General features: G+C 42.8%; 1 protein-coding gene across 1 annotated transcript; it reads left to right on the top strand.

Annotated features, from left to right (window-relative positions):
* Window positions 1-35,408: 35,408 nt before the first annotated feature.
* IRS4 (insulin receptor substrate 4) lies at window positions 35,409-66,069 on the top strand. Its single transcript, XM_056809648.1, has 2 exons — window positions 35,409-39,314; window positions 62,315-66,069. Exons 1-2 carry the CDS (start codon window positions 35,468-35,470, stop codon window positions 62,317-62,319), a joined length of 3,852 nt encoding a protein of 1,283 aa, XP_056665626.1. The 5' UTR covers window positions 35,409-35,467; the 3' UTR covers window positions 62,320-66,069.
* Window positions 66,070-72,089: the final 6,020 nt, after the last annotated feature.

The raw sequence follows: 72,089 nt of genomic DNA, 5'->3' as shown, positions 1-72,089 counted from the left end.
AGAATCCAAAAAGCCATTCACTGTGACCAAGTTGGATGATAGCAGACATGTGGAAAAAAAATCTCTGCCAAAATAGAGTGCTCATTTATCCGAAAGACTAAGACTCAAACTAATAGAAGAGTCATTTTAAGATGGTGTACCAATAACCCAAAGTGGGCATCCTTTGTAATGGAGAAACACTAGAAGCTTTCCCAATAGCTACAGAGGTTGAGGAAGGATGCCCCCTCTCGCCAGTACTATTTCACAGCTTCCTAGAAACGTTAAAGACAGCAGTACACCCAAAAGAAATGAAAGCCATAAGTATTGGCAAAGAAGCAAAATTCTCTCCATTTGCGGCTGACCCGGTGGTTAATAACCCCCAGAGAATCAGGAAAGAAATGGAGCTTTAGCAAAGTAGCATGATACAAAAATCAATCCCCAAATCATTTTGTTATCCATAAAATTATAAATTCCTGGGTAGTAATAACAAAAGCCGGAGGAAATGACAGAAAGAGAAACTGCCATCTAGATGACAAAAGAAACAGACTATCTAGAAGGCGATCTACCAAGACACGTTCAACACAAGCAAATCCAACTACAAAAAACCTGTACGGAAATAAAGGTAGACAAATAATTGGAGTGATATCCGTTGCTTATGGTTGGGCCACGAAGACATAACAACATGACGATATTGTTTAAATTAGTTTATAAGCAGACTACCAAGGAGAGTGCTCTCGAGCTAGGAAAAACAACAACTCTTTTGGAAGAAGAAAACTTCAAGAATCTTAAGGAAAATCATCAAAAAGGCAGGAGCGAAGGAGCTTCACACTTCAAACCATAAATTATCCTCGGAAGCAACAGTCACCAAAATGCTTTGGGACTCTTTACGAATACGGACTGGCCCAGGATTTCATCAATATAGACAGGTACCTAGAGCACTGAGGCTTGGGGACTTGTCTCGGGGCCCAAAGTCAGCACGTATCAGAAGTGGGACTGGAATTAAGGTCTTTCTGTCTCTGAGGCCAGTTTGCTATCCGCCAGACAACACTGCCTTTCCTTGGTAGTCATTTAAAAAATTAGAAAGAGATCAGTGGAATAGATTAGATAAGCAAGTAATGGAAGCAGCCAAACTCATTAGTGCAGCATTCAATAAACTCCAAAGGATACGGCATGCTAAAGGCCTCTCTATTTGAAAAAACAAAAGAAACTACTAGGAAAATTGAAAAGCAGTTTGATTAAAATTGGTTAGACCAGTATCTTGCAACATATACCATGATAAATTCAAAAGGCCAAATCATTTAGAAAAATTAGAGGAAAAGAAATGGAGGCATCTTTTATAATGCTACTTTGGGGGAGAATTCTTAACCAATAAAAAGGAATAGAGGTGACTGTTAAAGATAAAATAGGTAGGAATTGAAACAAAGTGAAATGAGCGCAACCAGGAGAACAATTTCTATAATAACAGCAATATCATAAAGATAATCAACTTTGAAAGACATAGTAACTCTAATCAACATAATGACTACCCATAATTTCAAAGGACTCATCACAAAACATGCTATCCACCTCCACATAGAGCGCTAATTGACTCGGAGTGTAGATTGAAGCATTATTTTCTTATCCTTCTTTTTTCTTTTTTTAATGGAACACAACCAATTTGAAAGTTTATTTTGCATGACTCTACATATTTGTAATAGATTGTATTTTCCTGCCTTCTCAATGGATGGAGGAGATACAAGGGAAGGGAGAGAATTTAGAGCTGAAAATAAAATGACATTGCATTTAAAAAATAAATCTTAATGTGCTATAAGAAAAAATGATTAAAAGTGCTTAAAGAATTTTAAACTCTTACCTTCTGCCTTAGAATTGATACTAAATACCAAGTAAGTTGGATTGATATTAAGTTCCAAGGCAGAAGAGCAATAAGAAGGCAACTGAGGTTAAATGACTTGTCCAGAGTCACACAGCTAGGAAGTGTCTAAGGCCAGACTTCAACCCAGGACCTCCCATCTCTAGACCTGGCTCTCTACCCACTTAGCCACTCAGCTGCCCCCAAAATAAGCCCTTTTAATTACATAAAAATTTTTAAAAACTCTTCCACGGGAATGAAATCAATGCAAGTAGATAAGGGAAACTGACAATTGAGATAAAATATTTTTTTTTTATCAAATAGCTTCACTAGAAGCCTCACATCCAAAATATATTGGGTATTGTGGTAGAATTGTTTATGAACTCTGGGAGGGGAGGGAAACAACTTGAATCGTGAAACTTTGGAAAACTCATGTGTAAATTTGTTACTGGAATAAAAATAACGATAAGAATATTTGGGGTATTAGTATAAGCACATTAAGATCAAGACCAAGTGACTAATTACAAATTAATTACTAGTTACAGTTCACTAACTTTGAACAAGTATCTGAGATGTTGTCCCCAAATTCTAACACTAAGAGAAATGCAAATTAAAACTGAAGTTTATCTCACCTCAATCAAATTGGCAAAAATGAGAAAAGATGGAGTCATTGTTGGAGGGGTTGTGGAAAGGCAGGTGCAATTGTTCACTCCTTCTGGTGCTGGGAATTGACCCAGTCATCCTGGAAAACAATATGAAAACAGTTGAGAAAAGTCACTACATGAAAATTCACATATCCAAAACAGAATGATAATGATTGCTCCCAAGCTTTCAGGTCTTCCCAGCTCCCTCGATTACTCCCATCCTCCAGTCATTCAGGGTCACTAGCTCAGGGTTACCCATGACTCTTCTTTGCCCTCACCCCAAACATCTGATCTGTGGCCAAGTCTCGTCACCTTTGCTTTCACATCTCTCATAAACATCTCTCTCTGCAGAAACATTGCCACCACCCTAGCGCAGGCCCTCATCTCACCACTAACCTTCATGTTGGTCTCCCTGACTGAGGCCCTCCCCATACTGTTCCTCCATTCAGCTGCCAAGGTGATCTTCCTACGAGGACGGGTCTGAACAAGTCATCCCTTCCACTCAATAAACTCCCCGGCTCCTTATTACCTCCAGGAACAAACAGAAAATCCTGTTTAGACTGTAAGGCCTTCCCAACCTGGCCCCCTCCTCCCTTTCCAGCACGCACATCCTACTTTATGATCTAGCAACACTGGCCTCCTTGCTGTTCCTCACATGACACGTTCTCTCTCTTGACTCCACCTTTTCCATGTCTATCCCCCATGCCTGGAAGTCTTTCCCTCTTCATTTCTGCCCTCTGCTTTCCCTGGTTTCCTTCAAAACTCAACTCACATCTGTCCTTCTGGTCTTCCCTGTATTCCAAAACTGCTAGTGCCTTCCCTCAGATATCGCCTCCCATTTATACTGTAGACACCTCTTAAAAAAACTTTTACTTTCTGTCTTAGAATCAATACTGTGTATCAGTTCCAAGGCAGAAGAGCACTAAGGGCTAGGCGATGGGGGTCAAGTGACTTGCCCAGGGTCACACAGCTGGGAAGTGCCTGAGGCCAGATTAGAACCCAGGACTTCCTGTCTCTAGGCCTGGCTCTCAATCCACTGAGCCACCCAGCTGTCCCTATATACTGATTACATACATACATACCTATCACATACATAATCGATAGCATGTTGTCTGTCCTATTAGAATAGGAACCTCTTGAGGGCCAAGAAGGTATGTTTTTCCCTTTCATCGTATGCCTCAGTGCTTAGCACATAGTAAAGGCTTCAATAAATGCTTGTTGACAGAGCGACTGAACTGTTCTGAACCTTTGACCCAGAGATACCAGTGATAGGCATCTACAGAGATAATCAAAGACAGGAATCAAAGACGGGCCAAAAGCCCGCAACAGCCATAATAGCATTTCTGTGGTAGCAAAGAACTGGAAATAAACAGGTGCCACCATTCGAGTCCTGGCTGAATAAATTGGGGTTTATGAATGAGTGGGATATTCTCATTCCACGAGAAACAATGACTATAAGGAACCGGGCGCCATCTGGGAAGAGATTCCAGGAAACAGGACCAGGAAAACAATGGCTCCAATATCTCCAGAAACAGAAACAAAAAGAATAGTGAACGCTGACTAAGTACTTCTGTCTTTTGGTTGAGAACGAGCAGGGGTGGGGGCATGCTAGCTAGGTACATTGTTGAATGAGGCTGTCGCATTACACGGTTTCTACATCAGATAAGAAGGTTCACTGTAGCAGAAGAGAGGAGAAGGAGCTGGTGGGGGGTGCTATATGAGGAAGTGGCTGTGATGTAAACAAATGTTTTTAAGAATAGGGGAGAGGCATTGCATCTTTCCTAAGCAGCTCCAAACTCTCTACCAATGCAGGTTGGCACTCTTTTCTGCAACCTCTAAGCCTATTGTTTGGCAGAGAGAACCAGGAGGTGGCCCAAAGTCACAAAGCCAACATTTCTCAACTGCAAGATGTCCTTGGTTCTGAATCCATTTCTCTCTATCTGTTCTGGCCCACTAGCTCTCAAACCGAAAAGAAGATGGGACAGAACTACAGAACTATTGACATTCTTGTTATAAATCAAAGGAACCCCTGCCATGGGGTGTGCGACGTTCTACTTGGATGGCGAGGAGGGGAAGATATCTTCATTTTCAGCAGCCTCTAGCTGAAATTTCGCATTTCCTTCAGTTCTCTAAAAAGATTATTGTGAGGAGTCCACGGGCTTCCCCAGGCTGCCAAGAAGAAGGGCCCACGCCAGCAAAAAGGTTCTGAACCCCTGTCGTAAATGAAACCAGGAAGCTGTAGCCAAATGGACATAAGACGCATCAGATCTCCTTAGAGTAGATCAAGAAAGAAAGGAGTTAAAGATGGCTTCGAAGCAACGAGAAATCATTTTATAAGAAAACTGAAAAATTCTCTTTCTGTGCTTAGGACGAGCAGAAGCAGGAGATTCATGAAAATAACTAGAATGCAATTCTATGAAGAATCCAATCACAACAATCTTCCACCCAAAAGAATATAAATATCTACATTGATATTTGGGGGCTTAAACGTGAAAACGGACAGAGAAAGATAAGGAAACAATATTGGAAAAGATGGCTTAGGATTAAAAAACGAAAAGGAACAAAGGCTTGCAGACTACTCAGAAACCCAAGACCTGTAAATTATGAATACTTTCTTTTTAAAAACTCTGATCATCTGTCTAAGTATCCGTTTTAATTAGAAGATCCATACGGGCTGGGCAGAGTTGAGTGACTCATCCAGAGTCCAAGGCCAAATCTGAACCCAGCTCCTCCCTACTCCAGACTGGGCTCTCTATCCACTGTGCTCCCCAGCTGCCCCTGACTACTTACAGTTGGAACTAGCTAAGCTGAGCATTGGACATCACTCCAAAAATAAAACTGAATATATCTTAACAAATGGGAAAATACTAGCTGCTGATATTGGCCTCATTTAGAATCCTTTGTGCAATCAAATCAAATAGTTTGAATAAAAGTTAAAATACCGCAGAATAAGAAAGAAAACTGCAAGATACTGTCTGCATTTACAGCAGCTCCAATCTACATGAGCTGTTGATGCTGAACATTTGGAAAGAAATTTTTTTAAAAGCGATTGATTTTGTCACCACCACTTCCTGCAGAAGGATAACTGACATAAAGCCATCCTCCGAATAAGAAGGTCAAGAGCATTCCAAAGTTGCTTAAATCAGCAGATCCTCCATCTTCTCGCCAAGCTTGGGGACATGGTAGCCAAAGACCACACTGGTTTAGAAGGTAAACTTCTAAAAATTTACAAAGGAAGATGCTGGGAAATGACAGGCACTGGGGTTTCACAAAATAGCAAAAAAGGAGCCAAGGAAAATCAAGGCTCCAGAAAGCATGGCAAGGTCTCACGGAGGCAGATCAGTGCAGTGATACTTAGAGCTTTCCAACAGATGAAACAAGAGGGAGGCGGAGTCAAGATGACGGCCTAGAAGGAGCAGAAGTTCAGACCTCTGAACACCCTTCCTAACCGATCACAAACTGAATGCTCCCAGGGGACTGAAAATCAAACTTAACAACAAGACAGAGACAAGGAAACCTCCTGCTGGACTTAATTCAAAAGTTATGCCCCCCTGAAAAGCCAGAATCTGAGAACACTTGAGTTTAAGGGGAAGAGAGTAGGAAGGTCTCAGGACCCATCCCCCCTCCCACCCAGAACGCTGAGACACCAGCAGCAGTGGGAACTTCTGGGCTGGCAAAGGTACTGGTCTGGAGAGTGTACCTTGTGGGCAGGGCTGTGTCAAGTTCAGAGCATCCAACACAGATGGCAGGGAAGGAGCTAGAGAGGGAGCATAGACCTGGCATCCTGGCCAGAGCTGTGGAGACCCTCCATATTTGATCCAGCCTTCCAGGAGGTTTTGGACTCAGAGTACAGGACAGGAAAGCTCAAACCCCCAACAACCCTCCCCGAGAGACTACACCGAGAAATCTTCTGTTAAAGCTCCAAGAGGGGAGACTGACAGAAGCCCACAAAACCAAAAAAAAAAATGAGAGGAGCAAGAGCACGGACAAATATGGGGAGTAGTAGTAGTCTCTCGGTAACTTAGGATGACCATTGTCTTTGTGTGTTTTTGTGCACAAAGACACTTGTGCATGAAGATTTAAGTGGAAAAGTCGATGCACAGAGACAGTCCCACTCTCTTGGCATTAGAAGCCTGGGTCCATTGGCATGAAAAGTCGTTACACCTGGAGACTTCCTCAGCTGCATTGGATGGCTGTGTTGTCCTTTGTGCTCCAACACACCCTAAGCACTCCACAGTGCCTTGTTGTATCGCCATCTCAGCCGTTGAACCTTCTTGTTGGTTTCTTCCACCAGTTCCGCCGAAACAGTCTTCACATGCTGGGTGAGCAAAGCCCTAGTTCACCAGGGGTCGACGATGACCCGATGGCTACCCTCACAAGGTTTAGCCGGCCTGTCAAAGCCGTTGCCCGGGGTGTGGCCGTTGCCACATGCTAGCAGCTACTAGGAGCCACAAGTGAGAGCTGGGGGTCAGGTGAGGGTCAGAGGCTGGAGAGCTGCCTTAGGAGGGCACGACAAGCCCTCCATACCAAAGATATTACTCCTCCCTGAGCACCCCATACACAGGGTAAAGAAGGGGTAAATATGAGCAAACAACAGAAAAAGAAGAAAGAAACTACAATAGACACCTTCTATTCAGCAAACAGAACAGAGAGGGAGAGATCAGCAAACTATGAATCAGAAATCCCAGCGAATTGGATACAGGCTGTGGAAGAACTCAAAGCACAATTAAGAGAGGCTGAAGACAATTGGGAAAAGAACTTAAAAATTAAGATAAGTCATCTGGAAACACAGGTACTTGAACTAAAGCGAGAAAATAGTATCTTGAAAGCCAAAATCAACCAGTTGGAAAATGAGGCAAAGGAGATGAAAGAAGAGGCAAAGAAGATGAAAGATGAGACAAAGCATATGAAAAACGAGGTAAAGAGGATGAAAGATGACCTTCAAAGAAAATCAGACCAGAAGGAAAAGTATGACCAAAAAGCCAGGGATGAAATCCAGTCTTTAAGAACCAGAATACAACAACTGGAATTAAGTGACCTCACAAGGCAGCAGAACGCTATAAAACAAAATGAAAATATGAAGCATCTCATTCACAATGCAGACGATTTAGAAAATCATTCGAGAAGAGAAAATTTAAGAATCATTGGTCTACCAGAAGACTATGACAAAAGAAAAAGCCTGGGCATAATACTACAGGAAATTATTCAGGAAAACTGCCCCAATATCTTAGAACAAGAGGGAAAAGTGGACATTGAAAGAATCCACAGATCACCTCCTGTATTTAATCCCCAACTGACAACACCTAGGAATGTTATAGCCAAATTCAAAAACTATCAGACCAAAGAAAAGATATTACAAGCTGCCAAGAAGAAGTCATTCAGATACCACGGAACCACAGTGAGGATAACACAGGATCTGGCTGCATCCACACTGAAGGACCGAAAAGCATGGAATATGATATTCCGGAAAGCAAGGGAACTGGGTCTACAACCAAGAATCAGCTACCCAGCAAAACTGACTATATTCTTACAGGGGAAAGTATGGTCATTCAACACAATAGAAGAATTCCAAGTATTCGTAAAGAAAAGACCAGACCTGAACAGAAAATTTGATGTCCAAGCACAGAACTCAAGAGAATCATCAAAAGGTAATTTTAAAAGAGGGAAAAAAGAAAAACAAAACAACAACAAAAAACTTTTTAAGAGACTCAATAAGTTAAAATGATATGTATCCCTGTAAGAAAAGAGATCATTGGCAACTCTTAAAAACTGTTGCTATCACCTGAGCAGCTAGAAGAATTACACTTAGAGGGAACAGTGACAAACTGTATAGGATGAAAGGACAAGACACAAATAGATAATACAGGTATATGCATGCATAAATACATATACATGTGTGTGTGTATATAATTATATACACACAATTAGAGCTAAAAAAAGAGGTTAATACTAAAAGAAATGGGAAAAGAAACAAATGGGAGTAAATTTATATGTCACAAAGACGCTCATGGCGGGAGGGGGGAGAACATCAATACACTGGAAGGGTAAAGAGGTTGGAGATAGGAAATACTCAACTCTTACGTGCTTTGAAATTGACCCAAAGAGGGAAGAACAATCCAATCCATTGGGGGCAGAGAATAGATTTGTGCTTTATAGGGGAGTAGAAGGCTAACAAACTGACTGGTGGGGAAGGAAGCAGTACAAGGGAGGGAGAGGGTGAGGGGGGAAATTTTAGAAAGTCTATAGGGAAAATAAGGAGGGGGAATAAGAAGGGAGGGGGGTAGAAAGGGAAGTAAAATAAGGGTGGGAACTAGGGGGACTGATTAAAAACAAACATTCATGTAGAAGGAAGTAGTGAAAGAGAAAAATCAGGACCAGGAGTAGAAATCAAAATGCTGGGAAATATACATCTAGTAATCATAACTCTGAATGTGAATGGAATGAGCTCACCCATAAAACACAAGTGAATAGCAGAGTGGATTAGAATCCAAAACCCTACCATATGCTGTTTACAAGAAACACACATAAGGAAGGTAGATACACATAAGATGAAAGTAAGAGGATGGAGCCAAATCTATTGGGCATCAACTGATAAAAAGAAGGCAGGAGTCACAATCATGATATCAGACAAAGCCAAAGTAAAAATAAATCTAGTTAAAAGAGATAGGGAAGGTAATTACATTCTGATAAAAGGCAGTATAGACAATGAGGAAATATCTGTACTCAACATGTATGCACCAAATGGCATAGCATCCAAATTTCTAAAGGAGAAAATAGAGGAACTCAAGGATGAAATAGACAGAAAACTATACTAGTGGGAGACCTGAACCTTTCTCTATCAGAACTAGATAAATCAAACCAAAAAATAAATAAGAAAGAGGTAAGAGAAGTGACTGAAAGCTTAGAAAAATTGGAGTTAGTAGACATGTGGAGAAAAATAAATAGGAACAAAAAGCAATACACCTTCTTTTCAGCAGCACATGGTACATTCACAAAAATTGACCATGTATTAGGGCATAAAAACATTGCAAACGAGTGCAAAAGGGCAGAAATAATAAATGCAACCTTCTCAGATCATAATGCAATGAAAATAATAATTAGTAAGGGTACATGGAGAGGTAAATAAAAAAATAATTGGAAATTAAACAATACGATTTTCCAAAACCATTTAGTTAAAGAACAAATTGTAGAAACAATAACTTCATTGAAGAAAATGACAATGATGAGACATCCTTTCAAAACCTTTGGGGTACAGTCAAAGCAGTACTCAGGGGCAAATTTTTATCCCTGAGTTCATATATTAACAAATTAAGAAGGGCAGAGGTCAATGAATTGGGCATGCAAATTTAAAAATTAGAAAGCAAACAAATTAAAAATCCTCAGATGAAGACTAAATTAGAGATCCTAAAACTCAAAGAAGAAATTAATAAAATTGAAAGTCAAAGAACTATTAATTTAATAAATTAGATTTGAAGCTGGTACTTTAAAAACAAATAAAATAGACAAAGTACTAGTCAGTCTAATTAAAAAAAGGAAAGGAAAAAACCAAATTGACAGTATCCAAGATGAAAAGGGAGACCTCACCTCTAATGAAGAGGAAATTAAGGCAATCATTAAAAACTACTATGCCCAATTATATATGGCAACAAATATGGCAATCTAGGTGAAATGGATGAATGCTTACAAAAATATAAATTGCCTAGACTAAAAGAGGAAGAAATAAATTACCTAAACCACCCCATATCAGAAAAAGAAATTGAACAGGCCATCAAAGAACTCCCTAAGAAAAAATCCCCAGGTCCAGATGGATTCACAAATGAATTCTATCAAACATTTAAAGAATAACTAATCCCAATATTACACACACTATTTGACACAATAATTCAAGAAGGAGTTCTACCAAATTCATTTTATGACACAAACATGGTACTGATCCCAAAGCCAGGCAGGTCAAACAGAGAAAGAAAACTATAGACCAATCTTCCTAATGAATATAGATGCAAAATTCTTAAATAGGATAGTAGCAAAAAGACTCCAGCAAGTCATCACAAGGGTTATTCACTATGACCAGGTAGGATTCATAACAGGAATGCAAGGATGGTTCAACATTAGGAAAACTATCCACATAATTGACCATATTAACAAGCAAACTGACAAAAATCACAGGATTATCTCAATAGATGCAGAAAAAGCCTTTGATAAAATACACCACCCATTCATATTGAAAACACTAGAAAGTATAGGAATAGAAAGACCTTTCCTAAAAATAATAAACAGTATATATCTCAAACCGTCAGCAAACATCATCTGCAGTGGGGATAAACTAGAAGCCTTCCCAATAAGATCAGGAGTGAAAAAAGGATGCCCATTATCACCTCTATTATTTGACATTGTACTAGAAACACTAGCAGTAGCAATTAGAGAAGGAAAAGAAATTGAAGGTATTAAAATTGGCAATGAGGAGACCAAGCTATCACTCTTTGCAGATGATATGATGGTTTACTTAAGGAATCCTAGAGAATCAACCAAAAAGTTACTCGAAATAATCAACAACTTTAGCAAAATTGCAGGATACAAAATAAACCGGCATAAGTCATCAGCATTTCTATATATCTCCAATCCATCTCAGCAGCAAGAATTAGAAAGAGAAATTCCATTTAAAATCACCCTAGAAAATATAAAATTCTTAGGAATCTATCTGCCAAGACAAACACAGGAACTATATGAACACAATTACAAAACACTCTCCACACAATTAAAACTAGATCTAAACAATTGGAAAAACATTGATTGTTCATGGGTAGGAGGAGCTAACATAATAAAAATAAAAATCCTACCCAAACTAATTTACTCATTTAGTGCCATACCCATTGAACTACCAAAAAACTTCTTTACGGAATTAGAAAAAAGTATAACAAAGTTCATTTGGAAGAATAAAAGATCAAGGATATCCAGGGAAATCATGAAAAAAACCGCAAAGGAAGGAGGACTTGCAGTCCCAGATCTCAAACTATACTATAAAGTAGTGGTTATCAAAACAATTTGGTACTGGCTAAGAGCCAGAAAGGAGGATCAGTGGAATAGACGTGGGGTAAATGACTTCAGCCGGACAGTCTATGATAAACCCAAAGATCCCAGTTTGGGGGATCAAAACCAACTTTTTGATAAAAACTGTTGGGAAAATTGGAAGACAGTATGGGAGAGATTAGGTTTGGATCAACATTTCACACCCTACACCAAGATAAACTCAGAATGGGTGAATGACCTGAATATAAAGAAGGAAACTATAAGCAAATTAGGCAAACACAGAATAGGATACTTGTAAGATCTTTTGGAAAGGACTTTAAAACCAAGCAAGAGCTAGAAAAAAAATCACAAAACGTAAAATCAATAATTTTGATTACATCAAATTAAAAAGTTTTTGTACAAACGAAACTAATGCATCCAAAATTAGAAGGGAAGCAAGAAATTGGAAAACAATCTTCATTACAAAAACGTCTGTCAAAGGTCTAATTACTCAAATTTATAAAGAGCTAAACCAGTTGTACAAAAAATCAAGCCATTCTCCAATTGAAAAATGGTCAAGGGACATGAATAGGCAATTTTCAGTTAAAGAAATCAAAACTATTAATAAGCACATGAAAAGGTGTTCTAGATCTCTTATAATCAGAGAGATGCAAATCAAAACAACTCTGAGGTATCACCTAGCAGATTGGCTAACATCAAAGGAAAGTAATGAATGTTGGAGGGGATCTGGCAAAGTTGGGACATTAATGCATAGCTGGTGGAATTGTGAATTGATCCAACCATTCTGGGGGGCAATTTGGAACTAGGCCTAAAGGGTGCTAAAGGCTGTCTGTCCCTTGATCCATTCATAGCACTGCTGGTTTTGTACCCCAAAGAGATAATAAGGAAAAAGACTTGTACAAGAATACTCATAGCTGCGGTCTTTGTGGTGGCCAAAAATTGGAAAATGAGGGGATGCCCTTCAATTGGGGAATGGCTGAGCAAATTGTGGTATATGTTGGTGATGGAATACTATTATGCCCAAAGGAATAATAAAGTGGAGGAATTCCATGGAGACTGGAACAACCTCCAGGAATTGATGCAGAGTGAGAGGAGCAGAACCAGGAGAACATTGTACACAGAGACTGATACACTGTGGTACAATCGAATGTAATTAGCGGCATTGCAGTGACCCTGAACAACCTGGAGGAACCTATGAGAAAGACCACTATCCACATCCAGAGGAAACACTGTGGGAGTAAAAACACCAAAGAAAAACAACTGCTTGAATACATGGGTTGAAGGCATATGGCTGGGGATGGAGACTCTAAATGAACATCCTAGTGCAAACATCAACATCGAAATGGGTTCTGATCAAGGACACAAATAATACCCAATGAAATTGCATGTTGGCTGTGGGAAGGGTGGGTGGAGGGGAAGGAGGGAAATAATGTGATTATTGTAACCAAGGAATAATGTTCTAAATTGGCTATATAAACTTATTCAAATGGAAAAAAAACAAACAGATGAAAGAAGAATAATAGAGAAAAATGGAGTTGCTGTGCCAGCCTTTTGATAACAAACTCTTTTCATCAATGGTGATGCACTCTAACATGTTTGTACTCTAAACACCCAAATCCTCAAAGGGTTTTACTAATGATAATATGGGAGTAACACTGAAGTCGATGAAGACGGGAAAAGTAACTCGACCAAACCAAACAATTTTGAAAACAGTGATGGAGCCATTGTTATGATTCCCAGGGAAAGGGAAGTTATCAGACACTTGGACAAAATATAGAATGATTTTCTGCCCTTCCCACAAAGGTGATCAAGAAGACACCATCAAACGTACGTCCATAAATCAATCTTCTCATTGATATATAGACATTTATAAGCATGCCCTGCCTACGTATTAAGTAAGGGTGCCCTGGATAAGAATGAGAAGGGAGTGAACAGGCTTTCACAAACAATTTTTTTTGCAGTAGACCACATTTTCTAAGCCACACAATTGACCAAAAGGTGGAGAGACTATAACCTCCTGTTATGTTATTATTTGTTGATTTTTTTTTAAAAAAAGCATTTGATTTGGTAGAACAAAATACAGCTTTTAAAAAAGGTATTATAGATGTTCCTTTTTTAAAACAATAACTGTGACACCCCAATGATTTCCCCTTCTCAATAAAATCCTCTCTTCTAACAACTACAGCAGCAACAGCAAGAACAACAAACCCATACACTTCAGCAAAAGAAATCAACACATCGGCCATGCCCAGCAATGTATTCTACGTTCTGCACCTGTAATTTAACAACTGTCTACGCTGGAGACGTAGGTGGCATGCTTCAATGTAGAATCTCTGAAGTCATAATTGGTCACTGACATGATCAGAATTCTGAAGTCTTTCCTATTGTCTTCTTTCACATTATTGTGGTTTTCATGTAAATTGTCCTCCTGGTTCTGCTTATTTAATTCCACATCAGTTCATGTAGGTCTTTACAAGTTTCTCTAAATGCTCGATGCTTTTCTTGATTGCACATGCATAATTTATATCACATTTCTTGCCTTCTTAATGGGTAGGGGTGGGGCCTCAGGGAGAGAGAGAATTCAGAATTCAAATGTTTAAGAAATGAATCCTAAAATCAAGTAAACAATAAATTTATTTTTTTAAAAGAAAAATAACTTAGCCTGCTTTTCTGTGCAGAATATCTTTTTTTATTCTCTCCACAAAAATGTTTTACAATGATTTCTTTGGCATCACTATCACTAATTTCCCCTCCTTCCCAAATCTCTTCCCTTCAAGAGGAAGGAAGGAAGGAAAGAAACAAGCATTCATTAAGCATCTACTATGTGCCAGGCACAATGCTAAGCACTTTTAGTCTTTAGAACTTCACAATAACACTATGAGGCATTTGCTGTTATTATTCTCATTTTGTAGCTGAGGAAACTGAGGCAGACAAGTGACTTGCTCAGTCACAGAGCTAATAAGTGTCTGGGGCCAGTTTTGAACTCAAGTCTTGCTGTCTCCAGGTCCAGCATTTTATCTGCTGCACAGCCTAGCTGTTGGAAGGAAGAAAGGAAGGAAAGGAAAGAGGGAGAGTGGGAAGGGAGGGAGGGAAATAGAGGAAAAGAGACAACAAAAGAAAAGAAAGAGGGAAGGAAGGAGGGAGGGAAGGAAGGAAGGAAAGAAGGAAGGAAGGAAGGAAGGAAGGAAGGAAGGAAGGAAGGAAGGAAGGAAGGAAGGAAGGAAGGAAGGAAGGAAGGAAGGAAGGAAGGAATGCCTTGTAATAAATAAATATAGTCAAACAAATTAACACAGTGGTAATGTCCAATAATGTATGTCTCTTTGCTTTGTGCCTATTCTATTGGGGAGTGGGTAACAGGCTTCATCACAGGTCATCTGGAGACATGACTGGTCATTGTATTGATCAGAGTTCTTAAGTCTTTCAGAGTTGTTTTTCTTGATAATGTCATTTCCCTTATATTTGTTCTGCTTCTTCTCACTACACTCTGCACCAGTTCTTGCTTCTCAGGATTCTCTGAAATAATCTCTTGCATCATTTCTTAAGGGGCAATCACATGACATTATATTCCTATATCACAATTTATTCAGTCATTTTCTACTGTCAAAGAAGCAATTCAAGGCATTCCCTTAAGATTCTAGTTCTTTTCTTTTTCCCTCTCTTCTTCATCCCCCTTTTCAAGATGAGGAAGTTTGTTTTGCTCATAATATTTTACCCAGTATTATCTTGTTTTTCTATTGAGGTTTGTGTTTGGTCTATATCAAACTAAACAGATTCAATTAGTCTTTGTAAGATTCTCCCAATGCTCACTCTCCTTCCTCCATGATTGTTTACTCTTCTTTTCATTTCTACCAGTTATGAGAGAGTTCTACTCCCTTCTTCCTCCTTTCTAGATTAATGTGTTTCTCCTTTGATTCTCCCTTCTCTTTTTCTTCTTCCTCTTCAAACCTTCAAAATAGAACAAAAAGAACCCTTTTACCCCCAACTTTTTCTTACTTAACTCTCAGTATCTTTTGAAGGCATTAAGGTTCTCAAGGGCTATTTGTTTCTTCTCCCACCACCATTAGAATTGTTTGCACTGCATCATCATTCAGCTCCCTCCAATTGGTCAAAAATTTTTTCCTTTCCAGATTTTCTTGGACTCATATTTGTATTTCAAAAAGTTCTAAAGTTCTTACTCAGCTCACCAGAAATACCTGGAAGTCTTCTTGGTTGTAAGCCTATCTCTTTTGTCTTCTGGAATGTGATATTCCAAAATGTTCTTATTTATAGTATATGCTGCCAGGGCTTATGAGATCCTGAATGTGATTCCTTGGTACATGAAAGGAATCTTTCTAAATGCTTGCATAATTTTTTATCTTGGAGCTTTAGATTTTGGCTATAACATTCCTGGGACTTTATATTTGGGAGTTCCTTTCAGGAGGGGATCTGTGGATTCTATCTTTACTTTGTACTTTGGTTTGAATATATCTGGGCAGTTTCATTAATGATTTATTGAAATGTAGTATTAGACTTTTAAAATTATTAGCATTATTTCCTTTCTTTTCTTTAGTCAATTTAGAACATTATTCCTTGGTTACAAGAATCATATTCTATCCTTCCCTCCCCTAAACTCACCCTTCCTGTAGCCCACACACAATTCCACTGGGTATTGCACGTGTCCTTGATCAGAACCTATTTCTATGTTGTTGATGTTTGCACTAGGATATATTAGCATTATTTTCAGGGAGTCCAGTGATTCTTAAATTAGCTCCCCTCACCCTGTTCTCCAGGTTAATTATTTTTGATATCATATGTCATTCATTTCCGTCTATTTTTCATTCTTTTGATATTCTTCTATGACTTGCTGTCTCATGGAGTCATTGATTTCAGTTTAGTCAATTCTAGCTTGCAGGGAGTCCATTTTTAGGTAAGGTGTACCACTTTCTTTTCGAAGCTATTTATTCTTCCAGTTATGTCCTCAGGAGCTTTTATTTAATTTTAAAAAGAAATCTCTTGATTTATTTCTCCTTGGAATTCATGTAGTCATTCCTGCAACAAAGTTGCTTGCATCTTCCTTTTGTGAACTTCTAAAATTGCAATACTTTGTTTATAGAAGTAAATGTTTTCTTTTATTTTCTTATCTTTCTATTCCTGAACTGGGGCTTTGTACAAAGGCCAGGCCTTCTCTTTTTTGGGGGGGTGGGGGATGCAAGTGGGTAATGACTCTGATTGGACTCATCCTGGGTGCCCAGAATTCCTGTACTGATCTCTACCTCCTTTATTTGAGATTTTGAGAGATGGATCCTCAGGACTCTCTCTGACATCTAAGTACAAAATATTAGGGACCTCAGGACCACTGAGTCTGGGTTTGAGTGCAGTGGAACTAGACTGGTAACTGCCTACCATCTTCTGGTAGTCCTCTGGGTTTCTAAGTCCCCACCTTGGGACTTTCTCAGGGGAATTCTCAACCCTGGTTGCTTCTCAACCCAGAGACTTTCAGGTTACATGTCCTGATCTATCTCTAGTCACATTGGGATACTACCTAGCACCAGTGCTGGCTTTGCTCTAGCTCTTGCTTCTTTCCTATGGCTGACTTTTGTGAAGTTTTAGGGTGAAAGAAATTACAGTAGTTTCTCATTAGATTTCTTTTTTTTAATCCTTACCTTCCATCTTAGAATCATCCTGTGTATTGATTCTAAGGCAGAAGAGTGGTAAGGGTTAGGCAATGGGGATTAATGACTTGCCCAGGGTCACACAGCTGAGAAATGTCTGAGGCCAGATTTGAACCCACGATCTCCTGTCTCTAATCCTGGCTCTCAATCTACTGAGCCATCCAGCTGGCCCCTCTCATTAGATTTCTTGACCGTTATTTGGTCTGGTGGAAAGTTCAGAAATTTGCTGAAGTAGTTACGTAGGAGCTGGGAAATCTGTCTCCTATTCAAGCAGCCATCTTGACCAAAAGTCTTATTAGTCATTCCCCAACTGATTGGTACATACTTCCTTTCAAATTCTCTGCTACTATAAAATATTTCTATAAATAAAAATATTACTCCAAACACATCCCTCTACTTTTGGCTTCACTGGGGCAGATGCCTAGTAGTGACATCATTAGTGTATAATTTTATTTATAGTTTATTATAGTTTAGTGATTTTTTCCATATAGATTTTTTCCAGAATCATTAGATCAATTCAAAGCTCCATCAGTAACATATTAGTGGAATCGTCTTCCCATAGTTTGTCCCACATTTTATCATTTTTGTCTCTTGTCATCTTTGCCAATCTGATGTGTGTGAGGTGAAATCAAAGAGTTTTGTTTGTAAACCCATTGCTATTGTTCAGTCACTCAGTCATGTCTGACTCTCTGTGATCCCATGGACCACAGCATGCCAGGCCCTTCCATTCTCCACTTTCTCCCAAAGTCTGTCCAGATTCATGTTCATTGTTTCCATGACGCTATTGTGCTTTTCTCCGTATCAATGATTGGAAGCATTCTTTCACATGGTTGTTGGTAGGGTGCAGTCTTCTCTTTTGGAAACGGCCTGTTCATATTTCTTAATCACTTAAGTCACAGTTTCACAAAGTATGACAGGGCCAGACTTCACTGGCAGATCTACAGAGAACTAAGTCATTGCAAGCGCACGTGAATTTCAAACCATAGGTCCTCACTCCAGTATGAAAGCTGGAGAGCATCTTTCTCCTCTCTGCCATAAAAATCTCATTCCCTTTTTCTGTCTGGTCTCTATGCCTCCCTCACATACCTACTTGTTTTTCATATTTAAGTTTTCCTCTTGCTTTATTTTTGGGGGGAGAGGGTTGAGTTGTCATTCTTATATGTTTGTTTCAATTCGATACACACACACACACACACACACACACACACAAGACATCAAACTTCTATCAGACAAACATTTATCAAGAAGATTATTTTCTTGATTGATTGCTTTTCTTCTTATTTTGGCTACATTGATTTTGCATGTACATGGTTTTCAACTGAAATTGTCTAGTTTATCTTTTATGCTCATTTTTATCCCCTGCTTAGTTAAGAATTGTCCCTCTACACTAATGCATTGCTGGTGGAGTTGTGAACTGATCTAATCACTCTGGAGAGCAATTTGGAACTATGACCAAAGGGCTATAAAACAATGCATAGCCTTTGATCCTGTAATGCCACTACTGAATCTGTGTCCCAGAGAGATAATAAAAGGGAAGGGGGAAGGACCTACTTGTACAAAAATATTTATAACAGCTCTTTTTCTGGTGGCAAAGAATTGGAAACTATGGGGATGTCCCTTGGTTGGGGAATGATTGAACAAATTATGGCATATGATGGTGATGTAAGGAACGATGAACAGAATAGTTTCAGAAAGAGCTGGAAAGACATACATAAACTGATGCAGAGTGAAATGATCAGAACCAGCAAAACACTGTATACAGTAACAACAATATTGTGGGATAATCAACTGTGACAGATTTAGCAACTCTCAGCAATCCAATGATCCAGGCAATTCTGAGGGATGTATGAAAAAGAATGCTCTCCACCTCCAGAGAAAGGACTGTGGGAGTCAGAAGGCAGATGAAAACATGAGATTTTTCACTTTAGTTTATTTGGGTTTTGGTTTCATATGATAATTGTTACAAAAATGATCAATATAGAAATATGTTTTGCATGATAATACATGTATAAACCAGATCCAATTGCTTACCAGCACCAGGAGGGGAGAGGGAAGGAAGAGAGGGAGACAATTTGGAACACAAAACATTGGAAAACTTGTGTGGAAATTTGTTATCACATGTAATTGGTTAAATAAAATATCTTTATAATTAAAAAAAATCTGTCCTCCTACTGGGCAATAGCTGTGGGGTTGTGGAAAGATTGGTTCACTAATATGGTTCAAATTGTGAATGTCTGGAGAACAATTGGAACCATGCCCCAAAGGCCATAAAACTATGCACACACCTTTGACCTAGCAATACCACTACCAGGTCTGTATCCCAAAGAGATCAGCGACAGTGGGGAAAGATCTACTTCCACAGAAAATATTTCTGGCAGCTCTTTTTGTGGTGGCAAAGACCTGGAAACTGAAGAGATGCCCATCATTTGGGAAATGGCTGAACAAGCTGTGATACATGATTGCAATGGGATACTATCATGCTATAAGAAATGATGAACAGGATGGTTACAAAAAACCTGGAAATACTTACATGAAGTGATGTAAAGTGAAGGGAACAGAACCAGGAGGATGCTGTACACAGTAACAGCAATACAGTACAATGATCAGCTTTGAATGACTTCACTATTGTCAGCAATGTAAGGATCCAGGCCAACCCCAAGGGACTCATGACCAAAAAAAAGGCTATCCAGCACTGTAGAAGGAACTAATGGAGTCTGAATGTAGATTGAAGCATACCGTTGTTTACTTTATTTCCTCCATGAATTTTACTCTACTGGAAGCAATATGTGTCTTATTTCACAAAGTGATAAACACAGAACTATGTATTGGATGATGATGATAGCATGTGTACAACCTATATCATATTACCTGCTGTCTTGGGGAGGAGAGAAGGTGAGAGGCATAGAAAGAACGCGGGTTACAAAACATTAGTAAAGGATTATTACAGATTGTATCAACATGTAATCTGAAAAAAATATTTTTAAACTGTAAATGTGTCAAACCATGCCGAAGAGCAATTTAGCCATGATGCAAAGAAAGTGACTAAGATGTCCATAATCTGTGACCTGGAGTTGTTCCCAATTTCTAGGCATATCCCCCCCCCCAACCCCAAGGAGTCAAAGACAGAAAGAGAAGTCCCACCTACAATGAAATATTGGTAGCACTTTTCATTATGAGAAGAAAGGCTCTGCCCATCATCTAACCCCTTCCAATTGTTCAACACTGTTGATCTTTTTAGGTTTCTCTTATCTGTTACACTGTAGTACAAAGAATCTCTCCAGCACTGGTTTTGACAGCAGGAATCCTTAGAAGTCCTCGAATCCATTAAAGCTTATGGATCCCTTCAGGTACTGAAGCAAAAACACTGCACATTTAAGGTCACTTCATTTTCTGCATGTCAAAGAAATGTATGTAAACAGACTGAGCACCCAAAAATCTTCTGGCTATATTGAATGGTCATTTGTAAAATTCATTAACATTAAAGATATACTCTCCGGTGAGTATAGCAGCCCTCCAAACTCTGAACATCATAGGCTTATAGGCATCTATTGTGTTCTGGACCCCTTTCTTTTGGCCCTTGCACTGGTGAAACCAATGGGTCCCTTCTCAGAATCATGGTCTTAAATGTATAAAATAGAGTACCTGGGATTCCAAAGGAAACAAATTATATTGTGGGGGGGGGGGAGGTAGTTTTCCCTGTCTAACATCATGGACCCCTGAAATCTACTCTGTGGACCATAATCCTCTCTGACAGCATCCCTGATCCTGTTCAGTAAGACTATACTCCTCATGAGGGCTTATGGGGCTGCAATGACCTTCAAGATTGGGAAGCCAAGGTTAACTTATTGAATTGGACAGAGAGTCTAATGCATCAAAGGCATTGATGTTGGCTGGTTTCGCTCTCATTGTGGGAAAGACATAAGGGGAAATCCCATTATAAAATGTTTCCCTGCACCACTGATTCCATTTATCCTTCCACCAAATCATGTCCCTTGTGTATGTGGTGATCATTAGAGTTGATCTTTAAGAATAAATAGCTCAGGGAAGCCTCTGATGTGTGTGTAATTGATATCCCCTGATCCCAGGGTTACACCGAGGTTCACCTATATTTATTTGAGCACTCAGCTATTTACCATTCCAGAGTTCTTTCCCCCGGTTTTGGTTTCTCTGAGTTCAGAAGCGACTTCTTCCATAATGATATCTGAGACTGGCACATCAAATTAGATGGAAGCAAGTTAATGAGGCTTATTTGAAGACACTGCTCTGATCCACCTAAATTGCAAAAAGAAGTGCCTCTGCTATCATACTTCGAAGGGCAAGTAAGTTCAGGTCGAGGAAGTTACACGGGACAAAGATGTAAGAACTGAAAATGCTGATCTTTGTGTGCCTGCTCATTATTCTTTTACCCTATAATCTAGCACCCAGCACCAAGCCTTGTATGCAATAGGCACTGAATACCTGTTTGTTGAATCAGGATCATTGAATCCCCAAAGAATAGAATTTCAAATAGAATTTGAAAGCATATCTTCCAAAGGAGGGGAGATTTACGTTGACCCTATGGTGCCATTCTTCCGAAGATTTTCACATATTCGCCATCAGAGTTATCCTCTCATTGAGACAGGCTGGAATGGGACCGTAGTAGAGTCAATACACACTGGCTCTGGAGTCAAGTGCTTGGGCTCAAATCCAGAAACCTGTGTAGCACAGTAACCTCCCCGGGTCTCAAGTTCATCCTCTAAAATGAAAAGTTTGACCTAGTTGCCTCTGAGGTCCTTTCCAACTCTAAATTCATGATCGGCTAATCATTTCTTACCTAGTTGCCCTCCTTTGGACTTTCCCATCATGCCCTCACACTGGGTACTTTCCTTCCCTACTACCCTTGGCCACCTTCTCAATTTCCTTTTGTGTATTGGGTTTCTCCCATTTGACTGTAAGTTTTTCCAGGGCAGGGACCGTCTTTCTTTTTCCCATTTGCATCTCCAATATTTTGACCAGTGTTTGGCAGTAGTAAGGGTTTAATAATGTTTGTCAACTGACTGACTGATCATATGACACAAAGAGTCCTAGGATTTGAGTAAGGAAGGTTCAAATTCTACTTCTGCCATTGAGTTTTCTGTATGACTCTGGGCAAGTCAATGAAGTCTGTGTGCTTCAGGTGGAACAAAATTGGAGTCCTCCTTGATGAAGACATGCCATCCATAATTTAAGCCATAAGCTATATAAGGACATGTAGGAAGTAGGCGTTTCTCCCATTTTCTCTGATGAGGATAAATCTTTGAACTGGAAGGAGGAACAAATATGGTCAATAGGGAATTGGTACCCAAGATAAGTAAGGAGATAGTCGGAGAGCAGCTTGGTGCCCTTGATGAATTCTCATCACCGGGGCCAGGTGAACCACATCTTTGGGTACTGAAGGAGCTGGCCGATGGGATGGCTGTCATTAATACCACTGGCAGTGATCTCTGAAAGACATGGAGAATGGGAGAGGCGTCGCAAGATTGAAATAGGGTGCATGTCCCAATTCACACAAAGTAGAAAGAACTGAATCTGCACATTATAGGCCAATGAGCTTGACTTCAATTTCTGGAGCAATTCCAAAGAAATTAAAGAGTTGGGGCAGCTATATGGCTCAGTGTATAGGGAGCCAGGCCTGGAGATGAGAAGTCATGGGTTCAAATCTAACCTCAGCCAATTCCTAGCTGTGTGACTCTGAGTAAGTCACTAAAACCAATTGGCTACTTCATACCACTCTTCTGTCTTAGAACTAATACTTAGTACTGATTCTAAGATAGAAAGTAAAGGTTTTAAAAACAAGACAGGCAATGAATATGTAGTAAGGAAAATAGGGCTTTAAAAAAATCAACATGGATTCATTAAGAACAAGTCACGCCAGGAAAACTTTATTGTCTTTTATCACAGGTTTACTAAGTGTTTGCTAAAGTCTCTCGAGATGAAGAGATGAGGGCTAGACAATAGCAATATTATGCCGATTTCAATCTGGTTCAATAGTTGGACTCGAAGAGCACTAACGGTCGATGTCAACTTTGAAGGAGGTCTCCAGTGGGATGCCCCAGGGATCTGTCCCAGGTCAAGTGTTGTTCAATATTTTGTATCCAAAATGGCTTGGATGAAGACCCAGAAGGCACACTTACTGAATGTGTGGGTCCCACAAAGGTTGGAAGGAGAGCCAACACACCACCAGCATCCAAAAGGCCCTTGCCAGGCTTGAGCATTGGAAATGAATCCAAGATGAAATGTAATAGGGGCAGATCTGAATTTGTATAGTTTGGTTCAAAAGGCTTTCCAAGTATACGGAAGATGAGATTTTGATTGCTATGTGTGCTATAGGTCTTCTATCATGGCATGAGCAATATGGAAATATGCACTGCCTAAAAGTACTGGTATAACCTATATCAAACTATTTGCTGCAAAGGGATGGGGAGGTGGAGAGAAGAGAGGAAGCAAATCGGAATCCTAAAATGTCAGGAAACAACGGTCAAACTTGGTTTCTACGTGTAACTGAAAACAGTTTTAAGAAGAAAAGGAGTGCCCAGGAGAGGCCTAATCAGACAGCAAGAGGTCTGTAAAAAGATCTGGGGATGGGGGGGGGGGTAATTGACTGCGAGCTCAACATGAGTCACAGGGGGATGTAACAGCCAAGAAAGCAAACATGGTCTTGAGGGCCACTAGAAGAGTGAGAGCATCCTTGAATAATGAGTTTCTGCACCTATTGTACCCTGCCCTGGCCATGTTCTAATACTCATTTCAATTAGGATGATACCATTTGAGGATGACCTTGTGCTGACATCACTGGCATCTCTCTATAACATGCTCATCGTATCTTCCCTGGGCCATTGGTCTTCCTGCCTCAGTCTCCTTTCTCCAATCCGCCCCTCATACAAAGCAACATTCCTAGAACACAGACCTGTCCACATTGCTCTCCAGCTCACCAGTATCCCCGGAAAAGGGATTAGAAAGAGAAGCCTGTCTTTCAGCAAAGACAAGAAAAGTCATTCCATCAGGTGGCCAGTGTGGTCTCCTACCTTGGAGGCCTGGAGTAAGGCCATTCCATTAGCTCCAGGCACTTATCCCCTTACCTGAATTGCCTAAGGCCCTGAGAAGATGTCCCCTTTGAGATCCAAGCAATCCGAGACACGGATCCCTCCCCAACCCAGTGATTCTGAATCCCCAGCAGTCATCATTTGAACTCCATTCCTTACTCCGTGACCCTCTATTCCTATTCCTCTGCGCCCCTCTTCCTGCCCCACAAATGTCCCCCTCTAAAGCCACTCATTGTGTTCTGCAATGCCTTCCATTGTTCCATAGGCAACAGCCTTGCTTTCATCTTAGATCTTCTCCTTGATCACTACTTCAGTACTTTGGCTATCACTGAAATCTGAGCACCTCCTGATCGCACAGTCCCTGTGGCTCCCTTCGCAGTACTGGCTGTACTTTGACTCATTCCCCACTATTCACTGATCCGAGTGGGTGCTGGGCTACTTCTTCCTCCCCAGGGTCACGTCTAGGTTCTCCCTCTACCACCATCATTCACTAACCCCTCTTCCTTTGAGGATTGGAAATAGTCTATGTCTACCACCTGATCAAAATTCTGACAGCCCTTGTCTACTGAAGTGTGGCAGACTCCCCTTCTTCCCTCAGTTGATCCTTTCATCCTATAGCTCTCCCACCTTTCACAGCTACAATCCCTGAAAGGCCCTCTACCATAAGGACACTTTAGCTCCTTTCATTCTCTGGAGCATCTTAGAATTCAGCTTCTGAACTTCTCATCCCACCAGAACTGCTCTCTCCAGTTCCCTCGGATCCCTCAGTTACCACACACAATGGCCTTCTCTCAGTCTTCATTCTCCTTGACACCGTTGGCCACCCTCTCCTCCATGATATGCTCTTCTCCTACTGATCCCATTGCTCCTTTGCGGTCTGCTTTTACTGCATCATCGTGCCCTCTAACCACAGGCATCCGTTAGGCTTCTGGGCCCTCTTCTCGGGTCCCTCTGCACTTACTTCACTGGGTGAGCTTATCAGCTCCGAAATAAGCCATTTCCATACTAACGATTCTCAGAGGTACCTATCCTGTCCCAATATCTCTGCATCTCCAGCTGCCTTTCAAGCATCTTGAATGGGACGTCCAGTATGTATCTTCAACACATCCAAAATGGAACTCGTGATCTTTCCTCTAAACCTTCCTGTTGCTGTAGAAGATGCCACCATCATCCCAGTTCCTCAGGTTAGCAAACTGGGCATTATCCTTAACTCCTCATCATCTCTCATCCTCCATATTCAATCTTCTGCCAAGGCCTCTTGATTTCATCCCTGCAACATCCCTCCAGCATTCTCCCTTCTCTCCTCTGATGCTGTCGCCACTCTAGTGTGGGCCCTAATCACCCAACTCCATTTGCAATAGCCTTCTGGTTGATGTGCCTGCCACAAGCCTAGTTCCATTCTAGTTCATCCTCTATTTAACTATCAAAGAGACCTTCCTAAAGGACAGATCTGACCGTGTCATTCTCCTACTCAATAAACTCCAGTGGATCACCTCAAGGATCAAACATAAAATCCTGTGTTTGGCATTCAAAGCCTTTCATAACCTGTCTTCACAAGCCTTGAATACCTTTTTGTTTTCTTACACCTTATCCTATACCGCCCCCCTCCCAACCCTACCATATCGCACAGTGATCCAGTGGCACTGGCCTCCTTGCTGCTCTTCAAACAAGACACTTCATCTTCCAACTCTGGGCATTTTTGCTTGCTGTCCCCTCATCTCTTCCCCCCTGCCTTCCCTGAAGTTCCAGCCAAAAGCCCACCTTCTGCAAGAAACATTTCTTACTATTAGAATCTTCCTTTTGCTGATTATTTTAACAGGATCCCGTCTATAGTCGGTTGGTACACAGTTGTTTGTATGTTAGATTAGATTGTGAGCTCCTTGAGGGCAGGGACTGGGTCTATTTGTTTAGTTTGGGTTTGGGCCTTTCTTTGCATACCCACTTTTTAGCACAGTCCTGCCACATAGTTAGCTGCTAAATAAATGTTTATTGAGGGGCAGCTAGGCAACCCAATGGATAGAAATGGAAGAACCTGGGTTGAAATCTGACCTCAGAAACTTCCTAGCTGTGTGACCCTGGGCAAGTCACTTAACCCCCATTGCCTTACTCTTCTGCCTTGGAAGCAATACTTAGTATTGATTCTAAGACAGAATTAAGGATCTTTTAACAAATAAATGAAAATTTTAAAGAATGTGTACTTGATTTACTGGTTCACTAACCTCTAGGCTAACCTAAAAATTCCTCTGTTGAGTTTTTAAAGCCCTCTAAAATTGGACTCTATCCAGTCTTTCTGGCCCAATTCACTATCCTTATAATGTATATATCACCTAATTTCAAAAAGAACAGGGAATTTCACCAGATATTATTCTACCTGGACCCAGATGCCTAAAGCATGTGCCCTGGGGTTCCACTGTGCTTACAGAGGGCTGCTTCACTCATCAAATACATCTAGGAGCAGCTCTAACTGGGCTTCCCTTTTTACTTAGACTTGTGTTGTTGAACCCATGGCACATATGCCAGAGGGAGCTGCTCCCTTCCCCCTCTCCACACATACCTGGGGACATTTCTCCCATCACCCGCTCCCCCGCCCAGCAGCCCAATGGGAGCACTTCCTCCCTCTGTTTGGGGCAAGGGGGCAGCTCACATGTAGTATGAGAGTTGCAGCACTTGGTCTCTAAAAGGTTCACCATCACTGACCTAGGACATCTCAGCAGCCACCATTCTGCCAAATATGTACCTTTTTCTGACCCTCAACTTTACTTTCCAAGTCTGGCACCATAATTAAAACAACTCTGTCATTGTTCCTGGAAAGGAGTTGTCCATGTATCCCCCTTCGGACCTATTTGCCATCACTATAACTTTCCAATACCACTCCTCTTTGTGTTGTCTCCCTACAAGCTCTTGGAGGATGGGGACCATCTTTATTTTTGTATTTATATTCCCAGCAGTGCTCAGCTCGGCCCAATAGTTACCACAGAGTTCTTAAATAGATACTTTTCCCCTTATTTGCTCTGGAGGCAGTGTGAGGTCATGGGATCAAAGAGAATATTAGTACATTTTGTCTTTATAGTGCCTTCATTTCCCCAATATATTCCTTTCTTTGTCCATACCCAGAAAGACATCCTTTATTCACTTTTTTCACTCTGGAGGCAATGTGGAGACATGGATAAAAAGCTGACCTTGGAGGCAAAAAGATCTCTGGTCAAGTCCTGCCTCTGCCCAATCTTGGTTGTGTGACCCTGGATTGGTCACTTCACTCCAAGTGCGCCAGGCAACCCTCTAAGGCTAGAAGTTGCAGAGCAGGTGCTCATCTGTGTTAGCAAAGGGAGTTACTCCACTGAGAACTTTCTATGCCAGTGACATCAAAGGTCATGGGAATCCATAAATAACTATCTTCCACAAACTTTCCAATAAAAAATAAAAATTTTGAGAAAGGAATTATGGGTCAGATATAGAGTAGCTAATGTTGAGCCCACAGATAAGAAGATTTAAATGCCACCCAGGGTGAAAACCTTATAAAATTACATCGGACAACCAATACATAGATACCACATGCCAGGTGTAGCTAGTACAAGCAACATGTAGGTTGGCACTTGTGCTCCAGAGTCTGGTTGACCCTGACTGGATGCCCAGGCCCCCACAACAATAATTCCACCCAACTTCCCTGATGCTCCATAAGAGGTCGTAGAGATTAATTTTGCCCAGCCATGCAAAAGACTGGAAGAAGGGGGTAGGAACATAAATGATGCAGAGGCAGCCAGAAGGGAAAGTGCTTCCATAACCAAGGGGACAGGAAACTAGAATCTCAGCTGGGAGAAATCTTCTCCTACTGAACTTCACCCTGGGCAGGGACTCATACTGCTTCCTCAGATCCTGCAAATCAAGGAAGCTGAGGATGCCCACTCCTCAGGCAACCGGTGAAGCATTGGAAGGTTTGAAAGAATAAAGCAGAAAACCAGACACAAGGTTCTGGGAACACAATAGGAAGACAGAAAGACCAGAAGTCTAGGGGACAAATCTCGAGTACAAATCTCTCTCACAAGCGCATAAATCAACAGACTCAAAAGAACAGGAGAAACGAGTAAAAGTGTTATTAAGAGAGGTCAGAACAAAATGAACAAGTATTATAATATAAAAGGAAATCATCCAAAAAGCCCTGATGAGAAAGAGAATACTAGACGCTCAAAAGATCTTGGAATAAAAGCAAAAAACTCCTTAACAGTTCAAAGGAGGAATAGAACTTTTAAAAAGTTGATATCTTTTGTTTTTATAATGCCTTCATTTCCCAGTATATTCCTTCCTCCTTCCCCACCCAAAGAACTATCTTTTATGACAAAGAAGAAAAAAGAAATAGAAGAAAAACCAACCCAAACATGCATCAAGCAGAACAGTACATACAGTGTGATGTAGTTTTAGCAAAGAAGGGAGGGAGGTGGATTTTTCATATTCCTTCTATGGGGCCAAGCATTCTGTTTAGTTGTGTCATTGCTCCTTCTACTTAACCCTGTTATGGTCAGCGTGTGTATTGTTTTCCTGACTCTGTTTACTTCACTTGCCATTGATTCAGATGTTTTCCCATGTTTGTCCACGTTCATCATATTTAGTGTTTCTTACCAGAATGACAAAAGAAATAGAAGATATTTAAATGATAGCAGGAATAAAGGTTTTTTTAAAAAAAAACTCTTTATATAGAATTAAAGAAGATTGATAGTAGGAGAGAAAAATAGAAAACATGGATATTGTAGTCACAGAAATAGAAACTCTAGATGATATAACTATTACAAATGTGGAACAGAAAGATACAGAAGAAAATTTGGCAGAAGAGAATCAGAAGACAACAAAGAACACATGGATTCTATAAAAGCCCAAGTGACTGACCTTGGAGACGAGATTCAGAGGCTTCCCAGGACAGAAATGTGCCTCAAAACTTCCAAATACTGTACTGTGGAAAATAATATAAGAAAGCTGCCCAGACCTTTTGAATATTTCCATCAAAATACTGATTAACCAAATCCACAGATCAACTCTGAGAAAAACCTCACCCTTAAAATTCCAGGACACATGGTGGTTAAATTTCACAATCTCAAAATGAAACAATATACTTTTTAAGTAGCCAGGAGAGAGGGTATGAGCTATGAGTGAACTCCAGCCTAAGTTTACTCTGTAGGCATGAGATATAAAAAAATCAATTTGGGTATCCCCTAAAGCAAAGGAGTTCAATGACCCCCCAAGGTAACCCCAAGGGAGAAAACAAGACAAAAGCAAAAACTGAGAAAGGAAATTGGACCTTCTACAAGAGAGAGGGATTTGAATCACATTTGAAGGGGAAGGATAATCAGAATGGTCACCTTGCTTACACTCTAAACAACTTGTAAATACACAAGAAAGAGGACCTACACTCTGAGGAAATCCTTCAGAACTCATTGATATCTAGAGTCTAGATGTTTCAAATATTAAAGCTAGGACCTCATCCCCTCCTCAGTAGTATGATGCAGCCACTTTTATTTGCTTGATCCAAACATCAGCTGTTAATTAACTGAACTGCACATTTTCTGTTCTCCTGAGCAAAAACATGGTCACATTCAAGCAATAAGTCTCTCTAGTTTCATCTACAACCACAGGGACTCAGCTACTCCAATGAACTTATGTGCCCATCCATTATATCACATGAAACTGGGTTTATTATTAGCATATTTACACAGTACATGAAATTTAATTTGCTGCTAAAACTTGTATGAAAACCTATAAGAAATGATCAGATGCCCCAATTGTTAATTTTGTTAGTATTAAATATTTAAACAGGTTTGGATTTACGTCAAAGTGAAAGGGTCTTACCCCCTTTCCCCCTCCTCCCTCTCAGTTTCTTATTCTTTTTTTAAAGCCCTTACCTTCTGTCTTAGAATCAATACTAAGTGATGGTTACAAGGCAGAAGAGCAGTACAGGCTCTTAGAGAACTGTGATTAAGTGACTCGCCCAGGGTCACACAGCTAAGAAGTATCTGAGGTGAGATTTGGACCCAGGATCTCCTCTCTTGCTTTCTATCCCCCTGAGCCACCTAGTTGCCTCTCTTCAGAGCTTCTTTTTGTGCATTACCTTCCTCCTTTGGACCGTAAACTCCTCCAGGACAGGGACTGCTTTTTTCTCTCTTTGTATCCCCAACACTTAACACAGTGCCTGGCACATGGTAGGCACTTAAAAAAATCTTTATTGGCTGATTGATATATATATATAACTGAAAAAAAACTGCACATTTTTTTTGTATGTGAAATTGAGATATACAACATTATGTTGTAAACAGACAAAAATATGAGAAAAATGTCTCCCACGTTATATATTGCAACAAGGAAACAAAGAAACATGGGTGATTCCTTCAAATCAAATCTTCATTTGGAATGAACAATGGAGATAAAAATTCTAGAAATCTCTCTGAGTCATAAACTAGATTATGGGAGAGGAGGAGAGGAGAGGAGAGGAGAGGAGGAGAGGAGAGGAGAGGAGAGGAGAGGAGAGGAGAGGAGAGGAGAGGAGAGAGGAGAGGAGAGGAGAGAGAGGAGAGGAGAGGAAGAGGAGAGGAGAGGATCACAGCTAGACTCTTTGTACATGGTCTTCCAGGGATGAGATGAACTGGTGTTTCATTCTTTTAAAATACAACACCCAGAGGCAGCTAGGTAACACAGTAAATAGAGTGTCAGGTCCCGAAATTGGAAGGACCCACATTCAAATCTGACCTCAGACACTTCATAGCTGTGTGACTCTGGGAAAGTCACTTAGACCCATTTGTCTAGCCCTTACCACTCTTCTGCCTTAGAATCAATACTTAGTGTCAATTCTATGCGTTTGAGTTCTTTTTTTTAGAAGGTAAGAGAAAAAGAGAGAGAGAGAGAAATAATGAGAAAGGAAGGAAGGAAGGAAGGAAGGAAGGAAGAAAGAAAGAAAGAAAGAAAGAAAGAAAGAAAGAAAGAAAGAAAGAAAGAAAGAAAGAAGAGAAAGAAAGAAAGAAAGAAAGAAAGAAAGAAAGAAAGGAAGGAAGGAAGGAAGGAAGGAAGGAAGGAAGGAAGGAAGGAAGGAAGGAAGGAAGGAAGGAAGGAAGGAGAAGGAAGGAAGGAAGGAAGGAAGGAAGGAAGGAAGATCCCTTTTTTACAAACCTGGTCACTTTTTTGATACTGGAGTTTCAAACCAAGACATTCAATTATGCAACCTGAATAGAAGACAAAATGTATTGTACTCCTCATATTTAGGGGCTGCATTTACCCTGGCAACTGAAGGAATTTGTATGTTTCCCTCAAAAGAAAAATAAACACTGACCCTTATGTTTGTTAATTGCCAAGAATTGTACTCTTCTGATGCCTCATTGTGGTATGGAGGTAATTGATTTTCCAAAGGATTCTTCTGTGGAACATAAGCTTTCCTAGTTGGAAAGACTTTGATATGGAGGCTGTAAGGGACCTGTTTATTAAATATCATGAGATCAGAAATTTAGAGCTGACAGGAACCTCCTCAGAGGCCACCAAATCCAATCCTTTCTTTTTCCAGAAGGCTCAAAGAGGCAAAGAGACTTGTCCACGGTTACAAAGTACTCAGTCTAGAGTTTCCCTTTCAGAAGGAGGAAACCATATGGAAGGGATATTACTTGGCTTGGTCACACAATTAAGTGGCAAAGGCAGGATTTGAACTCAGAACCTCTGACTCTAATACCTGAATGTTTTCCACCACACCATACTGCCTCAATCTAGTCAAGTGCAGAAAGGAATGCCACCAAAAGTCTGGCTATCATATAAGGTTGTATGGTTTTTTGCCACAGCAACTCAAGGCCACTTGCTAAATCAGAACAGTTGTAGTTTGCATAGGAGGAAGAGGGAGGCCACACTGATGACGAAGGAAGATCTATGCATTGAGATGTCCACTTGAAGTTCCCCAAAGATCTCCATCATTTTGTCTTCCCTAATATCAACCGTTTGAAGGACTATCGTGTAGAAGAAAGGTGAAACTTGTTTTACTTGACCCCTAGAAGCTATGGATAAAGGTTTCAGGGGAGGGCAGTTTAGGTCCTTCAAACAGTTGAAGATATTAGTAAAGACAAAAAGATGGAGATCTTTGGGGAACTTCAAGCTGACATGTGAGTACAAGGATTTGTGACTTCATCAGAACAGCCGCTTCCTTCTTTGGAGCAGATGAGGACTTCTATCTGGTAGGCAACTTCTCTTTGAACTCATTCCTAGGCTGAGATTGCATGGTGTGGTCCAAGACTGGATTTTGAGGCCCTGGGCTCAAATGTTAGCAAGTGGGCCTTAGTACTGGAGCTCCTCAGTCTTTCTTACTCCCCCTCCCTCTGCCACTCAGGTGCTGAATCTTCTTTATTCTCTCCAACACATCTCTTCCCCCACTCCCCTTTTCTTCTCGCACCCTAGTTCAGGTCCTCACTCTATGCCACCTGAATGATAGCCTCCTAGTATTCACTCTCTCCCTTCTTCAGTCCAACCTCCACACAAATGCCTACATGATATTCCTAAAGGCCAAATCTGAACATGTTGCATCCCTGCTCGGGAAATTTCAGTGCTTCCCTATTGCCACTAGGACAAAATACAAACTCCTCTGGCATTCGAAATCTTCCATAATCTGGCTCCAAAGGCTACCAGCATGATTTCATATCAGCCCCCCTCTCACACACTCAAAATTCCAGTCCAAATGGCCTCCTTGCCATTTCCTACGCGGGACATTTCTTCTACCTGCACGGCTTTACACAAGATGTTTCCCCTGCTGGAATGTGCTCAGCCTCGCCTCTTTCTCACGGAGCCTTGATCTCTCCAGCGTTCTGCTCCAGAGCTACCTTCTGCAAGGGGGGGTTTCTGGTCCCACCCCCGCCCGCCCCCTCAGTACGCTCCTCTGGCCTTCATTTGGCTAAATTTTATATCACTTCTCCTACGAACATGCTGAATGTAGACTACTGGACATCAGGGACTGTTTGAATTGTTTCTTTTTTATTGTTATCTTAATCACCAACAGACAAAACATTCTAACACACACGCGGGATTATAGACAAATCAGTGATCTCCTGCCACATGTAGTTTTGCTTCTAAGTATATGTTAGCTTTAACAAAATGGGGGTTTGGGGTGCCCTGAGCTCCCTTCCTTGTTTTCTTCTGTTTGTTTGGGTATTTCTCTCCTCCCTTATTCACTCCCTCCACAAAGAGGTCTCCTCTTGTAACAAGTGAATAGATGTATTCTTGCCATTTTTACATCGTATTCTTAGCACCTGGTATGGTGCCTGGCGATTTCGCAAATACACTCTAACAATTAACAACTGGAGCTGTCCAGAAGTCTTCACTGGAGATTTTCAAGTGGAAGCTAAATGGCCACTCTGGGGCATCTTCGCAAAAGAACTCTTTCTTAGGAATAGTTCGGACTACCCGGTCTCGGAGCGCCCTTTCAAGGCCAAGCTTTAGATTTTCTTGAAATCGGGACTGGCAAATACATTCTAAGTACTCTCATTTGTTCTTGTTACCAGGCTCTTTTTAAAAAGACAAGTGCCTCAGTTTCACTCGGGGGAAGGGGGCCGCCTCATTGAGGGATTCTTTTAAAGGCCATTTCCCCGGCATCTCTCATATTCGCGCTGGCAGATGGGATCGCTTAAGCCGGCCGAAGACCAGAGCCCCATTTTACAACATGGCTGGAGAATTTGGGGACTCTCGCATTTATGCCCTCACACGGCGATCCCGAATCGATGCCCCCACAACTCAGTCCCTCCGCTAACCTGTGTCTCCCTCTATATGTAGGCATGCGTCCATACTGGGAAAGTTCCCTTTGCTTCGATGTAAACAACTTCGGGCCTGCTTCCTGCGGCAGAGCTCTAGTATCAGGCGTGTCTGGGGGGTTTGGGTGGACCTCAGGTTGGGGTACAGAGCATCAGAGATCTCGTTACCGTTCCTTCGTCGGTTGGCTCTGGGTGCAGAGAATGGTACCGCCGAACCGTAGACGCCCAACCTTACAGAGGGGCGGGGGTGGGGGGAAGAGACGCCGACAAGGTGTTTGGGGGGCCTCCGTGTGTGTGTGTGTGTGTGTGTGTGTGTGTGTGTGTGTGTGTGTTGGGGGCGGGATGAGGGTGGGGACAGGACGTGTTCATCTCTGGGTGTGCACACAGCTGTTTACGGGTCGTTCGCGCTCAGAACCTGCCAGGAAGGATCCCACCCTCTCCCGGGCCCAGCCCCTCCCTGCCCTCTGGCCACACCCTTTCTCTCCTCTAGAGACCCACTAGCCTCCTCCCCAGTACACACTACCATTGGTCCTTCGGCCGGCCTATCAGAGGCGGCAGGGGCTTCACCTGGCTTCGCCTCGCCTAACAAACCAACCAACGGAGGCTAGCAAGCGACCACTCGGGCCGCCCCCCTCCCCTCCCTTCACCTCCCCTCCACACACTGACACACACACACACACACACACACACACACACACACACACAAACACGGACACAACCACCGTTCCCTACACACACACATACACACATACACACACACACACACACACACACACTCACCGCTCCCCCATCCATGCATCCATCCACACACGCCCACCCTGCTCCGCAGCCCCTGTCTCGGCCTCCGCCTCGGCGCCCCGCCCAGCCCCGCCTACTCCAGCCAATCAGAGAGCAGGCTCCCGTACCCCCCCCCCTTTCCCTCCCCGGCCCGGGACAGCTCCCGCCCCACGGAGCCCTTTGCAGCAACCAGCTTGGGCCGGCGTGACTGGGGAGCCCCGCCCCCTTCCGCCGTTTCCCCGGCCCGGTTGGCCAGGAGAGCTAGTATTGGACGGGAGGGGAAAGCGGGGGGGGGGGGGGGGGGGGCCGGGGCCCGCCCCTCCGTCACTTGCTTTACTTTCACACACTTATACACTCCCGCTTGCACACCCACTTGCACACCCACGCACGTCCCTCCATAGATACAGACTTCCATATATCCATACAGACATACACACGTATACATACATACATACATACATACATACATACATACACACCTCCGCTGGAGGCGGCAGCGGTGGCAGCAGCAGCGCGCGAGTTCCTCTGCCTGAGTGGCTAGAGCCGCCGCTACCGCCGCGTGAGTCCGCGGTCACGTGTTGTTTTGCCTGCTGCCGAGCTCTGTGTGTAGTGGGCGGGGGAGGGGGTGAGACGTGCGGCGGGAGCGACCCTTCTCCCCTTGTCCTCCTCCCCCCGCCCCCCCGCCCCCTCCGCCCCGCCGGGCCCCTTAAAAGGAGCTCGCAGCCCCATGGCGAGTTACTCCGCCGCTGGGGAGCGAGGGGTACGGAGGTGGTGGCTGGAGTCTGAGACTGAGGCTGGGAAGGAGACACTAGCCCCAGTGCCCGGTGGCAGCGGCAGCAGCACCATCATCACCATCGCCAACAGCAGCAGCAACAACAACAGCAACAGCAACAACAGCAATAGCAGCGGCGGCGGCGGTGGCTCCGGTTCGAGCTTCGGCTCCGGCTTCGGTAGCAGCGGCGGCTCGAGCTCCGGCTCGGGCTCGAGCTCGGGCTCCGGCTCGGGCTCCTTGAGCTCCGGCTCCTCCCCAGGCATCGGCGTCGGTGACAACAGAGGCAGAGACATCGGGAGCGGCGGCAGCAGAGGCAGAGGCATCGGCGGCATGTGGAGGGGCGCAGAGGACGGCGCCCGCTGCTGCTCCCCGGATCGCGGGGACCCGGGCCTAACGCAGCTGCTGCAGGCGGCCGGAGACGATGTCCGCAAATGTGGCTACCTGCGGAAACAGAAGCACGGCCACAAGCGCTACTTCGTGCTTCGAACGGCCAGCCGCCTGGCCCCGGCGCGCCTAGAGTACTACGAGAGCGAAAAGAAGTTCCGCAACAGTCTCCGCGCCGCTGCCGCCGCCGCCGCGGCAGCTGGAGGCCCCTCCGCGGGCGCAGCGGCGAGTGTGCCCCCCGCGGTGCAGCCCAAGCGCGTTATCCCCCTGTATCAGTGCTTCACGGTGAGCCGCCGCGCAGATGCCAAGTACCGCCACCTCATCGCCCTCTACACTAAGGACGACTACTTCGCCATGGTGGCCGAGAATGAGGAGGAGCAGGAGAGCTGGTACCAAGCGCTGAGTCTCCTGATGGGTCAGAGCAAGACGCGAAGCTCCGGCGACGGGGGCGAAGATGACGATGACACCAACGGTGGCGGCGGCGGCGGCGGCGGCAGCGGCGGCGGCGGCGGCGGCGGCGGCGGTGGCGGCAGCGGCGGCGGCGGCGGCAGCGGCCGAGACGGCTTGGGCGCCCGAGAGAGGGGCGCCGCCGGCGGCAGTGGTAGCGGTGGCGGCAGCGGTGCAGGTGCCTGTGCCAGCGCCAGCGCCAGCGCCAGAGCCAGCTCCAGGGCCAGCGCCAGAGCCAGCGCCAGAGTCAGCGCCAGAGCCAGTAGCGGTGCCAGAGCCAGAATCGCTGTGGGTGAGATGGTAGAGGACGGGAGCGCCTTCAGGGAGGTGTGGCAGGTGCATGTGAAACCCAAGGGGCTGGGCCAGACCAGGAACATGAGCGGCATCTATCGCCTGTGCCTGTCCAGCAAGGAGGTGCACCTGGTGCGTCTGAACTCGGATGCGCCCACCATTCAGCTGCAGCTGCTCAGCATCCGTCGCTGCGGCCACTCGGAGCACTTCTTCTTCCTCGAGGTGGGCAGGTCATCGTCCATTGGCCCTGGGGAGATCTGGATGCAGGTGGACGACTCAGTGGTGGCTCAGCACATGCACGAGACCTTCCTGGAAACCATGAAAGCCCTCAAGGCCTTTGCCGACTTCAGGCCCCGGAGCAAGAGCCAGTCGTCCTGCTCCAACCCCATCTCGTTCCTCTCCACCAGGAGGCACCTGGGCTACCTGCAGCCCTGTCTGGGTATGTCCCGCAGGTCCCGCACCGACAGCGTAGCCAGCACCCCGCCCTCCTGCAAGGGCAACACTTACCGATTCCGCGCCTCCAGCGAGGGCGACGGCACCATGGACAGACCCTTCCGAACGGTCACCGGAAGCCTGATGCAGTTGAACCCCGGCCGCATGAACCCGGCCCGCCCGGAAAGTGGCAGGTACGTTCGCGCCGCTTTCAATGGTTGCTGTCACTCTCACTCTACCTCCTTGCCAGTGTCTCCCTTTCCCTCCGGGTCCAGCCCAGCCCCAGGAACCTCGACCAGGCCTTCGAGCTCCATGTGTGGAAACCCGGGTGATGGTGGCGCAGCCTCCTCCGATGATTACGGCTCCAGCCCGGGAGGAATGAGGTATTTACGAGTGAGAAACGGGACCCCGGACTCCGTGGGAAACACCCCACCCATCCGAGAAGAACGCGCCTTCACGAAGTACGTGGCGCCGAATAAACAGCGCGCCAAAGACGGTGCCAGAGGCAATCATATGGAACCCGAAAAGTGCTGTAAGAGAAAAACTTTCTCCCTGGCTAAGCCACCGGCTGTAACCACGCAACAAAAAACAACACAGACCTCCGCTTTGGATATCGAGTCTCCTGGAAACTCCAGGCTGCTGCTCCCCTCCTCCCAGTCGGTGCGATCGAGAGAGACCCCCAAGCTGGAGCACGGTGAGAATGGGTCCAATCGCAACCAAAGCAGAAACAGCAAAGCTGAGGATGAAGGTTACATGTCCATGATGCCAGGAGTGGCCGGCCCCCTCAAAGGCAACAGCGATTACTTGCCGATGGCTCCTAAAGGTGCTTCTGCCTCCAAACCCACCAGTTCCTCGTCATCCTCACAGAAAGACTCCCGCGGCTACATGATGATGTTTCCAAGAGCTAGCAGCGTCTCACCGGGCCGCCATGCTCGTGGCGCCTTCTCCTCCAGGGGGGCGAGTCATAAGGAAGAAGATAATGAATACATGGATATGTCCCCGGGCCAACCCCTGGCTCCCCGGCAGTCTCACGAGGGCAATTCTCTGCACCTCCCCTCCTCCTTTTCCAAAAGTTTGAGTTCGCTCTTCTCCCTGCCAAAAAGTTTCCGCACGATAACCGAGCATAGTGACGACAGCGACTACGTCCCGATGGCATCACCTGGAAGACTCCTGAGCACCGTCCCGGAAAAGGGCCGAAGCGGAAGCGTGCCCCCCAGGGACATTCCTAGAGCTCCTCCAACTTCGAAAGCTTCCGACGGGGGACTCCCACCAAGGAAGGCTTCGAGACCTACCAAACTCCCTCTCGGCACAAGAGGAAGCAGTGTTCCGCGAGTCTTTCAGCGTGGCCTGAGAGCAGAGAGCCCTGCGGAGTACGTCAACATGGACTTTAGCAGGAACGCAAGCAGTACACCCCGCTGCCTCTCAGGCGAATGCTCCCCCTCGTCTTTGGGCTCCTGCCGTGACCACACACAGTCACCCTTTTCCGACTGCATGGGTTTTGCCATGGATGTTAACTCGCCCAAAGCTGCCAAGGAGCTCGCCAATACCTTAAAGCTGTCGGGTTCCAAGCTGCCCCGAAACCAGCTAACTCGGGACTCTGCTAGACGTCCACTTGGTGCTGCTGCCCGCATTAGTACCCCCACTAACGACGATGATGATGACTACACCGAGATGAATTTCAACCCAGCGGCGTCCGCAGCAGCCGCGCCTTCTGCTGTCCGGAGCAAGGAGCCTGTCAAAATCGATAGCCCTTCAGCCGCTGTGAACCGGCTCCGCATTGCCGACGACTCTTCCGAGGGCCGCACTTTCTCCCTCCGCGATCCCCGGCCGCCGCCAGCCGTTATTCCCCGGGCGGTCCGAGCCGAGCCGCAGGGCAGAAGACGCCACAGTTCGGAAACTTTCTCTCGCGCTGGAGCCGCAGCCACACCTTCCTCCCCGTTCTCCGATAGCGGAAGGCAGTCTTCTGTCTCCTTCGACAGCGTCTGGTCCAGCTCCGGCCAGGGCGCTCCCGATCCCGAGGAGACGAGGATGTCCCGGGTCACCTCGGCTGGCTTTCAGAATGGCCTCAACTTCATCGCCGTCAGCTTCCGCGACGCCGCTGCTCCCGCTGCTCCCCCCAGAAGGAGGGTCAGCTCGACCGCTCCCAGTGCCCAGCGGGGGAATGGTGCTTCCGATCTGGACAGTGGCACTTACGTAACCATCGACTTCTCCAAAGATGACATCTTCCAGCGCACTTCTTCGAGAAAAGGTCTGTAACTTGCCCGTTCTTTTTCCACCAGTGGCCGCGGGCGGGGGGCCATTTTCTCTGGAGGTCTCCCGAGCGGCGACCTACTTAGTAAGGTCCAAGCCGGCTTTGCCCGAGAGCTTTCCCACAACGCCGCCGATTGTCGCCTAAATTAATATTGGACGTGGCCGCTCCGGGAGGGGGGAGGGGGATAACGCTGGGAAAATACTAAAACTAGAATGAGAAAAGAAGCCCGGTGGCCTGTGCAGGCGAGCGTTCCCAGAAGTAGGCAAAGCCGGGGGCATGGGGTTTTCTGGCGTCTTCTTCCCCTTAAGGGAGAATGCAAAAAGACCCCAAGCCCAGTTGGGAAAACTCCTTTTCAGTTTTAAAATGCCCACTTCTCTGGTTTTCGGCTTCTTTTCCGGTTTAAAGCATTTGCGGGCACTTAATAAGACTTGGCATATTAGTAAACAGGGATGCGCCCGCACCTGGCACCTGGTTGGCATTTGGGAAGTGTTCACTGATGGCTTGCTTATTGATCTGGGGTGATGGCTCCCTATTTGACCGAATCGTGAAAACGATGGCTGTTCTGCTTTCTCCCGTGACTTAGAAACGCAGCGAAATCTCCCTTATTGGCTTTGGGAAAGGAGGAAATTGGGGGGATCGGATAACCTTCGACTTTCTTTTTTTCAGTGGTGGAATGTGTGTTTTGTACAGGACTGGGAGTCCCAAGGCCTGACGGGTTTTGTGGTTGTTGTGGTGGTTTTTCTTTTTAAATTCTTTCTTTGCCAGCATTGAGGGGTATGGTGTCAAGAAAGTGGCACAAGTGCTTTGTGCCTCAGTTGCCTCATCTGTAAAAATGGTCCTTCCTCCCCCTCTCAGCTATGAGGATAACACGGGATGTGAATGTTCTTTGAAAAGTTAAAACAGGGCTACCCTACACACACACACACACACACACACACACACACACACAGGTGGTATCATTATGGACGATGTAGCCAGGACACCTGGGAATTCACTGCAAACAAAATCAAATAAAGCTAGGCTGGGAAGATTTTCCTCAGGAGAAACTAGAAAGCTTTCTGCTTTTCCCCTCTTGCCCTCCCAGCTCGGAACACTCCAAGCCAGCGAGCTGGCTGGCAATAGATTACTCTTCTTGCAGCCATCAGTCTATGAACTGTTCTCTTTGGTTCATCCTGTGAGAGCAGAGATGGTTAAGGGCTGAGATTTCAAAAGGCTTCCCTGCAGGCTGCATATAAAGTAAATAGAGGGAGTAGAAGATGTCGACATGTCAATAGAGCAGAGAAGGCAGCATCAAACGTGGAAGCCTGACTTGCCATTAGATCAATGTGGATAATTGGAAAAGAGCTTGTGTCCTCTTCACTGTTCCAGCATCCCAATATGTCACTTAAAGGGTGCTGTAATAGGTGTGTGCACGCGCACACACACACACACACACACACACACACACACACACACACAGCCTTAAGGTTTATAAGGCACTTTAATGATCTCCTGTATTCTCCCCATAACCCTTTGAGGTAGCCGTGCCTTGAGGGCATTTACGTCAACCACTTTGTCTCCCAGAAGTGGAAACTGAGACCCAGATGGGCAATGGTTTGCCCAACCTTGAATGGACAGTAAATGACAAAGCCCAAGTCCTCAGATTCTAAATCGAATGCTCAAAATTTTCCACTGGACCCCTCTGCATTTATCTCCCCCATTTTTCAGATGAGGAGACAGGCTGAGACACTTTCAAGAAGCTCCAAAGTCTCATCTGACCCCATCTGGGCTCCATTATCAGGATGTGATTGTTTCCCAGTAGCTTTCCTCGGCTGGCTTTTTCTCGTTTACGGCATTTTCAAAGGAGGGAGTCCAGCAGTTTTTGTGAACGCAAGCCCTTCTGCTTATGGTTTTAGCTTTGCTCAACTTGTGGCCTGCTCTGGTGATTAGTTCTTTCTGGTTGGGAAAAGAAGCCAGGTACCAAGGCAGAGCCAGCGAGGGCCTCTTTTTTTTAGGCACAGCCAGCATAGATGCTTTCAGCCATGCGTGTAATGGAAGGAAACTAGTATGCAGGAATCAGATGTGCAAAGCCAGATCAATCCAAGGGTGCTACCTAGCATGGCCAAATGATCTCCAGTGAACCAGAGGGTCTGGGGGAGCAGCTTTTCAATGATTTCAAGGTGGACACAATTCCAGTGACATAACATTGGGCATGTCCCTAAAGCACTTGTCGAAGGGCTGAATATTTCAGTCTTCCTAGTCCCCACCAGTGCTCCGACATCCCCAGTTTTACCGGTTGAGAAAAGGTCGTTTAGCAGAAGTTTCTAGGGAGTGTCTCCTGCTTTTTGCTTGTCGATTTCCTCCCTTTTTAATGGAATACCTTTTTTCCAGTTGAGGAAGATCTGTTGTTGGTTGTCAGTGGATAAAATGAGGAGACTTGGGATTGTACTAGTGCTGATTCCAGATCAGACTGATCACAGATTTCATGGAATCCAGAATCAGAGTTGAAAGGTGCCTTAGAAATGATCTAGTCTGGCCTGGGTTTGAAGAAGGCCTTCTAAATGATGTCTGAAACAGGTGGTCATCTGGCCTTGGCTAGAACACCTCTGTCTCAGTGTAGAATGGAAGAATGAGCATAAGCTCTGGAGTCAGTGGATGTAGGTTCAAATCCCACCTCTGATGCGTACTCCCTGTGTGACCTTGGGCAAGCAATATTACCTCCTTGGGTCTCAGTTTCCTCATCTGTAAAACAATAGGGTGGGCTACCTGCCCTCTGAGATCCCTTCCAGCCCTGGATTTAGGGTCCTATGCTCTCTCGAGGAAGTCTTCTATGTTTTAGAAATGGGTCTAGGTATTAGCTTGGGTTTTTTTCCTTCCCTTAAAATTTGCCCTTTTTTTACCTTGTACTCGTTATCTTTGTTCTGCCCTCTAAGGTCAGGCAAAACAAGAATAATCCTCTCCCAGATACTTGAAGACAGCTATATGTTTTTTCCACCAATCCTAACATGGCATAGATTGAAAACTTTGAACTATTCTGGTTTTCTTCCTATGCATCATCTCACCAATAGTCCTTCCTAAAAGTGTGGTACCCAGAGCTGATCGTCTAGCCAGGACAGAGTCTATCGGAACATTGATTTCTCCAGACCTGGACACGATTCCCTGTAATGCAGTTCAAATTTGTATGCATTCTCGGTGTTGCCGTGGCTGGTCACCCCTTCTAATACATATGAGGTTGTTTGTTTGGTTTAGGTTTTAACCTAAATGTAGTTGCCTAAATCAAATGACACCTTTTCAAATCCCCGAGATTTTACAAGATTGGGAGATTGTGGCTCTTGCCAAAATGGTTGGTCTCGATGAAGTAAATGCAAACCCATGTTTGCCAGAATCGATAGCACTGATCAAACTCTCATTGGTGGTTCAGAGTCCTTGGCTTGCTACAAGGTATTCCAGTGGAGAGCAAGGCACCTTTGAGCTAGTTCATGGGAAAGTGACATGAATGGCCTGGCCACTTGACTCCTTGTCTGTCAGAGGACTTGCCTAGCCTAGGTCAGCGGTGCATCCTGAGGTTATCCATTGTCATTTTGGGTGGCATTTGGGGGTAGAGGAGCCCATGAAGGCTACCTAGCAGAGTGCATGGGGTTATGATTTGCTTCAGTGGAAAGGCTACCACACCCACAAAAACATGGCGCCATCAAAGTACAGAACGCCTTAATCAGATCTCTGCTTGGGAGATGTGAGGGGTGAGGCTTATCCCTATTTTGCAGATGAGGAAACTTGAAATGTGGAAAGCTTAAATGACTTGTTGAGAGTCAAACTGAGGGCTTCTAACTCCCTAAACCCAGTATTCTGCTCACGGTGCCACAGGATGGGGAGAAAAAAAAGATTTGATGCATGAAATTACTTTAGATTTTTCTGCAAATGAATGTGATAACAATGTTGATTGTATAAATTGTAAGTGTAGTGATGCGATGGTCGACAGTAATCTTTAAAAAAACATTTTTTTTATTATCAGAGAATCCAAATGAAATTGTTCCTGATCACTGTCTTTAGCTAAAGAGCATAAAAGCTCTTAAGAAGCAAGAGTACAGAATAATTTTTCACTCGGCTTCTTTCTTGCAGTCTTCCTGCCCATTTACAATGGCACCAGGAGAGTACTCTCACTACCTGTATGGCTTTAGGCATGTCATTTCCCTTCTCTCTGGGCCTCAGGTGCCTTGATGAAAAGATTGGACTAGATCACCTCTAAGGTCTCTTCCACCTTTAACTAAACTTATGATAAGAGGGGGAGAAAAAAACTAGAGCTATTTACATTAAGCCAAAGAAAATCTTGGTGTTAAATATCTGAAACATTCCTTTTTTAAATTTCTTTCTCTAGTACATTTAGCCTAAACCAGAATGATTGCTTTAAGGTAGGGAGGATGGGTATCTAAGTATTTTAAATTGTTTTATGTGGTCTGTTTATAATCCTAACCTCAAAAGACAAAGCATGCCTGTAAAGTATTGAGACTGATGTCCTTGGGTAATAACTGATGGGAATGAGCTTTGATGTTTTATAGTCAACTATTTAAAAAGCACTCTTCACAGCTTTCTTGAGATGTGTGCATATTAAAATGTCCAGTATATTTGGAAGATCCTTCGTAAGAAATTTATGGAAGGAAATGGACAATCTCCCTGGATATGGTTCGCACTAGTAGAAGTACCACCCAGATTAGCGAGATCCCGGATCCATCAAAACTTATCTTTATTTCTTCAAGCTGGCCGGCGAGAGGCTTAGAAATATTATCTGGCCTTAATCTTTAAAACAGAATTTAAACGAAACGATCCCAAAACATATATTATCTTGAGTAGTCTTTTTAACATCGTAAAAAATAGATTGTAAACTCAACCGTTGGGAAAATTTTATTCCTAATCTGGTCATCAGCACTGTTGAACTCACTAGACTTGTTCCTCTAATAACTTGATGAATAGAGATATAGAACTGCTAGTTTCAAACAACCTAGAATAGAAAATTCCTCCGAATTTTCCATCTAGATGGGAAGAGGATGAAGTGACATCTAGGAAGGGCAAGATAATTGATCAGATAAGAGAGTCATATTTATGATGGATCTCTGTATATTCCAGTGGATCACCAATCTCGCCAGTTTGGGTATTCCTTCTAACAGTGCAGCTCATAATTCATCCATGCCTGCTTCTCCTGTACAAGTCTTGTCTCTTAAGTTCCCAATGGATCCACCCACCAAGTTGCGGGTCTTCTTCATTTTCTATTGACATTGCAAGAATACATGCAGGTTTTCCATTGATGATCTCTTGCCATGTGAAGAGCTCATCTCCGATTTAGATCATATATTTCTTTGAAATCCTGGTTTGTAATGGACGACAACGTGCTCATATTTACCATGTCCTTTTCAACTGCCTTTTGGGGTAACCTTTACCATCCATCTTCAGGAAATTTGCCAACGGATTGCTCTTAGTTGCCATAGCACTCTCCTTTGCAAAGAAGTCAAATGTTTGCAGACTAAGGTGGTTTTTTCAGTTATTCCAGACTTTTCATTAAGGCAATGAGTTTTATCAGTTAAACCTCTGCATATAATTAATGTCAATGCCCTTTACTCCATCCCTTTCCCATTTTTTCAGCATCAATAACTCATTTAAATAGGTCACGATTGAGTCTGTTAATTGAATGGTGTATCTTTTTTGTCGTTTTTATCCTTCTAGCTTTGTTTTAATTTTGATATTTGCTTTAGCAAGCCAGTAGTCTGACTTTACACCGACAGCTGATTCGATGATGGCTCTCACATAGGCAACAAGTCATTTCCTGCCTGTTAAACGTAATTGATTTCTCGTGTGTATGTGTGTGTGTGTGATTCAGTGCCCACCATTTTGTGATTCTTTTTCATGAAAACCCCCAAACCAAAAAAGCACTTATGAGGCACAGGAACCTTTGGCTATTCTTGTTACTTCTTCCTGAGCCTTATTTCCCATCATTTTTTTTCTGAACCTCATTCGCCCGACCACCCCACCTCTGCCTCCTTAGCTCTTTGTATGGGGGGGGGGGAGAAGAAGACCTCTAAAATCAACATTTACCAGAAGTAAAGTGGCATGATTGAGCATTTGATTTTAAAAGCGGTTCATGACATTATGCTGGCTAATGAAATTTGGTACAGGCCAAATCCCGTTACGGCGGAGTGTAACGGTGGTGTCAGATTGCTTTCACCGGGCTAGATTTATTTACTAGGAATGCCAGTACAACAGAAGGCTGGCGGTAGCAAAGATTTCCAAGTCTCAATTGATGGCATATTCATTTCAGACCATAAAACAAACGAATTTTGACAGTCCCCTATTGTGAGGTATTTGAGCTTTCGACCATTTCCAAACGAGGAAGGGCTTCAGGGTTTTAATGCAGTGAAAAAGGTGTGTGGGCTCCCAGAGTTTCAGGGGCCAGGCTGGCTGGGCCTCTGCCTAGCCACCCCTCCAAAACCCCAACCAGTGAGTCTATAGTGGAAAAGCCCTTTGGGGAGTCTCCGACAGGGCTTTGAGGTTTTTCATGGTTAGCCATTTACTTCAAACTCAGGATCGGATGCTAGTCAGTTCTCCCCGGTGCATTGGCACTCCCTACCCAAGCCAGGAATGCCTTGCTGCCTGAAGCAGCAGCTTCCTCTGAGGAAGCTTCTCCAGAAAGATCCTTGAAGCATGGACTGTGAGCCTTCATCGCGGGCATCGTTCAAGGTGCCTTTTGACAAGTGAGGAGAATCCTGAGGGGCGTTGTCATCTAGATGGATGGTCCCCAGCTTCCGGGGCCCTCTCATATCGGCTCTGAATCTGCTGCCATTTGTTTTTGAGGATGTGTCAGCTCCTGCAACTGGAAGCTTCCAGGCACTCTCGTTTGCCCAGGGATCTTTGTTGAGTTGGACTTACCTGTGTTGCTATAGTGATAAGAGCAGACATTTAGAGCTTTCAGGTTTTGCAGAATGCTTTACACACACACACACACACACACACACACACACACACACACACGATCCTCACAACAATCCTGTGACGTAAGCACTACAAGGTATCACTGCTCTTTCTCTGGAAAGGAAATGGAGGCTCAGACAGGTTAAGTGATTTGTTCATGCTCATGTAGCTAGTATTGAAATTGGCATTCGAATCCAGACCCTGCCTCAGAGCCTAGCCCTCATTCCACAACTACACCATCCTGACAGGTGAAGACTTAGCAGTGAGGTGCTTCCTAGCCTTCCTCAAGGATTCCAAGGACAGACTCAGTAGCAGTGCTGTCTTGCAAGAGCTGGTCGTATAAAGGCTCTTTCCTTGCCCCTTAAGCAACCGCCATTTTAAAAGTATGGTGCTATTGGCAGGGAGCCTTCATTCCCATTCCCAAGAAGAAAGGGTGGAGAAAGGAAGCAAACAAAATTTGTTAGAGCAATTCTGACCCACCTAAGACAAACGTGTAACAAGGGGTAGGTACATGAAGACTAATCTTCTTAGTGACTGCCCTTACGTTGCTGTCTTCCTCCTCCTTGGCTTCAATCCTGCCATTTTGGGCAAGCGGGAATGTTTTTGTTGTAACGTAGAGGCAACGAGGGAAGCGCAATATGGTACTAAATTCAGGGCAACATGTTTCACTATATAAAGGGATTATCTGAGAACTCCTATCATGGTTTGGATTTTAATTAATTGTAGCAAAAGGCTTTGTTGGACCCCCAGAGCAACGGAGAACCTTAAAGCTAGCTTGTGGAAGAGATCCCCAATTTTCCTCTCTGCTCCGTTTGGCTAAGTGGGCCATCTAGAGACTTTCAAGAGGAAAGTGAATAAAATGGAAGGCAGTAAACTCTAGTGAACAAGTCTGTCCATAATGACTCAAGTTACTTTGTCTCCAATTAGCCAAGCCACGTTTTCAAGGAAGGCCCATTCTCACGAGTGCTAGTTTGGCTAATATTCCATGTAGCGTTGGGAGACATCACCCTGCCCAGCGCAGGTAATGGAAAGGGAGCATGCCTCTCACTTGTATCTGGCCCGAGGTCAGAGGAAGACAGGTACAAGGAATAAACGTGTGGACTCCAGCGCTGTCTGAAGAGCAGTCTTGCTGTTGACAGGCAGTCAAGTGGATTTCATGTATGTTGAAAATTAGGACCTGCCTTTTTTGACGTAATAGTTGAGCTTGAAACTGTGCTTTGGTGCTTTTTGGTCTAGCGTCCAATGACATAAAAGTAACGCACCGATTTTATTGGCACGATGGGAAAACACATTTTTGGTGCACTACTCGGAAACCTGCGGTGAGAATTATTCAAATACATGTCGCGACACTGTAGTAATTAGAACCATTTCGGAGCTAAAACTCACGTGAACTCTGGCGAAAAGTGGAGGGTTTTTTCTTACCCTTTCTGGAGTGTTGAAACGAGTGAGTTAGAGAAAATTCCATTCTGACCGGGAACGTTTTATTAGGCTGTCAAAATAGGTTTGATCACATTACCAGGATAATGTATGTGCCCTCGAAACTTAAGCGTTCTCCAATAATTCTACAGAGACGCTGTGTGATGCCATTATTGATCTTCCGTTTGAAGCATAGGAGGAGCACGTTAGCCATCAGGACTGTGGAAGCTCTTTCGTGTGTAGACATAGCAACTGAGCTACATGAGGAACTTCAGTTCCAGATATCTCAGTGGTCTCTTTACAGGTTACGGCTCAACTTCTGGCTTCTGGGGTGTGAAAGCTAAGAACAGCGGGCAGAGGCTTTCGATCTGGACCCAGTAAGAGGAAACACCTACAATGAACATTTTCAACGAGTGGCCTGGGCTGCCACAAAATGTCCAGATTTAGCCCCATCGGTGGAAACCCATACTTCTGTCTTGGAATCAATGCTGGATATTTTCGTTCCAAGGCAGAAGAGTGGTCAGGGCTAGGCAGTGGGAGTTAAGTGACTTGCCCTATCCCCAAACATGGCATGGTGATTCCTACCTCCCTGCTTTTTCCTCATCCAGAGCAGTCATGCCATTCTTTCCTCCATACCTAGAGCCTCCCTGTCCCAGTCCTAGTTCAAATCCTGTCTCTTCCAAGAAAGCCTTTTTAATTGCTCTAGCCAAAATTGATCTTCCCCTTCTCTGAATTCCCATAATGCTTATTGTCTGCACCACACAGTTTAGGGCATAATCACTCTGTTGGGTGGCAGTAGGGTTATTTACAGTCGTCGGTTTGGGGGGTTTATTTTTCCAATTATGTTTTTAATTGTATAGACATTTGCTAATCAACAATGATAATTGTTTATATTCTTCATCATATTATGCTATGCAATAATCATGATTGTGATGATTATCATACTAATGGCTAACATTTCAGGTTCGGGGAGTACTTTGCACGTGTTATCTCATTTGCCCTGTAAGGTAAGTACTATTATTGTCTCCATTTTACAGAGGAGAAAACTGACACACAGAAAAGGTAAGTGACTTGCCCAGGGCCACACAGCTAGTAAGTCTCTGAGGAAGGATTTGCACTTAAGTCATCCTGAGTCTCAAGTCCAATGCTATACCATCTAGGTGGAGATAGCTCACCATGAGTTAGATAGTGCTTTATACTTGATCAAACATTTTCCTTCAACAACCCCGTGAGACAGGAGTATTTATCATCCTCATTTTTACAAAGGAGGAAACTGAGGTTCATAGACATTAAACATGTTGCCCAAGAGATTCTGTGGATAGCAAGTGAGCCAAGGTTCAAACCCAGGACTTCTGGCTCCACGCACCATATTATTTCTACTGTGCCGTGATGCTTCTCGTATTTATATGCTAGGTGTTCATTAAGTATTTGTTGAATGGATGAACAAATGATGACTGAAAACAGCATCCCTTTCTCTTTATTTTGTATTAATTTCTCTCAGTTCATATTCCCCTCCCTCCCACTCCACACCCACGTATCAGGATCCTTAGTGCCTGGCTTACAGTAGCCACTTAATCCACTTTGGCTGAATTTAATAAAAATAACTTCTTGGCTATTCGTCCAAATGTGTGGCCAACCCTCATCATCTCCGACAAAGTTGTGATTAATCCAGAGGTCATTCATTCCAAAGTCTGATACTAACCTATAGGCTTTTACAGCAAATTTATATAGGAAACTATATACTGATTCAGAGCTTTGACTTGTGGCCTCCCCTGCCACTCATTATGGCCCATTTGTAAGCCACGTGGCTACCTTTACCACTACCAAACCACCAAACGTATGCTGAGTGGCGAAAGGAAGCTGACATCAGTTGAATTATTTTCCATGTATGATCAATAAAGTAATCTATGTGCGATAATCAAGAGTCGACTGTGTTCATCACAGCTTGAGATTGAATTATAGCTCATGTATGCAATGAGTTCCTAAAGCTAATTATTTAAGTAATGGCTTCTATCATCTTCAGACCTCTTATTCCAGGAAAAGTCCATTTCCTGGACTTGGATGGCCAATGGAAATGCGTGCTGTGTTCAATGCAAGCATACTTATTTACCATGAATGGCAATCTGTTAGTTTGGGTAATAGGTTACCCAAACACTTGACACTTTCTCTCCAGCCACCTTCATTGTAGGCGGTATCCAGAGTTCATTATTAGTGGCTTACAGATTCTTAGCTGTCTTTTTGTTTCCATTTTCCAAATTACACAAAAGCCAGTCCTTTCTGATCACCAGTAAGAATCGAGTAGGCTTTTAGTATTCAAGATCAGAAGAGAACCAGTTCTATATCTCTGCTTCTGTCCCTGCTCATAAGGGGGTAGATAGGATTGGCATGGGCTCTGAGGGGATTGGGGGTTGCAAGCTGTAGCCATTTTTCTTTAGAGATTCTTTTTCTTATCCTGCCACAAAACTGCTGTCCCATTTCCTCCTCCCTCCCTCAGCAGACTACCCTTTGGTACCCATCTGGGAATATCCAAAGAGATCTAGGCAGGGGCTCCACTTCCTTTTCTGAGCTAGATTCTGAATCCCCTCTCTATTCTGATTCTAAGACCCACTATCCCTTTCCCCATGGCTGTGGGCTGCCCCTGGGATCAGATGTATCCTGAAGACTTTCAGGTCATGCCATAAAGCTATAGCTGTACCCTCAGGACCTCTGGGCCTTTCCATCTGCCCTGCTGCTGCACTACTTCCTCAGTTAGATGGCAAGTTTTTTGAGAATAGGGAATGTTTTCCTTTTCTATTCCTATCTGCAGTGCTTAATAAAGCACGTATTAAGTGAGCACGTAATAAATCACTGTCATTCATTCTTAAATAGAATTAATTCTAGGAGCAGGAGGGACTTGAACTCCTGTCTTCCTGACTCTGGTGTTGTCTATATCTACTCTGCCATGTTTTCTCCCATGTTAGCTTCCAATATATCTTCAGGGTCAGACAAATTAGAGATTTGATGCAAAGATTTTCCTCCACAGAGTTTCTCTTCTTGCTCTATATGCATTGATTTTTATTCATATAAAGCCTTTTCAATTTTGTGCAACCCAAATTAACTATTTTTCCTCTTATCTCTTTTTTGGTTAAGAACTATATATATACATACACACACACACACACACACACACATAAGCACTGGAGATACGAATAGAAAAAGAAACCATTCCCTATTCTCAAAAAACTTGCCATCTAACTGAGGAAGTAAACTCATGGCAATATGATTGGCACACCACTAAATGTGTGAAGTGAGTCAGGCAATGTTGTTATTTTTTTATATTGGTATGGCCCACCCATGAGCAATAAATATTGTTCCAATTATTTCTTCCTTTATTTTGGTAGAGTGTTTTGTAATTGCATATATGTGTTGGATTTGTCTTGGTAGGTTGACTGCTAGCTAGTTTCTGCATTTTATAGTTAGAGTAGAATTTCCCTTGCTATTATTTTCTCTTGGGTATTATTGCCACATATAAATGCTGACAATTTTTGTGGATTTATTTTGTATCCTGCTACTTTACTGAAGCAATTATCTTAATTAGTTTATTTGATGATCCTCTGGGGTTTTCTAAGTAAACCATCATGTCATCAGCAAATAAGGATAATTTCAGCACTTTTTCTAATACCCATAAATTATATCATTTAATATAGCACTGCTTCTGGCGTGTCTAGTTGTAAAAAACTTTGTATTCTCTAGTTTTAGTAGTTTTAGCTCATTGTAACTTTTTCAGAGTACTAATGGGATAATACTATGTATTTCTAGTTCCCAAACAGTTTTGGATATTAATATTCATCCTGGAAAAGTGCATCCTTTGGATAAGGAGATTGGCAGGACTTTAATTTTAATCCTGCTGTTTTGTTTTGGTTTTTAGCCCTTTGACGCTAAGATATATGCTTCTATTTCTCAGTATAGGATTCACTGCTTGATTTTCGGTTAGTTTTCCTGAGTAACGACCAATGAGCAGTGCTAATAAGAGATTGACTTATAAACAAAAGCATAAGCTCATCCCGGAAGCTCGTCAACCTCAGGCAGGCCTTTGCATCTTTCTCATTTGTTCCTAACAGGCCCGTGAGGTAGGCCCTGAATTTTTGGGCAATGGTAACCCATGAAGCAAAGGATAATATGTAAAATAACGATACTGAAAAGATAGAAGGGAATAAAGTACATGGTTTCATTCGAATATTTCTGGGGAGAAGGTATACTTGAAAATTGAATAGACATGCTTATGATTCGTGCTAAGGTGTGCTCGTAGAACTCTTGGCCCACCTTACAAATTACTAGGGGTGTTTTGTCATGTTAGCATTAGCACCTTATTTTAAAGCTAACAGAGATTTTTATCACTATTCAAGTGGAAACAGAAAAGTTGCCTTTTTTTGCTTTTTGAGAAGCACGTTCAGTAGAGAGAAAGAAATAGGAAGGATTTATTGAGAAACTATCCAAAAAGTTGTCCTCTCATTAGAGAGAGTGGAACTATTATTTGAGGGACTTTTGATTAATGGGCAATTTTCAGTTACAGAATAAAGAGAAAAAGTGGGAAAGCAACAAGTTTAACCTATCAATTGCTAGTGGAAATTATAAATTGAAAAGATACACGCTTTCTAATCCATCCTGGCCACATGTCCACAAGGATTGCTCTGTCGTTTGGGGGGACCTTCCCGCCTTTTAGGGGAAAAGCACCCCACTTCTTGTTTGACCCAATTCATATTTGATAATAGCACATTAGTGCCACCTGTAACAAATTGCCTGACAAAATGTTTTCCATATGATTTTTAAAAATTCCTCAGTTTCCCATGATGGTTGCACTCTTTAATCAGTGTACCTGATGCTGAACTCACTGGGAAACAAGTTGGCTGAGTTTTAGATGATAAGATGGTGGAAATTCAAATGTTTCCGGTATTTAGAGTGCATAGAATATCTCCTCGAGGTCACGATTCACTGGTTCAACTGAACCAGGTTCTTACATGACTGCTTCCTGACCTGTGCCTCGGACTCAGTTAATATGTGTCCAGAGTCGAGTACATTCAGGTCACGTGTAACATTTCAGAGGTAGCCACTAGATTGACTCAAGGGTTGGATATTGGCCTTCCCGAACGTGTAAATTAGGTGCTGTCTTCCTAATGACCCAATATGGTTTCATACCAACAGACAGACATATAAACTAGAAATGATGCCCTCCAAGAGAAAATGGATATGGGTAAATCAAGGCTGATAGAGAAAATGCTGCCAAGCCTAGGTCCACTTCTACCTGCCCCTGATTCTCCTGACGATACGTGGAGAATTACTGTCACGGGGAGATAAATGAGAAAGCCTGAGCTATCTCCCTTGATTGGAAACCAACGTACAGGAAAAATTATATATTCCTATTACATATATCCTAGCCTTAATTGTGGGTCTTCTACATACACACACCCTCAAATCTATTTCACTGGGGGGTTATTGGCCTCCAGATGTTAGTATATCTTAGAAAACTATATTTTAAATAGATGGAACTTCCTTGTGGGATACCAAGCACAAAGTTTTGGTGTTAAATAGGCTTCTCTTCCTCCCTCGACCCCCACCTCCCTCCCAAAGCATCTAAACAGCCTCTCCTCCACTGTGTCTTGGAGTGTGCTCAAGGAATGCAAGCTCATTTTAACATTGGCCAAAGCAAAACAGGATTAGAAAAGGAAAGCTGCTGCCAAAAACCCGGTACTGCATCTCAAAAGCAAATTTAAATTATTTTTGGATTATCCCATTTTAAATGATCTCTACCATTGCTCCCCTCTCTTAGCATGGCCAATCAAGAATCGGGCAGCGTGTCTTATAAATTTGAAATCTCAGTATAATTTGACATTTGAGTCAGATATAAGCATTCGTTTAGTGCCCACGTGGTGCACAGTGCCATACGAGGTGCTATAAGAAAGGGGAGCTACCAAGGTCAGCCATATACAGAGGATCAACAACCAAAAAAGGCATATCCAGGATGGTTGCTAAGCCATGGAAGCTTCATGAATCTGTGGGCCAAGCATAGATCTCTGTAGCAGTCCACTAGAGACACCCTATTCAGTTCCAGCTGCTAACGTTGCTGGGCCACATCTCCCCCAACCAGAAAAAATGGCCTTGTATTTTCTTACAAACATAGGCCAAAAGGTTGAAGAAAGGAATTATTAGCATGTTAACAATTGTCTTTGTCCTTGTAATACCGATGACCAAGAAAATACTGTCTAATTACAAATATGGAATACCATGCCACTTAAGAATGACATATCAATGGGGCAAATAGGTGGCTTGGTGGATAGAGAGTCACGTCTGGAGATGGGAGTCCTGGGTTCAAATTTTACCTCAGTCACTTCCTAGCTGTGTGACCCTGGGCATGTCACTTAACCTCAATTGCCTGGCCCTTGGTACTCTTCTGCCTTGCAACCGATACTTAGTATTTATTCTAAGACGGAAGGTAAAGGTTGGTTGAGTTTTTTAAAAATAACATAAACAACCTCCATGGGAGAGGCAGAATGATAGAGAGCCCTGGTGTGACAGCTGCCTGGAGATTAGAATCTCATTCCCGAGCTACTCTGTCACCTCTGAGTAGCCACCTTCCCTCTGGAGACCCAATTTTGCGGTTCTGTCAAAGAACGGTATTGGGCTAGTGGACCTCTTCAGAGCCCTTCCCTCTAGCATTCGGTGTTTAAAAATTCCACTGTGCCCTTTAAGGAGCATCGTGCCTCTACTGCTTCCCAGTCCATGGACACTTAATTCACATCCCTGAGACAGAGGTTAGTCGAGTGAGCAATCAATCCGTGTGATCTTTGCATGCTGATGAAAACCAGGCTTCCATTGTACTAATCCCAATTTCAGAGTTCTCCCTGACTCATGGAGCTTCATTGGTTAAGCAGCCACACTGGATACCATTTCATCAGGCCAGTAGAATATACTGACTGGAAGAATCACATTGAGATGTGGCTGTTCCAGCTGGTTTCTTTATGAAATATCCAATGCCGGGTAAAAGATGGCACTGCCTCTTTAAAAGCCATGGACTTAACACTCAGAACAGAGCATGGCAAGGGGTCAATATTGATGGATTTGCTTCCACTAATAGAACAGGTATCGGGAGGCTTGTGACTGCATTTTGCTCCCATCCCCATGGAAAAGGGAAGTAGGGACTTTTTTTGGTTTGGAAATTTGAAGAGGAGAGATTTCCTTTCCTGCTCTCTCTCTCTCTCTCTCTCTCTCTCTCTCTCTCTCTCTCTCTCTCTCTCTCTCTCTCTCTCTCTCTCTCTCTCTTTCCCTTCCTTCCTTCCTTCCTTCCTTCCTTCCTTCCTTCCTTCCTTCCTTCCTTCCCTCCCTCCCTCCCTCCCTCCCTCCCTCTTTCTTTCTTTCTTTCTTTCTTTCTTTCTTTCTTTCTTTCTTTCTTTCTTTCTTTCTTTCTTTCTTTCTTTCTTTCTTTCTTTCTTTCTTTCTTTCTTTCTTTCTTTCTTTCTTTCTTTCTTTCTTTCTTTCTTTCTTTCTTTCTTTCTTTCTTTCTTTCTTTCTTTCTTTCTTTCTTTCTTTCTTTCTTTCTTTCTTTCTTTCTTTCTTCCTTCCTTCCTTCCTTCCTTCCTTCCTTCCTTCCTTCCTTCCTTTCTTTTGGCAGCTAGTTAGCGCAATGGGAAGAGCACCAAGCCTGAAGTCAGAAGGACTTGCTTCAATCTCCAACACATCCTAACTGTGTGACCCTGAACAAGTCACTTAACCCCAACTGCCTAACCTTTTCTACCCTCTTGATTAGAATCAATCGATTCTTTGTATTGATTCTAAGACAGAAGGTGAAGGTTTTTAAAAGAAAAAAGGAAAAAAAGTATACACTGCATTGAGGAAGAAAGATTCCCCAGAAAATCTTGGTTTAGAGTTCAGCAAATGAATCGTTGACTAGCCACAAAACCCCGAATAATCAAACTTTTTGTAGAATTCCTCTGACTTCAAACTAAAAACCCAAACAAATGTTCATGGTAGTAAATGTCAGGCCAGTGTTCCAGTGATGGAGTATAGCATCTGGCTTCACTTCGGAACTGTATGAGCTATACCTAAACAATGCTATCTAGTATGCCATGCTGCTTCCAAATGAGCTTTAGCCTGTGCTCAGGACTTTCCCTCTGATCCAGGCTGAGAAGTTGATCCTATTTCATTTAAGATTCTTAAACCATGTTGAAATTCATATTTTTCCTGAACTCTTAAGCAGCTCAATTGAAAACAGAGATGTTTGGCCAGTTCCTCAAGCTGTCCCTTAAATGAGCTCTGAGAGGAAAGCCATCTCCCTGATGCCCACTTGGGCTGAATCATTGTGCTGTGTTATTATTTGTGCTATTTTGCCCCCAAAGCAGCCCACGATCTCTTTGCAGATAGGGCAGAAAGGTAAGATAATAGTTTGAGCAACTAGGGTTGTCTTTGCGTAGCTCTATTAAACTACATTTTCTGTAACGCAAGGAGCAGTTTGAGTTTAATAATATAGTATATTTGCCAGATCTATTATCAGAAAGCCTTCTTTGATTTAGCTTCCCCTTTAGATTCACTTAGGGTTTGGCTCTATCATTCTTCAGTGTGAGGCACCATGTTCTGGATCATCACAAGAGGACAAAGCAGGTGTTCAGGTAGAGCTGCTTTCACCTGAGGTCCGAGGAAGACTGGCCAGTAAAAGAAAGCTATAGAAACATATAAATATATACGTGTGTATATATATATATATATATATATGTATATATATATGTATATATATTCTGTGTTTGATTTTTTAAATCAATTTGCCTTTTGGCAGACAGGCAAATGGATTGTAGAAACTTGAAAAATCAAAAGCTCTCCCTTTTGATATTAAGAACTTAGTTAAAATTAAATTGATGGAGTTTGGTCTGGTTTTTAAGCTGTAAGACTACGTAAAAATAACTCGGACATTTTATTGGCAGTACTAGAAAACCTTTTTGTACAGGGCTGGAAGCCTGTGGTGATCAGCCAAGGATGCCAAAATGCCTTGCGCTGAGGTGCTAGTTGGGATCACTTAGAAGTGAAATTCATGGGACTTAAGTCAAAAGTGAGAAATGTGTACTCTTCTTTGGGTAATGATGCAATTGCATTATATAGCACTCAGATCTGATCAGAATGATCTTTAACAGACCACCCCTTTTATTGATGAAATTGCCCAGATAATGTCTTCCACCGAAACTTAAGTGCTCTTCAGTAATTTTTCGTTGATTGTGAAGCTTCAGGATATTTCTGTCCATCATTCATCTCCCTTTTGAAAACTAGGACGAGCACTTCAATGCAAGTTCTGGCAATTCTTTTCTATAGAGATAACACAAACTTGATTATAAACTCCTATTTTTAGCCGACTCTCTTTTTATGTGCTCTGAGAAGGAAGTAACTACTTATTCTCCAAGGAGCCACAGAAGGCCTCAGGTACAACATCATTCAGGAAGAGTCATGGTGTTAGGGGAGCCCCCTGCTCTGCAGAACTGAGGCCCTATTTGTTGTCCAGATAATGAAAGTAGAGATGTGACTACTGTCTACTTCTGACCATCCATGTAGGCACAAATAATCCTGCTAGAAGGAAGCTTTAAGGAGTGGCTAAAGATTAGAGAGAGAGAGTTGGGGGCAAGAAACTGAAGGACGCAGAAAACCTGGGTTATATCTTCTTCCTTGTTGAAGGTGAGGGATGAAAAAGAGGAGTATTTGATCTGGGAAGGGAATACCTAATTTAAAAAACCTCCAGTCTAGGAATGAGATTTCATTGTTCTGCCATAAATTTAAGTATAGGGATGACAGACTCCCAAACAGGGATGAAGTATACCTTACAAAGACTGAGAAGAATGGTTTTTTCCAAGTGTCTTTCTTATAAACCTGATCAAAAAAGTTTTTAAAGAAAAAGGATTGGTGAAAGAGAGACCTGCCCATATATGATATATGAAGAAGATTAGCTACAGTGAAGGAGGACTAGCAGTTGACACCTGAAGTGCTTTAGAGGCAAAAATCCAAGAAAGCAGCTAAAACCTCTTAATCCTAAAAGGCCAAGTTTGGGCATCAAAGAAGGGGAAGCAGTGATTCTGGCATCCTGATGACATTAAATTCCATTTAAGGGGGCAGCTGGGTAGCTCAGTGGATTGAGAGCCAGTCCTAGAGACAGGAGGTCCTAGGTTCAAATCTGGCCTCAAACACTTCCCAGCTGTGTGACCCTGGGCAAGTCACTTGACCCCCATTGCCTAGCCCTTACCTCTCTTCTGCCTTGGAGCCAATACACAATATTGACTCCAAGACGGAAGGTGAGGGTTTAAACAAAAAAAACCATTTAAAATGGTTTTTAAAATTCTTTGGCACTACTTTTTATGGTAGCAAGAGACTGAAAAATGAATAGGTGCCCATGAGTTGGGAAGAGCTGAATAAACTTCAGTGCATCAATGGAATGGCATATCATTGTACAATAAAAAAAGGAAAATATGCAGAAGAGAAACATGGGAAGATTTGTCGGAATTGATGCAAAGTGAAGTATGCAAGACCCGAACAGTGGCTTTCAGTCATCCAAAGGGAAAGGCCATTTGAAGCTAGACTTTTGGAAATTCTATTAAGCAGCCTTAAGCCTTGAGAGCATAGAATGAACTCCATCTCTCTTCCATCAGCACAGGAGCAGAGGGGCCTATCAGTTGTCTGTGCTTCCCCATTAACCTTGTTTATCAGGGACACTTCAATTCAGAGATGGCATCAGAAGTAATACAAGCATCAAGACAGTTTTCTAAAACTATAGAAATTAGGCAATCTTTAACAAATGCCATAGAACTGAGTTTGTATTGTGCCAAACCAGCTCATGGAGTCTTCCAGGTACCCAGCATCCCAGGGGGCACATAGACATACAGAGACTGACTAGAAACAATGGAATAGGCTATGGATTTTTTGATCCTCATTGGAAGCCTTGAACATAAGGGATTCCTAACTTGTATCCATCATCACCTTATGTGGAGACACCAACTACAAAATAGCCTGGCTCTGTTAAACCCATAAATAACCAGCCAGGTGGTAGTGTTCGGATAGAAGCTCCCCAGGTGTGGGAAACATAGTTTAGGCAACAAAGAGAGTGATCGAGGTGGTTCCAGAGGTCAGGAAAGGATAGTTCACCCTTCTTTTGAAGTAAGGAAGGGACTCATGCTGGTATGCTCTGTTGCTTAGCATTCTAAAGGACAGCCGCCATTTTAATCCCTTTTCACCTTTTACAGCAATGGCATTTACACTTTGAATGGGGACGTTGATAGGAAAATGGGACTAACTTTGATGGAATGTATATGTCCACTTAAGAGGAGCCTAGATGATACCTCATGGAAGTCCCTGATTTGCAATTTTGAGATCTTAATTCTAGGGCTACTGGAATGTGTGTTCTAGGCTCCAATGTAACGAAATCAACATCTACTGCAGAGCATGACTGATCGCCACAAACCGATGGGAGGGGAATGGAGACCTTTGATGCTCCATCCAGCTGCAAGTTTGGGTTTTCAGTCTCTGCTGAAATAATGAGTTAAAAGTGTTTGCTTGAAGCCCACAAGGCAGTTGCTCTCTCCTGTTCTTTGAAGGTCATTCAACACACTAAGTTTAGTGCTGTTTCTGGTTTCTCATCACATTTCCTCTGCAGCTCTGTAAGAGGAACCCTTTCCGGGGTTCCTCAGTCTCAGGATTTTTCTCTCCCCCATTTTCTCTCCCCTCTTTGCCCACAAGTGTTTGTGTGAGGGCTCAAAGTTGCTTGGGGCAAACCTTGCTTCTGACATCTGTTTTGCAGAGGAAAGAGACGTTCTCATTTGCATTGTTACCACCTCTGTCTATAACTCAGCAGGAATTGGAAGGGCAGGAAGTTTGAGGTTCCTTCCTTTAAAAAACCTGAGGATTGAATTATCACCCCCACCCCCATGCCCACACTCTTCCAGTCCCTATTGGGGGTGGGAGGGAACTTAGCAATACCTCTTGATTGTAACAGGGGAGAGTTTTCTCCCTGAAGCTGGGGTGCCTGTTTGTTAATGTGTCGCTTCATAGAGGAATGACAGTGCTACAAGCCACGTCTGGAGCATTCTTTTCAAAAGGCATTGCTTTAAAGCTGGAGAGGAATTTGGCCCAGTGGGGGAGTAGAAGGAGGGGGAGAATGGCTGAAGGAACTGGGAATGTTTAGCTTGGAGGAAGAGAACTTTGGTCAGGGGGCATCATCAATGGCTGCGTGGAGTTGAGGAGCGTTCAGGTAGACGAGAGTGAGGCTAGTTCTGCTTACTCGGAGGGTGGGATGCGCAAGAGCAGGGAGAAGGAGTTGGGAAGAGGCAGGCTTGGACGTGGCAATAGAAACATTCTCCTCCCAATTCGAGCTGTCCGGAGTGGAATGAAGTGCTCTGAGAGGCCATGGGCGCTCTTCAGGCAGAGGCTAGACAATCATTTGCCCGGGCTATTGTAGAAGAGATTTCCCTTCATATCCTGCTTGGAGCCTATTCCAACTGTGATTCTGTAAAGGAAGGAGAGCCTCCAGGCACTGAATAGAAGGTCTGAACACTGGGGGCTGAGAGCAGGCCAGCTTGGTTAGAATGGAAAGGAGTTACTGACTTGGTGGGCAATAGATGGTCATTTAAGAATCTGAGCAGAAGACCAGGACCCAATCCAGGCAGGAGGAAGAGTGAGTTGGAAGGGTGCCTGCCTGACGTGGGGAGAGAGCTGAGGCAAGAAGCCCTGCTAGAAGGCAATTTGGGATGGACTTACACTGGTAGGAATATGTAGGAGGAGACAAATGGGAGAAAGATAGCAATGGTAGAATTAAAAGGCCTTGAGCACTTGCTTCAATTTTCAAGGAGAGCACAGTCAAAGATAAAACCAAGTTGGGTTTTTTCCAAATGGCAGACTGGCTAGATGGAGGTACCAGTGGTCAAAATAGCAAGGTGAGAGCAAACTTGGGGGGAAATACGGTCAGTTTGAGGCACTTCTGGGTAGATTGTGGAATAATCTTGGTAGACGTAAAGAGGGGTCAAGGAGCCATGTGTTTGAGAGAGGGAAGAGAGCTGAGGTCAGAACCTTGGGAAACACCCTAAGGAAGAAGATTTGGAGACTAAGCAATAGCCTTTAGAAAAATAGGGAGAGACTCAAGAAAGGGTGGAATCTCCAAAGATCCAAAGAGAGAGTCCCTAGACATTGGTTGCCACTGTCAAATGCAGGAGAGGGGGCAAGGAAGATGGAGATTTTTTAAAAGGCCAGTGCTTTGGTGACCCGGTTAGTGGTGGGGCAGAAGCCAGGTTGCAGAGGGCTGAAGAGAGAATAAATGCCAAGAAGGTGAAGGTATCAGATCAGAAGGTACTTTTTTCAGAAGTGAAGAGTAGGAATAGTAATGAGACCGTAGATGGGTCAAGAGAAGACTTTGGGAGCGGGAAAGAATAAAATTAGAGGAAAAAGAAGAGATCATTACTAGAGCACAGTCCCAAAGAAGTGTCCGTGAAGGCAACGGGATCGCTGGTGCATGTAGAGATTAGCCATGAAGAGGAACAGGGATATAGATCTCTTCTTCTGTAACCACTAGGTGGAAGGTAAAGGAGGAGAGAATAGGAGATGGTGCTGAGAATTTAGATGGCCTTATTCTCTGTGAAGTTGGGGAGAGGGTTAATTGTGGGAGGTAGAACTGGGATGGGAAGGAAAGGAGGAAAGGTTCAGAACATTCTCTGAAAAAGTGTGTGGATGTGAGAGACAGAGAAAGAGAGATTGAAAGAGAGAGAGAGAGAGAGAGAGAGAGAGAGAGAGAGAGAGAGAGAGAGAGAGAGAGAAAGAGAGAGAGAGAGTCATATATAAAAGCAAGAACATATTCTAAAGCCAAATGTATTCTTCTTATTATTATCCAGGCTACTACCTTTCTCTATTCTTGTGAACAATTTAGAGTAGATGCATAGGCACTAAAAGAACTGAATTGGATGCTTTAAATTTTCACTTCTAAGAGAAAGGAAAATAAGGCAATAGCTGTTTTTGGAAAGATAATCTACTCTCAACTATCTAGATTAAAATGGGTTTCGTGGAATGAGCATAATACAGGGAGTTAGAAAATTTGAGTTCAAGGCTCTATTCTGTGTGACCTTGGGCAAATCAGCCTTTCTGGACCTCAGTTACCCTCATCTATAAAATGGGGAGAATAATATCCGAATTTTCGGGGGCAGTTTTAAGGGAAATTGGACCATTGTTGCTTTTAATTTGGACTTTAACTGGAGTTTCTAAATGCTCTTACTTGAGGAGGTTGACTTGAGCTACTGTGTAGAAATTATGTTTAATTGACAAATCAGCAATGAAGGGGGAGATCAAGATATGTCCCTTTCATCTGCTTCTTGCCTGGGCTGTGACTGGGAGGAAGTAGAGCAAATGCACACACACGCCAGGCCATGTGGTGCTGTGGGCACCGGTCCTTAACTGTAGAGCCCCAGCCTGGAGATGGAGGGGGTGGGGAGTGGTGTACTGTGGAAGAAACCGCCATGGAAAGGCAGGAGAAGCTTTTCTGCATGTTTGCTAGGAGGAGTTCTTTTTGAAAATGAAATCCAAATGAATTTGCAATAATTGCAAGAGGAAAATGAATGCTCTTCATACTTGAATTCTGAAAGTAATTCTGTTGTTCTTCTTCCTAGACTGATTACATTGCCATGAAAATTGATTTTAGAAGAAAGTGTTGGTTGTGGAATTTCAGCTGGTATCCTCAAGACCTACCGTTGGAGAGACCAGAAGTTTCTGAAGAAAAAGCAACTTTGGTTTCTTCCATCACCAAAAACTGGACATCAATATTTAAATGGCTTCATTCACACACAAGTTGGACAATTGGCTTTGATATATTGATTTGGAATTTTGGATTGTGCTTTAGGCTTTTTCTCCTTTAGCTTGCCTCTTTAGGAGGAAAAAATGCTTAGAGAAACATTCTAAACTCCCTTCTCCTTTTGAAAAGGTTTTTCATTCTCATCACTAATCTATACCAAGATGGTGGCCGATAGGGTGTGTAATATATATTAGCTCGCTTATCTAGTAACTAGTAGTTTTCATAGCCTGTAAATTTTAGCTCACTTTCCATTCCATTTTTGAAGTTGAAAAACCTTTTTAAGGGGACACAAAGAGAGGGAGAACACTAAGAACACAGATCTATGATCCATGGTCTTTTCGCTACATGCTATTAGAGGCGTTCCTTGAACATAGGTCTTGCATTGATGAATTAAATGTCAACTAAACGGATGTCTTGATGGAGAATCTCTAATATTTAAAAACACAGCTGAAGGGCAGGTTATTTGATTTTTTTGTTTTTGTTTTTGTTTTTGTTTGGGGTTTTTTGTTTTTGTTTTTTTCTTTGGGTTTTCTTTGTTTTTCTTTTTTATTTTTTTTGGGGGGGAGGGTTGGTGGGTTTTGTTTTTATTTTTTTTGCTACTTGCTTAATACTTAAATGCAACATTAAATTGGGGGGTTTCTGTTCATTCAAATTGGAAATTTTCAAAATTTCTCTATTTCAGAAGATGTTTTTGTTAAATAAGTTTTCCCCCCACCTAGCAAGTAGCCTAATTGTTACTAAGTCTATACCATTCCCCTCCCCAACCCCAATTTTGGACCAAGTTTGCATCCTGAAAAAAAAATTAGACTTGATCCTCAATTTATCATTTGCCTTAAAAACAAACAAACAAACAAACAAACAAACAAACAAACAAACAAACAAACTTCTCAAAGGTCATTTCTAAATTTGGAAAATGGGCTTACTGAACACGTTAAGAAATGAAAAGTAAGCTCTGCTACCTTTGCTCTGATTTGAGATGGAGCAGAATTTTAAAGTTTAACACTGACCTTTAGGAGCATTTCAATTGGCGAGAAAAGCTAGGGAACCTCACCCAGCTCCTAAGGACTGCTCGAAGGTTTGTAAGGTGGTGGTGGTGGTACACATTCGGCCCCCTCTACTGCCCCGCTACTGGCAGACCTCGGCAGCATTGTAAATTGTGGAAGGGTGTGCGGTGGTAGTGTTTTTATGTGTATTCCATATACTCTATGTCTTACATGTTGTGTTACGTATTAGTGTGTTGTGCATATGTTTAAACTGCTTCACCTCTTAACATACAACCTGCAAAAAACAGTATGCGGTTTCTATAACAACTTAGCTTCTTGGTTTGGGTGTTAAATCCAATGTCCGTCAATTTCCAAGCAATCTTGAAGTACGGGCTAGCTAAAAAGCAACCAGCCATTATCAAATGGCAGGTACTTTTTCCCAGCATTCTTAACGTGCTGCTAACTAAAAGCCCAACCATTAGCTATCCAAGAACAGATTTTTTTCCAAACAGTCTTAAAGTACACGTTAACAAGAAGCCCACCAAACTCCAATATATAATCATTTCATGTCCTACACCATGTGCTTCTAGTGTCCAGCAGTCGTAAAGTACATGCTAACTAAAAAACAATCATTAGATGTCAAAGAACATTTCAAGCTCTCTTAAAGTATACACTAACCAAAACCAAGACAGAGCCCCCAGTACGATCATTTCATGTCCGTCACCATGTGCTTCTAGTGTCCAGCAGTTTCAAAGTACATGCTAACTAGAGAAACAATCATTTGATGTTGAGTACCATTTCAAGCGCTCCTAAAGTGCATGCTAAAAAACAAAGTCTAATCATCTAATGTCAAATAATATGTACTTTTATTTTTGAGCTCTCTTAAAGTTCATACTAAGTAAAAAAGAATTATTTGAAGTCAGATAATATGTATTTCTATTTTCCAGCACGCTTAAAGTTCATGCTAACTAAAAAGTAATTATTTGATGTCAAATAACATTTTGAGCAGTCTTAAAGTACATACTATCTCTCCCCCCTCCAAAGCCCTCCTCACAATCATTTGATGTCAAATAACATGTGGTTCTATTTTTAAGCACTCTTAAAGTACATGCTAACTAAAAAGTAATTATTTGATGTTAAATAATACATTTATTTTGGAGCACTCTTAAGAGTATAAGCTATCTCCCCCCAAATTCAACTATTTAATGCCAAATAACACGTCTTTCTATTTTTAACATTCTTAAAATACACCCTAGCTAAAAAATAATCATTTGATGTCAAATAATATCCACTTTTAGTTTTGACCAAGAACAATGTGATCGGTTAATGGCAAATAACACGTGATTCTCCTTTTGAGCAGTCGTAAGACGTGTGCTAACTTTATAAAAGAATAGAACTAATTATTTGATGTCAAATCATGTTCTCAGAAGTCTTGAAGTACACGCCAACCCAATCCAGCCCAATCATTTGATGACAAATAACATCAACTTCTACTTTCAAGCAATCTTAAGGTCCGGCCTAACTAAAAACCAATTATTTGATGTCAAAGAACATGTACTTCTGTAGAGCAGGCTTGAAGCTCATGCTAACTCAAAACCAACTGGACAGAGTGAAGCCTCGCCCCTTTGTATTTCCCACCCACCTAGAAGGCAGTGGTGGAGGGCTGGAGGCTGGAAGATGGCAGGCTGGGCTACTTAGCTCCCTTCTGGCGGGTTTTGCTGATGGCGATTGTTGGTACACTTACTAGTTGCTGCTGGAGCATAGACTCACCCATTTCAAAAGTTGTATTCCTTCTCTAAACCCCATCCTAACGTGCGATGTAGCTTTTGTTTGTTCTCTAACAACTCGATATTTAGATAACCTTTTATCAAGCTGTCTTTTTTCCTTAAAAACTATATCTATAGTCATTTGAGTGTTAATCGTTCAGAATTGTGAAAAAAGAAAAGAAGAGAAGAGAAAAGTGGAGTGGAATGGGAAAAAAGAATGTTAACATTACTTTATTTCCGTGTTCGGGAGGGAGGCTGTCAGCGCGCAACAGAGGCAACACTGTCATAGTCTATGCCCATTTATTAATGGGCGGCCTCAAACACAACACACACACATTTAGTAGCAGGTACGGCATACGGAGCACACATGCAATCTTTTGGAACCTATTAGTTTACAGACAAACAACTCATTCAGTATTGCGCTGGAAGAAGAGTTCCAAAATATCGACACACACATATATGTGTATATTCCCTTCCAGCTGCCAGTTGACGCTGCTGTAGAGTATAGAAACACCAATGATGGAATGATGTTTTGTGACCTGTATATTTCATTTGCTATTATTGGACATAGTAATCTTTGTCTGTAAAAACTAAAACATAGATGGTGGAAATTGTTGGCTATTTCGCAATTCTTGCTTCACAAATAACGCTTCGACTTGTTTGGGCTTCGCCCTCCATTGTAAATATCGTCACCATGTTTTCTCTGTAAGCACATTGCTTTGCGGTTTGGGGAGAGCGACTTGCAACTCTGTATACTGTTCGTATTTATCATACTTGGCTTTCCATAGGGCTACTTGCAGTAAATGTGTGTTCATGTAACCCAATTTCTGTGTCCGTGTGGATTTTTTTACAACTACTTTCTATGCTCCCTTAGAAGTGCCCTCCTCCAGTGTGGGGAAATTGCCTTGGCTCACTTCTTTTTCCATGGAAGAATAAAGGAATCCAGAAGTTCTGGAATGGGATAAAGTTACTATGCCTGGGGAACAGATTGGAACAGGAAGGCCATTCCTTTTGGAAGGGCTCTCTGGTGGTGTTGGGATAGCCAGTTCTTAGGCTCCCTGAAATAAAGGGGGATTGGGAAGGAGTTTTAGTGCAGAAAACACAACCCAGCAGTGGCCTCCGTCTTTCTTCACTAATGAGTCAAAGGGGGGGAAGTAGTAAATTAGCCTCCTCAATATAGGATTCCTTTTCATTTTATCTTGTACCAGAAGAATCGAAGACAATCTCAAAGACTGTTTGCTTTCTGGTGGCAATAATTTTTGCTTCTGCATTGGTGAGGCCAGGGAGCTAGAGAGCTGAATGTCAGGAACTAGCAACAAAGTCTGTCAGGAGCCCTTTCAGAAGAACGGACTTTAGATTAATAGAGGGAAAATGACTACCATTACCACATCTCCCTTTTGTCCACTCATCGTTCTCATAGAGTGGGCAAAGAAAGTAAATGAAGCTTTCTGTGACTCTGAGAAGGAAGCCTGCCCTGGGAACATTGGGCAGGGGGAGACAGGGAGCATCTGTGGGATCAGATGGGCAATTGGGTGGGGGGGGAGAGAAAGGACAGCTCCCAGAGCATATGTAAGGTCCATAAACAATATAGCGATTCCACATGCAGATAGAGTTGACTGTACAGCTTGACCTTACTTGGTGTAGTCATTCACTCCAAACAGAGCATGTTCTCCATTCCTAGCACATTTCTGGAAAAGTTGAGTTTCAAAGGAGAATTCTCTATCAGTATGAAAATACAATTAGGTGTCCATTAAAATTCCAGTGACATTACTATGCACAGCAGCAATCCCATAAATGAGCCTAATCCTTTGTTCAAGGGGCAGTTAGTTCCCTTTGTTAGGGCCACATCAAATGAATCAACTGCTTCCCACCCAACCTCTACCTGAGAAATAAGATATGGGGCCCCTCTGTTAGGCACTGATCAATCCCCATGATCTTGCCCCTATGAAATACACCCAAGGGTCTGGATGCAGGGTGGGAGGGATGACTTGAATACATGAAGTAGTGGCCTAGACAACATGAAAAAGAACTGCTTAGTGGACACAGAGTTGGCTTCTCCAATCCACTAGTACCAACTAAATCGAGAATTTCCAAGTTGGATGGAACCCTAGTCTAACCCATACCTGAAATGTGCATAGCCAATTGGCCATCCAGCCTTGAATTGAAGATTGTGGTGGATATGGAATAGACTCTTTGTTTATTTCATTATGGAACGAATCTCATTTTTAGGAAATTCTTCCTAATATAGAGGCAAAGTTGATGTCTCTCATTGCTCTCGGTTCTTTCCCTATGGTCCAAGGTGGGAGTGAGGTGGAATTAAGAGTCGTCTAAAGAAAGCAACAAATTACATTTAGAAAAATCACATACAGAAAACACAAATGAATCAATCGGAGAGAATAAACACAAAAATACCATAAATCTTTTGAGCATTCTGCTCAACCCTCAACACTCAAAAACTTCAGAAAATGAAATATGGGCCTAATAGAGGGTAAAACCTAAGCTTACAATGTGTAAAGGGTAATTTTAGCATTGTGACCTAAACTATATTAATTATTGGTCACCATGGATATCCCAAATAAAAAAAATACCCAAGACAGCTGGAAATTTATGGTGATTTAATTAATATAGTGGAAAGAAATTAAGAAGAAGGGAGAAGGAAAGGGTGTAGGATTTCTCCCACCTGGCTTGTGCCAGGGGTAAGATTAGAGGCTCTAGGAAGATAAGGTGTTAGAGAGTAAAGGAGGAAGGAATCATCCTGAACTCCAAGAGGGCTAAGCCAAGATGCCTGTACCTGAATTAGCTCAAGGGCAAACTCACCACCCAAACCCAGACAAATAGCTGCCACCATGCCAAGATGTCAGAACGCTTAGCACTCTGCCAGTCAGAGCCGCCTCTCCGGGGAAAGAGACAGATGACAGGAAGCCCCGTGAAAAAAAAAAACCTAAACTATTCTACCTCCCTTTCCTGCATCTCCTCTGCACCAATCGTAGCCTAAACTTGACTTATGACAGCCCAGTGGTCTGTCAGTTGTTTCTGATTTGTCAATTTCTCTATCAAAGGCCATCCTCCTAAACACTCAATCTTCAAGCATGGTTACAGACATTCCCGATTTTGTTAGGCTAAGCATCTTCATTGTTACAAATCAGGAGATAGCTAAATCCCATCTTTACAATCTCCCCTGATGATCATTGGGAGACTAGTCTCCCCATTGATCATTTAACATACTCATCTTGTAGTCCTAAAGCTCTTATAGTGGTAGTCTCTCGGTAACCAAGGATGACAATTGTCTTTGTGCTTTTTCATCTATGGATAGATGAGTGTGCACAAAGACACTTGTGCGTGAAGGAGATTTAAGTGGAAAAGTTGATGCACAGAGACAGTCCCACTCTCTCGGCATTGGAAGCCTGGGTCCAATGGCACGAAAAGTCGTTACACCTGGAAACTTCCTCAGCTGCATTGGATGTCCATGTTGTCCTTTGTGCTCCAACACGCCCTAAGCATTCCACAGTGCTTTGCTGCATCGCCATCTCAGCAGTTGAACCTTCTTATTGGTTTCTTCCATCTGTTTCGCCGAGAAGCAGTCTTCACATGCTGGGTGAGCAAAGCCCTGGTTCACCAGGGGTCGACAACCTGATGGCTACCCTCACAAGGTTTAGCCAGCCTGTCGAAGCCGTTGCCCGGGGTGTGGCCGCTGCTGCATGCTAGCAGCTACTAGGAGCCAAAAGCTCTTATAACTACAGATGTATACAATATTCAATTTCTAAGGGAAAATTACAAGTTACAATAGTTAGATAAAGAGGGAATAGAAGAAAGACCGACAGAAAACCAATATTTGCTGAGCGCATTGACAAAAACCAATTGGGTGCAGTCCTCTTTTGGCATAGGATTATACATTCAAATAAATGTTCAATCAACCACACCCAAAGTTCATTCTTGATTTTCTTGATGTAGTGTAGGTTTTCTGGCATCTTTCTGCAACAGTTTGTTCTCTGGATTTAGGAGTTAGCAAGCTTCTTCCTCAAAGATCTTGAACAAAAATTTCAAATCTTGGATTTTATGAAAATACAATCCCCCTGAAGAAGGTATTGAAAAACATCCAGTTCAGCTCAGAATGCAAGGTTTAGTTATGGGTGTGTGTTATTCAAATAAAAAACACACACACAAAACAAAAACAAAAGACAAAAGAAAAAAAATAATGGAAGAAAATGAAACCCTTTTATTTTATATATATATATACATATATATATATTTAAAAGAAGAATTCAAAATCAGTATCAAAATATCGAAAATCTATGTATACAAAATTTTGAGTAACCAAGAATAAGTTTCTAACAGGTCCTTGTATTAGGGTCCAATTAAACTAATTTCTAATCCCACAAGTCTGTAGGACAGAATGCAGTAATATTTCACTTACCCATTTGCAGCCAAGGCTACAGGAAGTTGTCATACTATAGGAGAGAAAAAAAGGACCAGCTTTTTATTTTGATAGGGAAGTGTCATTCCCTGGTCTGATTTTACCTTCATTCTCAGGGATAGAGGGAGCCAGGATGATAGTCAAACTTTGGTACTTGTCTGTAAATATTTTCACAAAGAGTGTGGATACAAGGAAGGCCTACATCTTAATGTATGTCAAGGGTCGCAACCTCGACTCTCACACTAGGTTCAAGTCCTTTGTATTGGCTTAGAAGTACATCAATCCTACCTGGATTTGGTTTCTTCTTCTTTTTTTCTTACCTGTGTGCTTTTTTTTTTTTTGGCACTATTCCGGTTAAGTCTGTGCTCCTTTTTTGATCCCGTTTCCTAGAATCAGAAACAAACATTAATCACAGTCCCATTAACAATTATCAATAAATGGCAGGTCCCTATAGTCTAAAGCTGTTTGGGTATGCATTAATATTATAGCAAGTATATATACATTTAAACTTATATTATTGTAGAATAAAAATTAATATTGATTGTATGTACCTTAAGTACAATAAATGAGAAAAGGGAAAAAATCAAATATTCTAATCAAAATAAAAGAAAAGCAATAATAAAATAAGGAAAAAGAAAAAATCCAGGAATTCAATGTGTTAAAAAACAGCATCCACTTGTCAATGGATTATTATCTCCAATGCATATATAGGATACAGCCAATCAATTTCAATAGGAGATGCTCTCTTTACATGGGAGCAATGAATCCAAGAGTCCTTCTCTCCAATCTTTATAGATGTTGGAGTAGTTAACAATATTTGGAATGGCCCTTCCCAGGAAGGCTGAGTTTCTCCAGTATGCTGGAAATTCTTAATAAACACCTTGTCTTCTGGGTTCAGGTCATGAAGAGAAAAATCTAGTGATCCGGCTTTTACTGACGCTCTGGATTCATGAATTTCATGCAGTTTGTGCTGTAATTCCTGTATATAGGAAGCAATAGTAGTATCTCCCCCAATAGTGTTGTATATGCAGGGGAGATAGGCTTAGCCCATATAGGTGGATGTCCAAAAAGCATCTCAAATGGTGAGATGTGTAGGTCTCCTCTAGGCCTGCTTCTAAGAAAAAATAGGGACAGAGGAAGAATTTCAGGCCATTTTAAATGTGTCTCAGTGCATAATTTGCCAATCATAGTTTTAAGTTCTCTGTTCATTCTTTCAACTTGGCCTGAGCTCTGGGGATGATATGGAACATGGAATTTTGGAGTTATCCCCAAGCAAGAATATAACTGATTTAGGACAGAATCAGTAAAATGACGTCCTCTATCTGAATCAACACGTGCTGGCAGGCCAAAGCGAGGAATAATTTCTTTTGAAAGCACCTTAGCAACAAAAGCTGCTGTGGCTCGGGTCACAGGAAATACTTCTGGCCATCAGATCAGTTGATCTACTATGACTAGACAAAATTTATAATAATCAACCTTTGGCATTGTTATGAAATCTATCTGTAAGTTCTCAAAAGGTATGTAAGCCAGAGAATTCCCACCAAAGGCGTTTCCATGAAAGGCATGTTGGTTATATGCTTGGCAGGTAGAGCAGGCTGTACACACTTTAGAGGCTATAGTAGTTATACCAGGGGCTATCCATACTCTTTTAACAAAGTCCACGATGGCCTGGGTGCCAAAGTGACCATTTTTATGAATAGATTGGGAAATTTGATGATAGAAACTTCTAGGGAGCAGGGGTTTTCCTTCAGATGACACCCATACTCCATTAATTTGTTTTGCTTTGAATTTTTGCTTCCATTTTTTCCACTTCCTTTTCATTATAGGAAAGTGATAAATTTAAGTCATCAGTGGTTGTTAATGTTAAAATTAATTCAGGCCCTTCTGTGGCTGCTAGCTTTGCAGCAACATCTGCTTGATCATTTCCCCTAGAGACAAGGTCTGTGACACCTGTATGGGCAGAGCAATGAAGTACAGCTAGGGCTTCTGGCAACGGGAGAGCAGAAAGAACTTCATTAATAATTTCTGCATTAGCTATAGATTTTCCAACTGCGGTTAAAAATCCTCTCTGGAGCCATAGCATCCCGACCAAGTGACAAATTCCAAAGGCATATCTAGAATCTGTATAAATTATTTCCCTTTTATCCTTGGCATGTTTCAGAGCTATGAGTTCTTCCCCTTAAGTGCTAATATTAAAGGGCAGTGAAGCTGACCGCTCAGTGGCAAATTCTGTGACTACAGCAGCTCCAGTGTAGCATATGCCATCCCTCATAAAAGAGGAACCATCAGTAAATAAGACCAGATCTGGATTGTCAAAGGTCCAAGAGATTATCTTGAGGCTTTTTTTTTGCCATGGACACTAGTGTTTCACAACTGTGTAATGGTTCTCCTGAAGTTGGTAAATCTGGAAGCAAGGTGGCAGGGTTAAGA

This window comes from Monodelphis domestica, chromosome X (assembly GCF_027887165.1).
Source record: "Monodelphis domestica isolate mMonDom1 chromosome X, mMonDom1.pri, whole genome shotgun sequence".
Classification (NCBI taxonomy): Eukaryota; Metazoa; Chordata; class Mammalia; order Didelphimorphia; family Didelphidae; genus Monodelphis; species Monodelphis domestica.
Note: the sequence above shows the minus strand (reverse complement) of the source record. Positions and strands in the feature narration are given on the sequence as shown.

Coding starts and splice junctions, on each gene's coding strand:
- IRS4 (XM_056809648.1), top strand. CDS start 35,468: ATGGCGAGTTACTCCGCCGCTGGGGAGCGAGGGGTACGGAGGTGGTGG.